The sequence below is a fragment of the Ceratotherium simum genome, chromosome 39 (genome assembly GCF_057802395.1).
Source record: "Ceratotherium simum simum isolate JZ-2026a chromosome 39, ASM5780239v1, whole genome shotgun sequence".
In the NCBI taxonomy this organism is placed as follows: Eukaryota; Metazoa; Chordata; class Mammalia; order Perissodactyla; family Rhinocerotidae; genus Ceratotherium; species Ceratotherium simum.
This window is the reverse complement of record NC_141938.1, coordinates 6,135,863-6,196,810: the sequence shown is the minus strand read 5'-3', so window position 1 is coordinate 6,196,810 and position 60,948 is coordinate 6,135,863. Positions and strand designations below refer to the sequence as shown.

Below are 60,948 nucleotides of genomic sequence, written 5' to 3'. Positions count from 1 at the left end.
CACATCCTTCTAGTTGCTGTATGTGGGACGCGGCCTCAGCATGGCTGGAGAAGTGGTGTGTCGGTGCGCGCCCGGGATCCGAACCCGGGCCGTCAGCAGCGGAGCGGGCACACTTAACCGCTAAGCCACGGGGCCAGCCCCACGATAAGAATATATTTGATTTTACAGAAGGAAACCCCAGAGGGAGTCACTGGAAACTGTAGACAGTGGCTTCCCGTGGTTGAGGGCAGGGAACCGCTGGGTGGAGGACAAGTAGAGAGGGAGCCGCTTCACGGTCTCTCTCTTAATATCATTTGATGTCTTAAATCCTGTGTCCCACCAGGGTCACCACTAGGGTGAGGCAGGAAAGGCATCAAAGCAAAGAGGGCGCCAAAAAACTCAGCGACCAAGATAAACACTTTAATGCGATTGTTTCAAAAAGCACAATTAACATGAAAAAAACCCGTAATGAACAAAATATCAAAATTTTAAGCAAAGAATCAGTAACAGTGTTGGGTTACTTTGGAGCCTGAGGCAAAAGGAAAGATCAGCCACACGGATTCTCTCTTTGCAAGTTTTCACAGTCAAGAATTAGGAAGTTGACCGTCCTAGGTGGACCCTGGATGGGAGAGGTTTATCCAGGGCTATAGGATGCATCTCACTCCCTCCCGTGTCCTCGGATCCCCCACCTGCCCTTCTCGTCCGTATAAAGAGCATTAGGTGACGCCACTGGGATTTGCAGCTCGTTATTGCCCCCTGCAGGTGACCATGTGGGCGCAGCATCCTAGGGCTCTGCTCTGCGAACCCGGGCCCCGAGTATCTCAGGACCCGGAAAGACTCGGTTTGTGCCTTGGTGGCGCTCACAGCGTAAGGCAGACGGCAACACACCGGTCGGCAGGCGAGGCAAGGTACGTGGCTGGGCGTGAGGGGCCACCCAGAAGGCAGGTCAAGGAGGGGCTCTGGGAGGAGGTGGCAGAGCTCTGGTCTGAGAGACAGGGAGCTGCCAGGCGGTGGGCGGGCAGAGGGCTTCACTGGATCCTTGGTATGTCACGTCTTAAGCTGATGGGTCCTTGTTTATTATACTGTTCCGTAAGCCTTCACGTGGCCCAAATGTCTTACTACTTTTTAAAGGAGCCCTACTTGAGGACTTCGGGGAAGGGTGTTGAGGCAGAGGAACACGCATGCTCCAAGGCCCACATTCTTGAGGATCTAAGTGCCAGAGACCATGCTTGCCTGTGGTGTTATTTCATCTACTCGTCTTCACAACCCCGGGAGGAGGGCACCAACATTACCCTCGTGGTACAGAGAGGGACACTGCAGCTAAGTTGCCCAAGGTCACTCTGATAGAGAAGAGGGGAGGACAGGAGACAAGGGCAGGGAGGTGACCAGCACATGGCGCAGGGCCCGGTGAGCTGAAGGGAGGACTTTGGCTTCTGCTCTGGGGGAGGGAGGTGACCTGACTGGCGCGCTCGTGGGTGCCCTCCGGCCGTTGCCTGTTGGGGTCCAGTGTGGAAGGAGGAGACGGGGAGGAGGCTAGGGCAGGTGTCCAGGCCAGAGGCTACGTGGACCCGGAGCAGAGTGGAGGCCGCTGGGAGGAAGGGCAGTGCTGGGACTCAAGGTCTGTTCTGGAGGCGGCTCTGGCCGGGTGGAAGTAAGACATGATGGAGAGGATACTCCCGAATGGACTGTGGTAGGGGGCTTGCGGGATAAGATAAGCCCAAGACTGAGGGGCGGGGCGCCAGCTGAGAACCTGGATGTAGAGGCATCTCGGGGAAGACGGTTCGGGCAGTGGAAGAGCCTGTGCAAGAGCCTGGAGTGAGGACAGAGGGAGTCGCCCAGAGGGAAGGAGGGCAAAGCCCGAGGCTGCATGGACCCAGCCGCCAACACTCACCAGGTTCCCCCCCACCCCCACGAGAAGAGCTGCGCCAACAGCCCCCACATCGCCCCGCGGAACATCTGAAATCCTTTATTGGAAGGTCACTGCTGTTTACCATATAGAAGACAGCGGACAGACGGCGAAAACAGAGCCCACAGTGACCGGCGAGCGCCCCTCAGCCCGGGACCCTCCTCCCACCCCGCGGACCAGCCTGGCGACCTCTGCCCTTCCCTGGCCCCCCGGGCCTTTGGCATAATGTCGATGGGGGGCTGCAGGCAGTGAAGCCCCTTGACTCAAAGCAGACTGGATGAGTGCTGGGGGGGGGTGGGGCCATGGGGGGCAGGCCCCCGGGGCTGGGGGCGAGGGCAGCAGAAGTGGAGAAAGCCAGGAGCTGGGGACATGGCATCTAGTTTTGTTCTCTGAAAGGGGCGCCCAGGGGCCTGCAGGCAGGCGGGAGGCGGCCGGGGCGGGTCACGCGCTGACATCCTTCCCGTCGCCTGGCTTGGGGGCGGCTTCCAGCAAAGGGTCCCCGGGGCCCGCCTCCTCCCCCTCCTTGGCCTCGCTGGACTTGGAGTGGGGGACCCAGAGGCCGGAGGCGATGCAGCGCTGCATGTGGTACTTTGCGTCCTGCGGGGAGAAGGGCGGACGCGTGAGGCGAGGCTGCCACCTTCTGGCGGCCGGTCTGTCCCCGCACATCCTCAAGCCTGCTTACTGCTCCTTCTAGATCAGAGCTGCCCAAAACAACTGTCGGCACTGATGCAAGTGCTCTATGATCTGCGCTTCCAACGTGGCAGCCACCAGCCACGTGTGGCTCGTGCAGGAGAGAGACGGAACTTTAAATTTTACTTTACATCAAATTTAAATAGTGTAGCTCTGGCACAAGGGTCAGCAAACCTTTTTTTGTAACGGGCTAGAGAGCAAATATTTTTGGCTCGCAGGCCACGTGGTCTCTGTCGCCACCTTGCAACCAATCACTTCTGAACTTGATGGTTGTAGCACAAATCAGAAACGATATGAGAAAATCAATGAGAGCGGCCCCTGTGTTCTAATAAAACTATAAAAACACGCAGTGAGCCTGCGAGCTGTGGTTTGAAGACCCTTGATCTGGATGCTCATTCTCATGGAAGTCTCTAGAAACCCGGGGCTAGGTTTGGCAACTAGACTCGTCTTACAGATGAGGAAACCAGTGTGGCCAACCAGTGAGCTGAGAGGCAGGAATGGGGTCAAACCAAGGTCTATTAAGATTCAAAGTTCTCATCTACCAGCGCCATCACTGTTCCTAACAATAACATGGATGTTTATCAGCACCTACCACGTGCTCAGCCCTCCCCACGCATTTTGTGAGTGAAAATCAAGAGAAACTGTGGTTTGATGGGGAAACTGAGGCTGGGGAGGAGCCCTCCTCCTTGGGATGTGCCGGCTAAGCTCATGAACAGCCCACAGTGACAGTGACACTCAATCATACGGGACACGGCCTGAAAGGTCCACGTTCACTGCTGGATGCCAGGCATACAGTAGGTGCTCAATAAATGCGAGTGTGTGTGTGGCAGGAAAGCCCGGCTGCCGTGTGTGCCAGCTGCTTGGTGACACAATCTCCCTTATTCCTCCGAGAAGCCCAGGAGGGACGCGAGGGGGACGTGTCGCCCGCCTGGGGCGCCCAGCCTGGCTGGTGGGCGGGCCTGGGGCGCGGTTACTCACGGTGGGGTCCATCTTGCTGATGGCGTCTTGGAGCATCTGCACGTCCTTCACGTCAAAGCATTTCTGGAGTTCCTGTGGGTGCAGAGGGGCGCGCTCAGGGCCTGGGTCCCTGGGACCCCGCGGGGCCCGCGGGCCAGGCCGCCCGCCTGGGGCTGGGGAGCCGCACCTCAGGGAGGGACTCGTAGACCTCCACGGGGTCCAGGCCGCCGGGGCCGAGCCGCTTCCTGCGCTCCTCCTCCTCATACTCCTTCATGGCCTTCTCGATGCGCAGCTTGGCGCGGCCTCGCACGCGCTCCTTGAAGGCCTCCAGCTCGTCGTTGAAGCCCTCCATGTACTGGCGGTCGGCCGTCTGGGGGGCGTTTGGGGGAGGTGTTCACTGGGCTGGGCCCGGGGCTTGGGGGGCACTGGGGACCCAGGACCCTCCGCTGCAGGCCCTCAGAGACGCCCTGGGCTCCCCAACTCTGGTCCTGAGCTCAAAGGCCTCTCTACTCCCTCCTCCGTCTGGTCCCCGCCACCTGCCCGACCCGCAGACCCCTGCCCCCCACCTCCTCCGTGTCCTCATGTGGGGCCTCCCACAGGCACCTCAAACGCCACACCCCCACCCGAGCCCCTGACTGTCCCCCGCCTGCCCCGTCCTGAGTCTCCCCCAGCTCAGCATGGGCAGCTCTGGTCTTCCGTGTGCTCAGGGAAGAAACCCAGAGGTGTCCTTGACTTGGAGACTTTCTCCTGGAGACTTTCGGCACATCCTGTCAACTCTGCTTTCAAAATCTGTCCCGGAGCCGACCCCTTCTCGGCCCCTCCCCCGCCCCGCCCTCTCCTGATGCATGAGGAGCTGATCACGGGGTGAGTCTAAGCGGACACGTGTCCACCTCCCCCGGTGGACTTCGGCTAGTTCCCTGAGGAGGGGGCCTCCGATCACCCCCCCACCCCGCCCCGGCTGCTCAGGACCCCGACCTTAATCTTAGTGAAGAACTGCCGGAAGCAGGCGCGGGGGTCCACCTTCAGGCTCTTGGCCAGCTCCAGGATGAACTGCATGACGATGGTCTGGTGGGCCACCTGCTCCATGAGGGCACATTTCTGCCGAGGGAGAGCAGGCACGCCGTCACCAAGTGGCGGCCTCAGAGCAGAGCCTCCCCCGGGCCCCGGGGCACGATCCACTCACCTCCTCCACCTCGAGGTCAATGCACCAGATGACCAGGTAGTTGGCCGTCTCCTCGCACACCAGGTGGACATTGTCCGACAGGTACTTCTGGCTGTCGTCCCAGCGGCGCAGCATGCCTGTGAGAAGACATTGGGAAGGTGCTGGAAGGGGCCTGGAGGCAGAGGGCCGCCCAGCCTCTGGCACCCTCCCGCCCTGGCACCCTCCCCTCTGCAGCCCCTGCGCCCAGCTCACCGAAGTGTTTGATCTGCTTCTCATACTTCTCCACGAAGGTTTTGTGTTTCTGCTCCCTCGCCTCCTCCGACTCCTCCTCCGCCTGCTCCGGCTTGATGTTGACCATGCTCTGTGGCGGGGCGACAGGGGGAGTGGGCTGGGGCGAGGCCGCGGAGCGCCTGGAACCGGGCCGGGCGAGCCGCGGCCGCAGCGCCCATCCCATCCACGGAGGAGGCGGTGACGGCGCCACGAACATCAGGGTGGCGGGAGCGTGGGCGTGGCAGGTGTGGCCTCGGACTAGGGCCTTCGGGCAGATCAGAGGGGGTACCGGTGGGGTGTTTCCTCCCTCCCTCCCTCCCTCCCTCCCGCGGCCCTCAGCCCCGCCCCCACCTGGCGCCGGCCGCCCGCCGGGCACGCGCGCGAGTCCCCGCCCACCTTGCTGAAGCCGTCCTTGCTGAGCGTGTCCACGTTCCAGGGCATGCTCTTCTCCTTCTTGCGCATCTCCTCCAGCTTCTGCTCCCAGCTGCGCTCCTCCCTGCGCAGCTGCTGCGCCTCGGCCTGCAGCCGCTCCAGCTCCGCCTCGCTGCCCGCGCCCTCCGCCACCTCCAGCTCCTTCAGCTTCCGCTGGCACTCGGCCACCTTGCGCTTGCACTCGCGGCAGCCCCGGTCCAGTTCCTCCTTCTCCTTCTGGAACTGCTCCATGCGCTCCACCCGGGCCTGCGGGCAGGACGGCCCATCACGCCGGGGGAACGGCCCGCCCCGCGACCCCCTGCACCCGAGATGGCCCCAGGGAAGGTCTGCAGCAACCTCCGAGCCCTAGATGGCCAGCTTCCGCCCTCGCCCCCACAGGTGCCTGCGCCCCCGGAGTCAGGGCAGGTCCCTCCTCTGCTCAGAACACCTCCGTGGCTCCCACCTCACTCAAAGCAGAAGCCCAAGCCCTCCTCGCACCTCCATGGCTTCACCTCCTCCCACTCCCCCCCTCCCTCCAGCCACACTCGCTGCCTCACCTTTTCTTGAACTCACTTCAAACCTCAGGGCCTTTGCACTGGCTGTTCCTTCAGCCTGGAACGCTCTGCCCAGATCCCCCACAGCTGGCTCCTCCCATCCTAACCCTCTGGGCTCAAATGTCGCCTCACAGAGGAGGCCTTCCCTGACCATCCTGCCGAAGATGGAGACCTCCCCTTAACCTCATCCTGCTTTATCCTCCTCCTCAGCACTTGTCACCTGCTAACAGCTGGTGACAATTATTTCTCACGTTAAGGGCACTGTCCCCCTTCAAGCATATCTGCTCCATGGAGGTGGGATCTGTTCTCTGGTGTGTCTCCATACACGCGCATAGTGGAGGTTCTGGAATCACTTATTGGAAGAACAAAGTCAAGAGGAGCTGGATGGGGGCCCCACCCCCCACCAGGGTTTCAGGCACCCCCCTCCTCCCCGGAGCTGCCCTCAGTGACACCTGGGCCCCCTCCCCTGCCCAGCTGCCCCCTCAAGCCACCTCTGTCTGGGCGTCCCATAGGTGCCTCCAACTCTGTGTCCAAAACTGGACTCACCATCTTAGCCCCTAAAACCTGGGCTTCTGTCTCGTCCCCCCACTCTGCCACCAAGTCCTAACACTTTTCACTTCTAGATGTTTCTCCAATTCACCCCACCCCGAGTGTTGTGCCTGGATCACTGCCAGGGGCCCCTGAGCTCTGTCTTGGGGCCAGCATGCCCTCCTGAGCCCCAGCTCGGTGTCCACCGGCCTCCTGTCCCCCCGCCCCGGAGGTCACTCCCCAGACCTCCTCTTGGGCTGTGCCCCAAGATTGGTGATGATGCCCCATCTCCTCACTCCCCCTCTCGCTAGTCCCCTATCTGGGCCCCTATCAGATGGCACGGCCCTGTCTGCTCTCCACTCCCGCCAGGCTTCACCACCATCTCCCTCGGCTCCCAAGAGAGGAGCCACGCCTTCAATCGCTGTCCCCCAGTCCACTCGGAAGCTGCCAGAGGAGTCTGAAACCCGCACATCTGAGCACAGCCCTCCCTGCCACCCCATCCTGCAGTGTCTGGGTTCAGATGGGACCCCTGACCCCACCCCAAGCTGCCCAGCTGGCACCACGGCCCGGTGGGGGGGCAGGGTCCTGCCCTCTGCTCCCAACTCTGGGTCCCAGGCAGATGCTGACCCTTGTGGTTCCCCAAATGCACCAGCTCTCTCCTGCCTCTGGGCCTCTGCACATGCTGTTCCTTCCACCTGCAACTCTCTTCCCCTCCCTCCATCTGCTTTGTACTCAAGTCTCAGCTTCAACAGAGGCTTCCCAAGTGTCCCCACCCTGGGCGTCACTGAACCCCAAAGGCCCTCCGAGATGATCAGAGGACGTGATGAGATGCTGGAGGATGGCCTCGGGGCCCCAGACTTGGGGTCGTGTCCCACGGCCACAGCGTACTGCCTGGGTGTCCCTGGGCCAATCCCCTGACCTCTCGGAACCTCGGTTTCCTCTTCTGTCAAATGCAAACAACAACGCCAACCTCACAGGTTGCACCGGGAGAAGCAGAGGAGATTATAAATTAAAGGAGACAGTCCAGAGCACCGTTCCCATGCTGGCTACTGTCATTACCATCCGTCCAAGGGGACAGTCTCTCTGAGGACCGTTCTGCTCCAACAAGGAAATGGACTTCAAGGGCTCAGCTTCAGTTCTGACCCGGAGGAAACGCTTTATAACTGGGGGTGGTCGTTACCACATCATCAGTAACTCCACGACCTACCCGTGACGTGCCCCTGACCTTGGCCAAGCCGCTTACACCTCTCCCTGCCTTGGTTTCCCCTCTGTGAAATGGGGCCTCGCACTGCTGTGAGGACTGAGCTACTTGACAGAAACTGCCGGTAACGCCGGAATCAGTAGACGGGTCCCACTGTTACGACCGTGGTCACGGCCACTGCCACCAGAATGGTCTGCTGACTCGTGTCTGGGCCTCATTCGAGGCTGTATCGCGAGTTCGAGCACAGGGCCAGGCACATGGAGCATGAGAATGGGAAGAACCTTCTCTAAGGCCCCATAGGGCTGGCACGGCCAACCCGGAGCTCCCTCTCCCCATGTGGATAAGGGGTGGAAAAGGCTCTCGCCTCGTGGAGGGGTAAGAGAAGGCAGCCCTGGCCCCTGCCGCCTCCCCTTCTCCACCGTGGGCCTGCGTCACCCTGGAGCCTTCCCTCTGCCTTGCGAGGGGCTCTCTGGGGTTGGCACACAGCTGGCCTCGGCTGGCAGCAGGACCCTACCGCCCTGCTGGCTTCTGCTGCACGGCCACCAAGCTCTCCCAGGTGTCGTCTGAGTGGCCGCCAGGGAGGCCGAAGCTAAATAAAGGGCTTGGAGCTGGTGGGGGCGGCAGCCTGCCCGGCCTGGGCTTTACACCTCCGGGAGGGGCTGCAGCAGGCCGGGCAGGGCGGAAGCCACGGCAGCCAGAAGGTGCCACTGCCTCCCCGCCTTACAGACAGGGAAACTGAGGCTCATGGAATCTTGACGCCGCACAGCTCACTGGAAGGGCCCCAAGAAACCAGTAATGGCAAAGGAGCCAGGGAGCTGGAGCTGGGAAGCCTCACCTGTCCCCTTCTGGAAACTTCGGAATTTTTTTTTTTTACCATGAGTGTGAATTATCTAAATAAAAATGATGATGATAATGGCTAAGGCTTACAGAGAGCTCATCACATGCCGGCTGCTGTCTCAAGGGCATTACACGCGTTAAACAAATAAGGTGACCCTTATAACAACCCTCTGGGGTGGATACTATTAATACTGCCAGCTGGGGAAACTGAGGCACAGAGAGATCAAAAGATTCGCTGGGGGTCATGCAGCAAGTCAAGGATTCAGGAGCCAGGATGTGAAGCCAGGTGGGCAGGCCTGCGCTCAGAAGCACACCCAGATCCCTTTTTACTAACCCCACCGCCCCCTCTGCTACCTTACTCCCTCCCAGGCCCTGAGCCAAGTTCTTTTCAGACCCAACCTCATTTCATTCTTACAGTGGTCTTGGGAACCAGGGGTCTTGCTGCCCCCAGAGCAGAGCAGCAAGGGGCAGGGCTGGGATTAGAACCCAGGCTTGCCTGCCGGTGGAGCCGCTGAGGCCCCCTGCCTCCACTACAGCCTCGGGGCTCTCTTGGCAGCAGGACAGGAAAATGTTCTGGGCCAGGAGGGAGGCGGGAAGAGGGCGTGGCGGGAGAAAGACGCTGCAGGAGAGGGGGCACCCGCCTCCCACCCAGCAGGACCAAACCCTTCTCCATTCTGAGCTATAGATTAACCTCTGAATGTGACAGAAAGAGGTGTTCCCAAGAATAGTCTTTTAGAGCTTTGTGAAGGTCTTAAGTCTTTCATAATAAGGTGTTACACACGGCAAGAAGCACAAGTGCTAGAACTTTCTTCTTACACCTCAGGGGCTTGCCCGGCAGGCCAAGAGACAGCTGCTTTAAGGAATGGGTTGGAGATGGAACCGGGAACCAGCTGTAGGGACTAACGCCCTGTCTTGGCAGGACAGGGAAGGGCCCTTCTAGGAGGTTCTGGATAAATGACTGGGAGTAGCCATATGGGAGAGTGGAGTGAGGAATTTCTAACTGGAAGGTTCTGAGAGATATACACCCTCAGTTTGAGAGTATAACATAGGTATGTTATACCTATGTGGGTGCAGGAGTTCTGATTTGGGGGAGCAGGTTAGGCCATTAGGTCTTACGAGAGCCATTCTGTTGGTCTGCCAGCACTGCTGGGCAGGGAGGGGGGCAAGAGGACACCCAGACTTGGGATTCTGGGTCTGGATTTAAGAGCAAAGAGATAAAAGAAGGGGCAGTGAATTTGAAATCACACTGGGAGGGTCCCTGGTGGGGGCAGGGACAATCTGGGTGTCCGAGAACAGCAGACCAGCCTGGGGTCAGGAGGAAGGCGAGGTGGCCTTGGGTTTGGGTGACAATTCCAACGCCAGCAAAGGTTCCCACAGGAAGCCCGTCTTGGGGTGGGCAATGACTGGGTCTGCACTACCCAGCAGAGGCAGGGGCTCTGGCTGGGCGGGAGCCACGTGGGTAGGGTTTCCAGGTGTGATCGGAAATGAGGTCTGCAGTGGGTGACACTAAAGAAGAGCGGCTGGAAGTGGAGGCTCCCTCAGGGTGGAGCTGGTGGCTCAGTCTGGAAGGGAACCCGATTCCAAAACTCCAGTCCTAGATGGGACTGAAGGCCCTGGGGGGGCACGGGTCTACACTCTAGGAAAGGAGTCTTGGGTATGGCTTCGAGTCCCAGGCCAGGAACAGAAATCTCAGGGGAAGACAGAGCTCCTTGCTTTGTTTGGAGGAGTGGGATCTCTGGATCTGAATGGGAACCCCGTCAAGACCCAGGGAGGAAGATTCCAGAATAGAAGCAAAGTATTAGGGGTCCAGACTCTAGGAACTGGGGAGAGCCGATGGGATATCCAAGAAAAGTGGGTACCCGAATAGGACCCGGGTCCAGACTCTGAGGCAGAGTTCTGAGTGTAGATGGAAGGTCCCAGACAGGATTGGGGGGCACCCCCAAAGCTTATCTTGAGAGTCTAGCCTCCGAAGAAGGTGCCCTAGGGATCAACTGGGAGTTCCATGCAGAAATCGGAAGGGGGGCCCGGATCGCGGGCAGGAACCCAGGGTCCCGGCAGTTCTGGGGTCCCGGAGTTGAATCAAGGAACCCCGGGCGATAATGAAAGTCCAGACTGCGGGGTGGGGATCCCGGGTGTCAATGGCGGGGCCCTGGCGGTATCGGGGGGCAGAACTCCGGAGCGGAGTCCCGGCAGCGGGGGAAGGGGATGGGCGCACGCGGTCTACCTGGTGCCGCCAGCGGAAGAGGCTGGCCGTGTCGATGTTGGGGTGCGTCTCGTCCTCATCGTCAGACACCTCGATGTGGTCCCACACGCTGTAGTCCACCATCTTGCCTCGGCGGCCCAGCCCGCTCCGGCGGCGGCGGCGGCGGCGGCGGCGGCAGCGCTGGAGGCTCAGCCCGCGGAGCCCCGCCCCTTCCGTTTCCGCCTGCGCGCGCACGCCCCTGCCCGCGCATGACGTCACATCCTTGGTAACGGCGGCGGCGGCGCTGGCGACCGAGCTCGCCTTAAAGGGCCCTGCGCACGTGTGCTGGCCCCCGGGAGTCCCCGCCGAGACCCCCTCTCATCCGGACCCAGGCACCTCCTGGGGGTATACGGGAGGGCGCTCTAACCTCTATCCCCCCGCATCTCCCGCTGCCCCACGTCGGGCGTTTGCGGCGGCCGTGGGGTGGAGGGGACAGTTCGTGAGACTGAGGGAGAGGATTGTCCCCTTAGTCACGCCGCAGTGACGTCAGCCCGAGCCCACTGCAGGGGCGGGGCCTCGGCGAAACTACCCGCCCCTCTGCCCTGTGTGGGGAGGGACCTAACGCTACGCTGGGGAGGGGTGTGTCGGATCGGAGAGGACCTTCCCAGTCCGAGGGGTACAGGGCCCTGCCCTGGGAGGCTGTAACTGGAGGAGGGATATGGCCTTGCCCTTGGGGCGTCGGAGGTGGGGGCGAAGTGGCTGTGCTTTGGGGGCTGCTGTTTTCCAGGCTCGGGCACAGCGTCCTCATCTTCCGCCACTCTTGAGCGGAGATTCGCGCACACACGCCCCCTCTGGAATCACCCGGATCCCCCGCAACGGGTCCCGGGCGCCCGCCCGCGGCGTCTCCCCGTGCGGCCGCTAGGTGTCGCTAATGTCTAGCCAGCGGTCAGGGCTCCTGGCCCCGTGCAGGGCCGGGTGGGGGGGGATCGTGGAGGTGCGGATGGGGGCTTTCCTCGTCGTGGTGCTCTAGGACCCCTCCAGCCCCTCCCCTTTCGTCTGGGGCCCCCTTCCTCGGCCGGAGCTCTAAGGACTCCCTTACTCTGAGCTTGGGCGACTCCAGCCGCACTCTTGCGTATACCCCAACCCACGCTTTGATACTGGGATAAAAGGCCGTGTTGCAGCCGAGGGCCGGGATTATCTCAGATTAAAGGGCGCTCCGTGGGGGCCGGGTGGGATGGGAGGAGTTTCACTCGGGTGAGGGGCGCCTCTTCCCAGAGCTGCTGTTTGCAGGGAGGGGGCTGGAGGGGATGGAGTAAAGGGCTCCAGATTGGGGGGGGATTCCCCGGCCTGGGGAGGAGGTGGGGCCATTCAAACAAAAGCGCCCGCCCGCTGCCGCCCCTCCCCCTCGAGCTCCATTCAACCCCGTGAGTGGGCGGGCGGGGGAGTCCCTCTCCTCCCCCTCCCCCAACCCCTCCCCCTCCAGCCCGGGCAGTCCAGCATCTCAGCGGCCGTCACGGCCCGAGCACGCGCGCACGGACCCACACCCCAGCGGGTCTCACAACCGCGCACACACACATACACACACCCCAGCAAACAAAGGGTCTGGACACCCCTGTCCCCTCCCGGCCCCCAGGCCGGAGAGGGCGGGGCATCCCCTCCCCAGCCCCCCTGCAAGGTAAGCTTCGGGCTGGGAGCTGCGGTGGGGAGGGAGACCCGGCGCCCCGGAGGGAGGGGGCCAGGACAGTGGGGGCTTCCCCTGCTCCCCAAGAAAGCCGGGGCCCCCCAGTACGCCCTTGGAGGCTTCAGGCCGGCTTCCGGGCTCGGGGTGTGTGGGGAGGACCCCGGATGTCGGGGATTCCCGGGTAGGCGCGGGGGTCTCTCCCCGGCTTCGGAGACTGAAGCTGCCCGGTGCCAGCGAAACGGGGTCCTAGGAGCCACAGCTCCCAGAACTGGAGAGAGGGCGCCGGAAGCCGCCCCATCAGCGAGGAGCATTTCCGAATCTCCTGCCAGCACAGCATCTCCAACCCTGGGGACCGAAACAGAGACCCCTGAGTTGCTTTGCACTGTCCCTCGGTCTCCCACCCCCCTCCTCCCGTCAGAGCACACCCTGCTTCGTCTCTCGGACCTGTGAGGTGGGCGCGGGGGCTGGGAGTGCTCCTCTGGGCTACACAAGCTTCCTCTGCTGTATCCCACAGCCACGCACTCGCTACTGAGCTGCGGTGGGCCCCGGCAAGCGGCTTTGCCTTCCTGAGCCTCAATGTCCCCATCTGCAAAGTGGGTAATGACGCAGCCAGGATGCCCAGAGGCCATGCACGCGAGCCTGCCTTTCCTCCATCATTTATTTCTTAGCTCATTTCACACATATTTCCGGAGAGCCTACTATGTGCCGGGGCGCTGTGGCCAGGCGGTGGGGCTACAGCCACCAACAAGACCAGCTGGGTCCCTGCTCTGCTGCCCCTCAAGGCTGGCGAGGGAGCAAGATCCGTGTCTAAACAGAGAAATACCCGCGGCGATTTCAGACCGTGAAGACGAACCTTCCATCAGGCAAGGGCGGGGGTGGGGGGGTGTTGGAGATTAAATGAGATTTCTGGGTCGTTCCTGCCTTCCTTGTTCACTTCAGCTCCACGAGGGCAGGGCCGGCTTTAGAACAGGGCCTGGCACACAGTTGGCGCCCCATAAATGTTGAATGAATTAAAGAAGGGCTTAGATTAAAACTATTTTCATGGCACTTGAGATCAGGAAGGAAGCTTATCATGAACCGATCCATCCCCTCTCCCATTTTACAGATGAAGCAACTGAGTCCGTAAGACCCAGAGAAAGGAAAAGATGGTGTTAACGGTGATACAGGGAGTTGATAAGGGGACATTGTTCCCCTAAAAGTGAGGATGGCTGAAGGCATGGTTGTGAACAGCTGAGAAAGGAAGAGAGTAGAGACCACACTTGCACACAGGGCCCCCCGGGAGCCCAGCCAGCACCCACCTCTCCCTCTGTACCATGCAGACACAGCCCTGCATTCATCCATTCAACAAGTATTCAGCGCCTACTATATGCCAGGTGCGGGGGACACAGCAGTGAACAGAGCAAAACTCCTTGCCCCCCTGGAGCTGATATTTAGTGGAAGAAACAGAAAAGAAACAACATAAACAAACAAATAAATATATAACAACAAATTATGATTAGGACTTCGATGGAAATAGATGGCTTCTGACAAGAAAGAAAAATGAAAGGGTGCAATTCAGATTCGGCATCCAGGAAGACTTCCTGGAGGAGGTGGCTTACTCTTCACACACACACTTGAATCCAGACAAACATAATCATACTAACAAATACTCAGGCTGAAGCCTGAGAACCTAATGTGTCTGAGGCCATACAGCTCATGAGTGGCTGAGCAGAGAATTGAACCCCAAATCTGCATTTCTAACCACTGTGAAATGCTGTTCCTGTTGCATCCACATGCATGTACCCCACCTCCCCAACACACACACACTCATGACAGTCACACACAGACATGACCTGTCACCCTGTCCTGTACACACACTCCCACAGGTACAGTCTGATCTCAACTACGCAAACTCAGACTCACAGAAAGTTCCACCCGTCCGGTTGCACATGCACAGTTGGGTACAAAGTCTCATGCGCACACACACGTGCACACACACGCACGGCGCCCCTGACTGTCCTTCTCAGCCCTGCTCCAGCTCCAGGCATGGAGCTTGGGTAGTGATTGTCCCCTAATTCAGGCTTGAAGGCTCAGGGCCAAGGTGTGGCCGAGGGTGCTTATCCTCATTTCCTTCCATCTTGTTGGCTCGGCTCCCCGTCCCCATATTGTTTTCAGGGAGGATGTTGGGCTGGGTGAAGCCATGTCGGGCCAGGCCAGGGGCTCCCAGGCTGGGCCAGTGGCTGACAAGCTGGGTGGGGAAAAGGCCTCTCCCAGCCTGAGCCGGGTGCCAGCTGCCCAGAGTGGCCTGCTCTGCCATCTGGACGCCCCTCCCCAGCTGGCCTGCTGCCTGGGGGAGGGGAAGGCAGTTTAGTGCCCCCATCCACCCGGGCACTCAGGCTGGCTCCTGAGGCCCTGCCTCCCCAACCTGGGTTTCCACCAGGGCTGATTCCTGCAAACGCGCACGGGTGTCCAGACAGTGGTGGCGCGCACACGTGTCTCTGCACGCGCACACACACACACACACACACACACCCCGGCCGATGGGGCTCCAGACAGTGGTGGCGCACACACGTGTCTCTGCACACACACACACACACACACACACACACCCCGGCCGATGGGGCTCCTCTGGCCACCCTTCCTTCACTCCACAAATCCTTGAGCACCTACCATGGGCTGTTCCAGGCCAGGCTGCAGAATTTGCAGAGCCCAGGGCAAAATGCAAATGCAGGTTCAAAAGAATGAAGAATTTCAAGACAATGACAGCTGCGTATTAAACCTTCTAAGCTCGGGGCCCTGGGCGAAGGCACAGGTCACGTGTCCATGAAGTTGGCCCCCGATACAGCTAGAACCAGACAGAAGAATCCCCTGCCCTTGTGGAACTAAGGAGTTGGGAGAGCAGAAACATAAATAAATAATATGTCAGGGGTGATGAGAGCTGAGAAGAAAGATAAAGCTGAGTGAGGGGCACAGAGTGATGGGGTTGGGGGAAGCATCTGTGTCAGAGAAGGCCTCTAGAAGGAGGTGCCTCTGAACAGAGACCCGAAAGAGGTGAGGAAGTCAAGCAGATTTATTCCTTCATTCAAGAGATATTTGTTGAGCGCCTACTGTATGCCAGCATTGTCCTAGGCCCTGGAGATCCAGCAGGGGACAGAAGAGACCAACATCCTGACTTCATGTCTTAATCAAAGGCCAGGCAATAGCTAATAAAAATAGTAGGTAAATTCTATATCTTGTTAGAATGTTACAAGTCTAAAACCAACAAACAAGTGAAAGCAGAGCCAGGGAAATCAGGAAGGTGGGAGGAGCACAGGATAACTGAAGCTGGTTTTCTGGATGGAGGGAACAGCAAGTGCAAAGGTCCTGAGGTCTGCATGTCCTCGAAGTGTTTGAAGAACAGTGAGGAAGTGGTGGGGAGAGGGAGCGGATGGGAGGAAGTGAGGGCTCTGTGAATGTGTTGCTGTCTCCCATGTCTGTCTGTAGCTCCATGTGACTCAACAACAATGACAACAGTGATAATTGTTACTATTATTATTAGGATAATGGCTACTGTTTTGTGAGCACCCACTATGAACCAGGCACTGTGCTCAGAACTTTCCATGCATTGCGTCACTTCGTCCTCACAACAACCCTGTCAGGTAGGTATGAATATTACCCCCATTTTACAGATAAGGAAACTGAGGGTCAGAGAGGCTAGGCGACTTGCCCAAGGGTACACAGCTCATAAGTGGCAGAGCCAGGATTTGAATGCAGGTCTGTCAGTGTAATTCTGGAACCTGAGCCTGGCCCTTGCTACACGGTCCTTTCTCTGCCTGTCTGAGCATATGTGTCTGCATACGGAGAGAGAGAGAGTGCCTCTCTCTTCCTGTGTCTGTCCTATTCCTTCCTTCCTTCGTTCATTCAGCATTCATCGAGACTATGTGTGGGGGGCCATGATGAATGGGTAGCCATTTCTCACCCTCACAGAGCTCTGTCTAATGGAGAATACAGATAACCACAACCCAGAATGATGAGTGCCTTAATAGGGGGCAGAATAAGCATCAGGGAGAGCCTAGAACAGGGATGGCTCAGTCTGCCTGAGAATCAGAGGTGACCTGTAAGCTGTCTTTCTACATTCATCCATTTGTTCAACAACTGTCCACCAAGGACTCTACCTGGTGCTAAGCACTGGCTCGGTGAGATGATGTTAACGTGTGCTTCTGCTAGTTGACATTGAACTGAAGTGCTAGCCAGTGCAATAAGGCAAGAAAAAGAAATAAGAGCCAAAGTAGGGAGCAAAGCGGCTAGTCCACAGCAGGAACTATAAATATGCCATTGAGCTCTCAAAATAACACCCAGACATCAACAAATCCTTCTTAAGAGCCTATTGTGATCCAGATTCAGTTCTAGGTGCTGGCGATAAGGTCATGAATAAAATAGATAAAATATTCTTGCCTTCCTGAAGCTGGTATTCCAGTGTGGGAAGAGACAGACGATAAATGTAATAAATAAATTACATAGTATGTTACGAGGTGATAAGGGCTGTGGAAAAATAGAGCAGGATAAGGGGGATCAAGAATCCCCAGGGGCGTGAAACTTTAAACAGGGGTGAGCTGGGGTGGGGACAAATGCCTGGAGGGATGCCTAAAAAGGTGAGATAAGAGCAAAGACCTGAAGGATGGAAAGGACCTGTGGATAATTGGAGGAAGAGAGTTCCAGGTAGAAGAAACAGCAAGTGCAAAGGTCCTGAGGCTGGAGCATGCCTGGTGTGTCCAGAAACAGCCAAAAGGCCAGTGTGGCTGGAGCAGAGTTAGCCAGCGGGAGAGTGGGAGGAGGTGAGGGCAGGGAGGTGACTGGGCATGTGGTGAAGAACTGTGTGGGCCTTCTGTTGAGGACTCGGACTTTTCCTCGGAATGAGGTGAGAGCCGTTGAAGGCTCTGTGCAGAGAAGGGACAGGATCTACCTTAGGCTAACAGGGTCCCACAGGCTAAGAGGTTACTAGCATTTATTAAGCACTTACTGAATGCCAGACGCTGTTCTGTGAGAATTCAATATGGTCTGATCTCATTTCATTCTCACATGGACCCCCTAGGGGTTATCAGTCCATTTCACAGAGGGGAAACTGAGGCTCAGAGACGTTAAGTCACTGACCCACCGCCACCCAGCAATAATGTGCAGCGCCTGGGTGCGAAAGTGAAGTGAGGCAGCCTCCCCCTGCTCCCAGCTTTTAGACAAGGATCGCCCGCAGCAGCAGAGCGCGCTCATCCTCGGGAGCTGCGTCTGTGTCCCTGTCTGTCTGTTTCTATTTCCACGCGTCCCTGTCTGTCTCCGCGCGCCTCTGCCTGCGCGTCCCCCATCTGTGCCCAAGCCGCCGTCTCTCTGCGCCCGGCCCCCGCACATCGGAGCTATTTCGGGTTGCGGCATAAAAGCCCAACAGCTCGGAGAAGACGCTTCCTCCGGCCCCCGGCTCGGACCACGCGCCGCAAGCGGCCAGCTCGGGGAGCTCCCGGTCTCCCCTGCGGGATCCCCGGGCCGGGGAAGCCCCCGCGGGAGGAAGGGTGGGGGCTGGGGCGACCCGGGCCCCGAGGCTCCCGGCCCCCCAGTGGCCAACCCGGGCATTGACGCGGCTCAGAGCCCGGCCGTGCGTTAGCGGTCGCTATGGCAACAGGCGGGTGACGCCACCTATAGGCAGTGCGTCAGCCTCCCGCTGACGTCACGCCCCGGGAGAGGCAGCTGACGAGGGGCGGGGGCGGATCCCAGGCCCGGCCGGCAGGGGGAGCCCCAGGGCGCTAATGGGGGGGTGCTTTCGGCTTGGTCCTGCAGGAGGCGCTGGCCCGGGCCGACATGGCCCCCGCAGCCCCCACGGCGCGCTAGGGTGGCGGGATGAAGAGAAGTCGCAGCGTCCTGTCGGCGGCCGGGACCGGGGACGAGGTGCGAGGGGCGGGGCCCGGGCTGGGGGCGGGGCTTGGGCCGCGGGGAGACGGGCGCCCTCTAGTGACCATGGCTGTTCCCTAAGCGTGGCTTCACTCCCTCGAGGCCGCGGGGAGTCTGGTCCCCTCGTCCCTCAGTTTACTCTCACGATGCCATTTTTCTCCTGCTGCCCCGATTAAGAGGTTCTCGGCCCAGGGGCAGAAGGCGGGGGCTTCCCAAGTGGGGAGAGGATTGTAGGGTGCAGGGGGGCGCTGGGGGTGAGGTTTTGAGGGTCTCGGATATGAGGGGTGGGAGGGGCCTCGTAGACGTGAGGGTGACGACGTTAGAGGGTTTCACAGTGAGGGACAGAATGCACAAGCATGAGGGCCCAGAGCCCTAGGGCTGGGACATCAAAAGGGAGCCCCACAAAAATTAGGGCTGAGAAAGGGCACCTCTCAGATGTAAGGGGTGCAAAGCACCCTCTGTGGGAGGGATCGGTGAGTGGCTCAGACGGGAGGGGGACACGAGAAGCCTATGCCCCCATCAGCCGCTCTCTCAGATGGCAGGGAGGGGCGTTACTGGGCGGAGGGGCTCGGAGCTGCCCAGCCAGGTCGCGCCCCCATCCCCTCTTGTTCCTCCTCAGAGGCCGCGGGAGACCCGCGAGCTCAGCCGTGCCAACATGCTGGGGGCCGACCTCCGTCGCCCTCGCCGTCGCCTCTCCACTGGCCCTGGCCTAGGCTGGGCTGACCCGGAGCCCTCGGACCCTGGGGTCCCTCTGCTGCCGCGGCCCACCACGCTGCCCCTGCTGATCCCTCCGCGGATTTCCATCACCAGAGCCGACAGGTAGGCAGGAGCGGGACCAGGTTGGAGGTGGGGTGGAGGGACAGGGCCAGCTGGGCCAGGTCCCGCCGCCAGCCCTCTCCACGCTCCAGGCTCCTTGCATTTTGCAAAAGCAGCTGAAAATTATCCCGGAGGCTGTCCTGTCAGGCTGTGACACCCCTCCCCCAAGGCACCCCTCAAAGCCTCCAGGAACCCCCTTTGCAGCTGCCTGAGTTAGCATGGGGCAGGATTTTGGAAGGGGTTTCAGCTCTCCAGTCCCCAACAATTCCACCACACTCAGAGAGCTGGGACAGGCTAGGAAGTGGACCTGCGACCAGTTTGCTGTGGCCCCTATTTTCCCTCCTGGGAGGATTCGGTTTCTTCCAGACCTTAAAGGGGAGAGTGGGATTCTGGAGGAGGCATGGACTGGCATTTTTTTTCTCCTGGGGAGATGTGAGATGTATCTACGAGGCCGAGCTTCACATCAAACTTTCTTGCTGTTTTTCTTTTCTAGTTTTTTTTTGTGTGTGAGGAAGATCAGCCCTGAGCTAACATCCATGCCAATCCTCCTCTTTTTGCTGAGGAAGACTGGCCCTGGGCAAACATCTGTGCCCATCTTCCTCCACTTTATATAGGACGCCGCCACAGCATGACTTGACAAGCGGTGCGTCAGTGTGCGCCCAGGATCCGAACCTGGGGCGCCAGCAGCGGAGCGCGCACACTTAACCGCTATGCCAAGGGGCCGGCCCCTCTTGCTGTTTTTCATTGGGGGTTTTCCCAGGGCGCTCCAACTCCCCTCTTGGCCCAAGAAAGACAGCTGAGCTGTCTTTCCTGGCTGCTGGCTGGGCCCTTGCCCACTGCCGGCCCCAGGCCACTGTTCCCTGCAGCTTCAATCTCCTCATCCCCTTATCTATTCAGTTGGAGGGCTCCAGGGTCTCTTGGGTCAGGTATGATGGTTCATTGGTTCATTGACAGGTGGAGGAGGACGTGACTGTCATTCTCCCCTCTGGTGGTCTAGTGTGCCTCTCCATCCTGAAAAAAATCCCTCCAGCCTCTGTCACCTTCAGGTCCAGCTTGATCCATCCCAGCCTCAGGTCACAGCTGCAACTGCCAGCCCTGGCCCACTGCCTTGTGCCTTCCTAATTCTGCAACCCCCGCTGTGACCTGAAACCCGCCCCCCCCATCTTCTGTTACCCATCCAGAGCTTTGGCCAAGGCTACAGCCCCCACCCCGGAAGAATTTGCCCAGCCCAGGACCCTCAAGTGATGTGGGGAGGACCCGCAGCCCCTGCCAATAACCTAGAAGCCGTTTTGAGTGTGTACTTGGGGGGAGGGTCCCTGAGAAAAGTGGGGACACAGTTCTGGCCTCTGGGACACCCCGCGGCGGCTGATGGGGGCCGCTTCTTGCTCCACCTTCGCCCACGCCGGGAGGGAGCACCCTCTGGCGGGGAGAAAATTGGCTGTGGGGGTTGGAGATGGGCTTTTTTTTTTTGTATAAGAACAGTGTGGGGGGAGGGCGGTGGTAGACAGCGCGGCCTGCCCGGGGGACCCGTGAGGGAGGCGCACGGGGCGGGGGCCTGGTTCCGCGGACGCGCACCGGAGCGGGTGAGCGTCCGAGCGCGCATCCGCCGGAGTGGGGGTGGCACCGGGGCTCGTGCGCTCCTCCTGCCCGGCCACTACCAGGGCTCGGCCAGGCCGGGGGGAGGGAGGGCGCTCGGATCCCGCTCCCTCTCTGCTCTCTCGCTCGGCGCGGCGCTGGGGGAGGCGGGAGCGTGAGTCACGGCGACTCCCGATTTAGGTGCCGGAAGGGGGGGCTCTGCCGGCGGGGGCCGCGGAGAGGAGGCGCGGCTGTTTACTCGCCTGAAAAGGGCACGGGGGTGCGTGCCGCGGCTGCTGGGGACCTGCCTCAGTTTACCTCCTGCAGAAGCGCTTTACAAGAGGCACAGAGCGGTGGGCCGGCAGCCAGGTTATCGGCCGCAGGGTGTCCTCCTGGAGTCACACGGGAGCCAAAGGGACACACCCAGTAATCACCCCAAAGCGGCCCCAGGCTGACCACACACACACACCATCACACATAGACTCCTTCAGACGCCACAGTCAAACAACAGAGGCTGAATCGCGTGCACAACTCTGCAAGCATGAACCGACCACAGTACACACCTAAACGCGTGGGTACACATTCGCAGCCCCCAGGCCACCCGAACAGAACCTGGAGAGACGCACACCCTCCAAACAGGCAGCACACGTGCGCACACATCTTCACCCACAAACACACACAGATACACAGCGAAATCCAGAGAAACAGGCACACCGCAGTAGCCAACCACGTGCGCGCACACACTTCCAGCGGACACCAAAAACACAGACAACCTTCGGAAGGATCCACGTGCGCGCACATCCCGCCTCCAGCACACACCATCATCCATCATCATCCTTCGACCCACCAACAGGAGATCTCCCGCAGACCGCCGCTGTCCGCCGCAGGGACCGCATCTGTGGCACCGGGACCACTCCCCACACGCTCCCCCGGGCCAGGGGTAGCGGCGAGGACAAGTTAGCACTGGGCTCCGCCCCCGCCATGATGGACGGACTGACTGACACAAAGGCAACCAGTCGGGTGTCTTCTTCCCAATCGGATTAACCCTTTAACTCTTTCGTGCCCGTGCGCGCAGCGGCTAGGCAACGCGCTCTGGAGAGAACCGAGTTCCGGCGCCCCCTCCCCGCCGGGAGCGGGGCTCTGCGTGGGCAGGGAGGTGCCCCCCCTCCTTGGGTGGCTGCCCCCCACTGGCCCGGACGCGGGAGGAGGGGGGCGGCGCTGACAGCCGCTGCGGGCGGGGGGCGGGGAGGGGCGGGACGGGGCGGGGGAGCCGGGGCTGGCGCCGAGCGGGGCGCCGAGCTCGGAGAGCGCTGCCGGGCACGGAGCGGAGCGCCAGGCGCCGGTAGGAAGCCTCGGCGCCCGGCCCGGGGGCGATCGGCCCGTAGCGCCCCCGGGTCTGTCCCCGGGGCGCCATGGCCCCACCGAGGCCGGGCGCACCAGCGGGGCCCCGGGCGCGTCGGCTTGCGCGCAGCTGAGCGGGGTTGCAGCTTAGAGAGGCCGGGGCCCCCCGGGGTGCAGGTGGGGATCCGCGCCATGGAGCCCCCGGCCGCCCCCTCGGAGAGGAGCCTGTCTCTGTCTCTGCCCGGGCCCCGGGAGGGCCAGGCCACCCTGAAGCCACCCCCCCAGCACCTGTGGCGGCAGCCGCGGACCCCCATCCGTATTCAGCAGCGCGGCTACTCGGACAGCGCGGAGCGCGCCGAGCCCGAGCGGCAGCCACACCGGCCCATAGAGCGCGCCGACGCCGTGGACACCGGCGACCGGCCCGGCCTGCGCACGTCCCGCATGTCCTGGCCCTCGTCCTTCCACGGCACCGGCACCGGCAGCGGCGGCGCGGGCGGAGGCAGCTGCAGGCGGTAAGACTCCGGGCGGCGGACGCGCGCGGAGCGGATAGGCGCGCAGGGAGGTCGCACCTCGCCCCGCTGGCCGCAGGGGGCGCTGTGATGCGGGTGGGGGTCAGTGTGGCTGGCGGGGGTGGGGGTGGGGGGAGTTCTGCTGCGGGGGCGTCCGGGACCCGGCCCCTGGTGGGGCGCTGTACCCGAGGCTTCCTAGTGAAGCCGCTCCTGGGGGCGACTTAGGGGGCGCTATGCCGCGTGTGGTGTTAACGGGGTCTCGGTAGAGGGCTGCAGCTTTAGGGGTCTCTACCCTTAGTCGGTGACAGTGCAGGACAGTGGCTAGGCTGGGTACCACTTGAAGGGACTTTCCTGGTTCATGGTGTTTGGGGGTGTCCTAGAGGGCACTCTGTAGGGGGCGCCTGCTAGGACCACAAGCTTTCTTCCAAGCTGAGGGTCCTTCTAGGGGGCAGAGGACTGTATGGGATGGGGGAGCCTTCGTGGACTTGGCATTCATGCAGCAGCTGGGGTCAGAAATCCAGAGCGGGCTTCTTGGGGGGCCCTGTGTGCTGGGCTGGAGCCCCCTGGCAGGGCAGGAGCGTCAGGATTCCCATAGATGCCCAGAGGGAGGGAAATGCCCAGGGGCGCACAGTCTCAGCAAGGGAGGGGGAGTCCCTGCCTCCTGGAGGTGACAGTGTTAGTAGGGGGAGGGTGTTGGGTATCCCATCACTGACCTGACTTCTCCCAGCTGTTGGAGTCTACCAGCTGTGGCTGCCTCGGCTGTGTGCTCTGCCCGGGCTTCCTGGTCCTGGGATTGTGACACGGGGACTGTGTGTGCTTCCAGGATGGTATAGTTGTGACCTAGTGACGGTGTGCTCAGGGACTCAGTGATGGTGACAGCGTGACTGTGTGTGCTCCCAGCACCGTGATTGTGTGACTGTGTGCTCCTGGGACACAGGGATTGTGATAGTGACTGTGTGTGCTCCTAGGGCAGCAGTGACGGTGGCACTGTGATGTGTACACTCCTGGGGACAAGTGATTGTGGCAGTGGGACCGTCCACGCTCCCTGAGCACTGTGGCTGAGACACTGTGACATGCTCTCGGCTGCCCCCATTCCCCGTGTCCGGGAGTTGCTGCTCTGAGTTTTGGGACGTGCTCCCATCTGCCTGGTGGGCTGTCTCTGACCACCTGGTGTTCCGATGGTGCTCAGCGGCCCGACTGTGCGCTCTGGTGACATGCGTGCTGACGGCTTTGCCTGTGTGTTCTGCCTGACCTACAGGGGTCTCCCTCTGCTTGGGACGTCACTGGGACAGTCAGATTCGGGCCTCACACTCCTGGAGTTCCTGAGAGGGGACCCTCTGTTGTGGGTCTCTCTGGGGACCTCCAGGTCCCCCCACCTCCCTTGGGGCACACTCCGCGCCAGCCCCCGGGCCCCCACCAGGCAGCGAGTGTTGTGGGCCCAGCGCACACAGCCTGCTCTTTCTCGAAGGGAACCGGAGAGAAGCTGAAGGAAAACAAAGCTAGAGTCAACAGGAAATGCCAAGACCCAGGGCAGCGCGCCAAACCAGCGCAGGTCACTGTCCGGAGAGACCAAGGAGGGGGCTGGCTGCAGTAGGAACAGGGCCCTATTCCCTTTTAAGGCCCCAGGGACTCCCCCCACCCTGGTGTCTGGGGTGCTGACTCCCGGGGGACAGTGGCTTAGTGGCAATAAGCATCATTGTCTTAGCACTATCCATCTCGTAATGGCTCACTCTTGGGCTCCATGCCGGGGACTTTTCCATTAGTCCTCATCCCGGTGCCCCATGAGGTATTCCTATTGGACAGATGGGGAAACTGAGGCCCAGAGAGGCCACATCCCTCCTTCTCACCCAAGCTCATGCAACCGGGAAATGGCAGAGCTGGTATTCCAACGCAGGTCTGCCTGATGCCTGTGTGTCCTTGCACAAGTGTCTTGCCCTCTCTGAGCCTCGGTTTCCCCATCTGTCAAGTGGAGCTGTGGTTCGCACTGCCGGGCGGGGGTCAGTCTGAGAGTTCTGTGAGATTGGGGATGGGTGGAAAGGACTTAACACAGTGCATGTCCAGTAAATAGTCACTCAGGGACCTGGAGTCGGGAGAGGTGGGGCCTGTGTAGACCCTGCTCCTCTAAGGTGGGAAGAAAAAGCAGGAACCTCAACCACATCCCCACAGGGGCTCAGGTTTCTGTTTCACTGTGGGCTGGAGTAACTGTGGCCAGAGGGAGGGCGTTGGTGCCAGTGTCCCTCTCCCACCCCCCCAAACCCCCCAACCCAGCCTGAAGGAGGAAGGGGGAACTGAGAGGCCTCCACGGGGAACCTGGCTCCTTGGCTGGCATTCTGCCAGCCCAGTTCTCCAGAAAGGGGTTCTACCAGTGCACACAGGGGGTCCACGGTGAACTTCATGCAGCCACCAAAAAGGGGATCCAGAGAGCCCTCCAGACTTGAGTCCCAGGAACTCCCAGAGAGAGGGCACAGCCGCCCGTTCAAGATGGCATCCACAGCCCCCCTCCAGACCCGGGGATGTGTGAGCCTGCGCTCCTGGCGCCCTGCGAGGCTGAGTCACGGCACCGCCACGATCTGTCAAGAGGCAGATGGAACGCGAGGAAAAGAAGGACTCTGGTGGTGAGGTTGGGGGGGCTTGCCTGAATTGAGGGCGGGGCCAACATACCTAACCATCTCCCCCTTTGGACCCCCAAACTCTCGCCACCGAGGGAGGCGCTGCCTGGCCCCAGGAGGAGGTGGAGGCAGTCGGACTGGGGTCTCTCTCTGGCTCGTGGTCTCTGTCTCCACTTGGGTCCTCGCCTCCCCTTGTCCCTGGCGCTCCCAGATCCCTGGATGTGCGCTGGGAACGGGGGTCTCCTCGCGCACCTCCCGTCGCGCGCCCTCTGCTGGGGGACGAGAAAGGCACAGGCTGAGTGTGGGCTCCGAGTCCGGACCTGCCTCCGGGACTCTGGTCCCCGAGCCGAGCAAAGTCCCCGCCGCCACCACTGTCGCGGCGCCCCGTATTATTATTTCATGCGTATTGAGCACCCCAGAGAGCGGGCGCCAGGCCGGCCGACCGCAGGCTGCGGGTGAGGTCCTCGCCTTCCCCGGGTTGGGACCAGGCCGCTACCTGCATCCTCCATCCTCCATCCTCCATCCTCCATCCTCTGTCCTCTGTCCCTCAGCCAAGCGCGGTGGAGACGGCCGCCTGGCGGATGGAGAGGAACTTGGGGGCAAAATTGCGGCCGTGGAGTTCCCGTCTCGCCTCCGCGCGCTCACCCATGCACACGCCAGGGCCTCCCACCTGCGTTTTAACTCCCAGCATCTTTGGCTTTCCATTCCTGTTGAGGAAACTGGGAGACTGTGACTTGCCCAAGGTCACACAGCGGGGAAGGGGAGAACTGGGGTTAAAAACCAGATCTCCTCCACTCCAGATCAGTGGATGAGATTCAGACTGTAGCTCTACCCACTAACTTGCTGTGTGACCTGGGGCCAGCCAGCATGCCTCTCTGAGCCTCAGTTTCTTCATCAAGAAACCGGGCTGAGTAAGATCTGCCCACCCCCAGGGCTGTGGTATGGCTGACGTCCAGGCTGGGCAGCCAGAAGCTGGTGTTTGGAGAACTTCCTCAAAATGACATCAGCAGAGAGAAAAAGGGCGTCCCCCAAAACCACAATCCTAGGCCCGGGCTGCCAGGGTGCCCCCTCTTTTACCAGTAGCAGATTGACTGTAAACTCCTCTGAGTTGTGGGAAACTGAGGCTCTGGGTCTGGGGGAAGCGCAGACTGGGAGGGTGAGGGCAGAGTGTTGGGGGGCATCTGAGCCCACTGTTTTCACTCCTGAGTAACTCAGAGTTCAAATCCAGCTTTGCCCTTGACTTGCTGTGTGACCTTGGGAAAAGACTTGCCCTCTCTGAGCCTCAGTTTCCTCGTCTGTAACAGGGCCATTCATTCCACACACATTGATCCAGCATCTTCAGGCTGTGGCGAAGGATGAGGTAGACCCAGTCTCTGGAGTTCTGAGACCAGTGCGTGAGAAAGAAATAGCAAGTAAAGGCATTCGATAATTCCAGATGATGACATGTGGGACATGAAGAGGGACCCTGGGGACAGGGAAGGCCTCCTGAGGAGGTGACATTTGAGCAGAGACCTAAGTGAAGTGAGAGAGGATGTTATGTGGGTGTCTGAGGGATGAGGGTGACAGGCAGAGGGAACAGCCAGTGCAAAGGTCCTGAGGCAGGAGTGTGTCTGATGTGTTGGAGGAAAGGAGGCAGGGAGGTGATGGGGCAGCTTGTGTAGGGCCTCATAGGCCATGATCAGGATGGGCCTCAGTTTACATCTGACTTCCTGGGAAGGGACAGAGGTCACTGACCTGGAAGGAAACTGAATCGTGAGGGGCCTGTGTCACCTAGTGGCTAAAATCCTAGTCTCTGGGGCCAGACAACTGGACTCTTAATCCAGCTCTGTTTCTTCCGGGCTGGGTGACCTTGGCTAAGTCACTTCCCCTCTCTGGGCCTCAGTTTCCCCATCTTTGAAATGGGCCTAGGAAGAAGTCTGTTCTCGAAGTCTGATCTGAGAAATCAGCAGAACAATGCAGGAAAGCTTGGGGACAGGTAACATGATGACTTTTCTTTCTGTTTGGACCTGGACCCCAGGGCCCTGGCGATCAGTGCATGGGTCTCAGTGGGTTTAGAGCTGGAGTTCTCACCCGGGGGCCATTCTGCCCCCTGGGGGACATGTGGCAATGGCTGGGGACATTTTAGTGGTCAGGACTGAGGGGGTGCTACTGGCATCTCGTGGGCGGAGGCCAGGGATGCGGCCACCGATAGTAGCGCACAGGACCACCCCCCAGGACAAGGGATTCTCCAGCCCCAAATGTCAAGTGCATTCAAAAGAGGTGACGTCACCGCCAAGGGGGGCAAAACTTGGTTCTCTGGGTGGATGTGTGAAAAAAACCAAAAGTTACTTTTATGTATAAAGCCCAGATAGACACACAGTGCAGAAACAGATGCACAGCTTAGCTAGGGCATTCGTATTTCGTGGAGGACGCGATTAGGGAGGAAAAATGTCTAAAGAGGCTATTCTTTCGGGGGGCGATCATGAAATAAAGGGGGGGCAAACACGAGTCTAGAGCCTGGCTCAGCCATTCACTGGCTATGTGGCCTCGAGCAGGTTGTGTCTCTCCAAGATTCAGTTTTCCCGTCTCTAAAATGGGGTCAATAGTTTCGCTTTGGCGCTGTTTTGTGAGGATTAAATGAGATCGTGGCTGGAAGCACTGAATGCACGGGAAGCATTCTGAAGGTTAGCTGCTGTCATTGTCATCGTCACCTTCTGTATCCTCTGGTACGTTATAAGCTCTCCAGAAAAGTTTTGTCAAATAATAATACTCTTAGATAACATTCAGGGAGTGCTCCCTATGTCCAGAGACTTTTCTGAGTCTTTTACAAGTCCATCCATGCATAGTCTTAGTATACCCATTTTACAGGTGGGAAAACTGAGGCTTGGTGAAATGAAGTGGCTGGCCCGAGGTCAGATGACTAAGACGTGCCAGAGGCCAGGCTCACGCCTAAGCCCTCCGACTCTGGGCCCCCACCACCGGAGCCAACAGGTAGAGAGGGAAAGATATTCACAGAGGCAGGGCCCTAAAATAGAGATTTGCCCCATTTTTCTTTTTTTTTTTTTTTTTTAAAGATTTTATTTATTCATTTTTTTCCCCCCAAAGCCCCAGTAGATAGTTGTATGTCATAGGTTCACATCCTTCTAGTTGCTGTACGTGGGACTCGGCCTCGCGTTGGACGGAGAAGTGGTGCCTCGGGGCGCTCCCGGGATCCGAACCCGGGCCGCCAGCATCAGAGCGCGCGCACTTAACCGCTAAGCCACGGAGCCGGCCCTGCCCCATTTTTCTTATTTAAAACAAGCTTCTCCCCTTTCCCTAATCCCAAAGAGCCGCAGAGAGGTTGGGGTCGGCTCTGGGAGTATAACCGGCTACCTGACTTTGTTCAAGAATCTTCACCTCCCTGACCCTCAGTTTCCTCATCTGGGAAAGGTGATAATGTGCCCTCCACAGAGTTGCAGTGATGGAGCACGCAGAGCCGCCGCCGGAGCCCCAGACAGTTCCCATCCACAGAAGTCAGCGCAGAGGGAGCTCCGGTTCCTGGGGCCACGTCATGAGCTGTGGGGGCCCCAATTCTAAGAGATGCTCAGGGATTCTAAGGAATGGCAGGACTGGAGAAGTCTTTGGAGTGTCCAGGGCTGTGAGCACACTCAGAGCTTCTAGGGGTGTCTAAGAGTTAGACGGCATGCCTCAGAAGCTGTGGGGGGCCTTCTGGGGATATCCCCAAGGATTGTGGGTGCATCTTGGAGTCTGGGGGTAGCCTAGGGTTGTAGGACTGTCTTAGGAGCTGTGGAGGAATCTAGTTATGCCCCTGGGGTCTCTGCGAACCCCAGGATTTTGGTGGCATCTCTGTGGTTGTGGAAGCACTCCCTGAATCTGAAGGCACCCCTGAGGTTATGTTGGGGTCTCTGCACTTGTGAGGGTGTCTCAGGGATGCTGTGGAGCCATTCAGGGATTGAGGGACATCTGAGGGACTACGGAAGCATTCCTGGGGTCTGTGAGGGACCCTAGGATTTGGGGGGATGCTCTGTGGCTGTGGGGGATTCTAGGGGTGCTCTGGGGGTCTCTGCATAACTCAGGGAGGGTAGGGGGTGCTCTGGGGCGTTTGGGGGACATCCGAGGAACTGTGGTGGTGGTCCTGGGATCTGAAGGGGTTTCTCATGGGCTCTCAGAGCACCCCTAGCATTTGGGGTGCATCCTGGGATTCTTGGGGTGCCATGGGGTTTGTGGGGATGTCTCCATAACAATGAGGACACTACTAGGTGACATATGGGGAGTTATGGGGGTATCCTGGGGTCTATGGGGGCCTCTCAGAGCCCCTCTGGGTGTTGGGGGAACCCAGGGATTTGGGGGGTACCTCTAGGTTCGGTGGGGACATCACAAGGACAGTGCGGGCACTCCCTGGGATTGTGAGGACGTCTGAGAGACTCTGGGGACGCCCCTGAGATCTGTGGGGCCTCCTAATACTGTGGGGGGGCACCCCAGAGATTTTGCGGGGCATCCCAGGCGTTTGGAGAGACGCTTCCGGCGACCGCGAGGACGTCAGACGGACTGCGGAGCCCCTGGGGTCTGCGGGGTGTCCCCGCCGCGGCCGCGGGGGCGCCCCAGGCCCGCCCCGCCCCGGGGGCGGCCCCAGCGCGAAGCCGGAAGGGCCGAGGAGCCCGGCGGGGTGGGGCCCGTGGGCCCCGGGGCTGGGCGGCCGGCCTGCGTGGGCCGCTCGGGGCGGGCGGCGCTGCTCCCCAGCGCCCGCCCAGGCGGGGCCGCCCTGCGCCCCCGCGGCCATGGCGCGGCCGCGCGGCCTGGGCCGCATCCCCGAGCTCCAGCTGGCGGCCTTCCCGGCGGCGGCGGCGGCGGCGGCCGAGGACGAGGCGTTCCTGCCCGAGCCCCCGGCCCCGCGCGCGCCCCGCCGCCCACGGTCGCCGCCCTCCTCGCCCGTCTTCTTCGCCAGCCCGACCCTCCGCAGGCGCCTCCGGCTTCTCCGCGGCTTCCCGGATTGCGGCCGCCACGCGTGGGCCGGGTAAGTGCGCGCGCGTGGCCGTGGGTTCGAGTCTCCCCGGGCCACCTGGCGCGCGCGGGGGTCTGGGGTTCGTCGCTGGCCCTCCCCAGCCTCACTTTTCCTCTTCCGTCACAAAGCAGCGATAAAAATCATCCCTGCCCGCCGGGGTTGCCGTGGAGACATCTGATAGGGCATGCAGTAGGCGCTCAATAAACGCGCCTGCCTCCCACTTCCTGTGCAGACCTGAGGCTGCGGTCAGGTTTGGGGGGAGTGAGGCCAGCGTGCCATCCGGGGTCACCTGAGGACGTGTGTTCAGGTCTGTTAGCCTCAGTCTAACGGCCTGTGAAATGGGGCCAGCGGTGCCCTCTGGGGGTTGCCTGGCCCGGAGGCTCGCTGTTCGTCGCGTGCGCGGGGCACCGAGGGCAGATGGAAGTTCCCTTCCCGGCCGGACAAGGGGTGGGCTGCGGGGGCAGGAAGCCTGGGGGTGAGGAGCCTGGAGGCCACATCCGGTCTGGCTTCCCAGTGTCAGTGTATCTTGGAAACGGAGGTTGGCAGCCCAGAGGTGGGCACGGGCTGGCCCTGGGGGGCTTCTCCTGTGCCTGGAAAGGGTCTTCTGCCTCCCTCTCTCCCCGCTCCTCTCCCCATCGCCCGTGTTGAGAACCTGAGTCGGGAGACAGACTGGGAGAGGGCACTGCGGGGACAGGACGGGGAAGAGATTGGGGCGGGAAGAGAAGAGGAGGAGGGGTCGGGGTCTCTGGGAGACCCGCGTGGGGTCCGGGAGGGTGTGTGTGGGGAAATCAGTGCCTCTGTCCCGGCCTCTCTGTGTATCTCTGTCCCCCTGTCCCGCCCTCCATCTCCACCTTTCCTGCATCCCTTGTTCCTCTCCTGGGTTTTTGTCCCCAGACCTCGCACTCCGCCCGCGCGGGCCAGTCTCCTTCCCCCTGGGCGCACGGCGTACGGAGAGCTCTAGCGGGCCCAGCTCGACGTCAGGATGGGGAGGGGGGGAAGGCGGGGCTGGAGGCGAGAGGAGGGGGGTGGCGGGCCCGGAGCCCGGGAAACCGGAGCCCGGGGCACCCCCGAGGCTCGGGGGAAGGGAGGCAGCCGGGAAGTGTGCGCAAGATTCCGCAGGGCCCCCCCGCAGGCGGAGGCAGGCGCGGAGCCCGCCCCGGCGCTGCGGAGACGGGGACGCTTGATCGCTCGGGGCGTCCCTGGGGGGTCACCGGGAGGGCGGGTGTGGAGGCGGCGCCGGAGGCGGCCGCAGACGCCTCGGGCCTGGCGAGCGGTGCACGGCACACCACCGTGAAGCCGCCCTCATGCGCGCCTCGACGTGCGCTTGGCACCCATGCGCTCCAGTGCGGCGCCCCGGGCGCGGCCCCGGCCCCCTGCCTTGACACTGCCCCCCGCGGGCTCCGAGTCCCTGGCCCACTTCTCCTTCGGCGATGAGGACACCTGTTGGCACCCTCCAGGCAGATCGGTCAGGTGGGTGGCCCGCGGCCAGTCCCCTCCTTTGCCACCCAAGGGCTCTGGCTGCGCTGGGCGGGGGGCGCCAGTCTGCCTTGGGGGAGTCCTCACAGTGGCTTCTAGGGTCTGCCTGAAGCCCCTCACCCTGCCCTGGCCCTAAATGTCTGGGTGCTGTTGAGGGCTTCCTGCAGGTGGTGGTTCCAAAAATGGGTGCTGGGTCCTGCCCTCTTCGTGCCTACCCAAGATGGGATCCCTTCCCCCTCTTTTTGCCCCTAAACCTGGGTTTCTGGCACTCACTCTGGAGGCAAATATGGGTGTCCAGCGTCACCTGGGCTCCACTCCCAGGCCACAGGCCTCGAGCCAGGTCCCTCCGGCCCTGCTCTGCTCAGAGCCTCCAGCCTTACCCCCTCCCTCCTTGCTGCGGCTGCCAGGCTGAAAACCAAGCTGGGGTGGGGGCGGGGAGGTGCCGCAACTCTGGGGATATTTAGAGTCAGCTGCTGCGGCAGAAAAGTGACCTTTAGGTTCTCAGAATTCTCAGGGGACAATGGCCTTGTTCTTGCTGCCAGGCACCAGCCCCTTCAGACACCTGGACACACATGCTCTCCAACACGGACACACACACTCCACATACACAGCCACACACAGGGTAATCGGGGTCACCTGGGGTTACTATGCTGGGCAGGGGTCACCTGGCTGGTGGGGACACAAAGACGACCCCACAGTTGACTCATGGCCACGGTGACACACAGGCCACAGAAAGCCTGACACAGCTTCGTGTGCACTTCAGCAGGAACACACTCTCACTGCAACACACACCCAGGCCTCATTCCCACCTGCGCACAGCCACACACAGGAGCATACCCCATCCCGCCCAGGAGTCAGGGACAGTCAGTCACAGCACGTGGGTGGCACACAGGCACACTTGCACAAGGTCACACAGACTCACAGACGCATGGATACGGACACCCAGACCCCACTGGCACACACAGATGTACAAATCCACGCACACACCTACATACACACAGCTGTGTTCAGGTGCCCCAGAGCACACGCACACCGTGACTCACATACACAGACCCTCCTTGCACACCCAGCCCCAGCCGTGTCAGCCGGCACCACGCGCCTGCCTGGCAGACACACACCAGCGCCCGCCCTCAAGCTCTGTGTCACCTTCACAAAACAAATGCCAGGCCTTTCCATGAAGGCTGCCCGGCACCTCCCGAGGGAGTCAGGTGCACCGGGGCAGGGAGGCCAGGGGCAGGCGGAGACAGACGTCCCATTTAGCCTGCGGGTTTGTAGCCTGGCGGACCAGGTTCAAGGCCTTGCTATACCACGAGCCAACTTCTTCATCCTGTCGGTGCTGCAGTTTCTTTCTCGAAAATGGGACGTTAGCACGGGTCCAGGTGTAGCACAGTGTCTGACATGTGGCATTCAATAGCGATGGGCTACTTGCATTGTTTTATGATTTTTACCAAGTGGGATATGTTCTCTTTCCCTGCCACGCCCCCCGCACCCCCACCACCAAGCTTGTTTGTTTCCCTTCAGCTCCTGCGGCAGAACTCTCTGAAGCCTGCATGGGCCCCTGGGCTGCACAGTCCTCCAGAGGCCCAGTGTGATGCTCGGGGAGCCCAGGTGGACAGGCCTAGGGAGCCTGGAATGGGGGAGGCGGGTAGCAACTTCACCGGAAGAGGACACCAAGTGGTCATCCTGTCTGAAGGATGGGTGGTCATTTCCCTTCTGATGGAGCGTCCGGGCGTGTGGCTGTGATGTCACGGCCTGTCGGCTGCCCTTGACCCTGCTTTGTGCTTTGGGTCACTTTGGGGCACCCTGAGCAGTGGCAGGCCTGGGAAGAGGGACTCCCCACAGCCCTGGTGGGGGGCAGGGGTCTGATTCTGGGGGATAGCTAAGACCCCCCCCACTCTCAGGCTGCAGTTCCACAGGCCTAACCCCCTCCCCCCGGCCCTTCCACAACCCCGGAGGCATCTGCTCCTGGAAGCACAAACAGCACGACCCCAGGGAGCCTCTTCTTCCCATCCCGGCCTCTGGGCCCCAGCTTACGTGAGCCGAGTCCCCTGGGGCCGCGGGATCTGCCAGCAATGCTAGTTACGTGCCCTCTGGGGCTTGGAACTCGTCTTCCCTAAACTTCGGCTCTGCTCGAGTTCCTGGGCAGGGCTGGCGTCCTCAGTATGTAGGTATCTCCTCTCCCCTCCCCAGCGGCACTCAGCAGAACCAAGAAATCCAGGCTGGGCCTTGGGAGGCTGGGCCACCAGCCCCTCGCCGCCCACCCCCCTGTACCTGAGCTTCCTCATTGAACCGGGACGTTCACAGAACCCAACTCACAATTCAACTGTTGGTGGGAGACGTAACTGGGTTCATGTCTATAAAGCACTTCGATTGTGCCTGGCATACAGGAAGTACTCAATAAGTGTCTCGTTATTATTACTGTATACTTAAAAGGATCTAACCTGGCATCCGGTACACAGCAAGTGCTCAATAAATGGGCATTATCATCAAAGGCCCGAGCTCATGATCTAGGAGTATTCCACCTTAAGAGGGTTTTTTCTTTTTGTAACTTACTTTTAAAAATTAACATATTGTAAAGTTCACCCTTTTTGCATTGCATGAGGTTTTTTTATTGTGGTAAAATCTACATAACATAAAATTTCCCATTTTAACCATTTTTTTGAGTGTACAATTCAGTGGCATTAAGTACACTCAGATCGTTGTGCAAGCTCACCACCATTCATCTCCAGAACTTTCTCGTCTTCCCTAACAGGAACTCCAGCCCCATTAAACACTAACTCCCCCTCCCCCTCCCCCAGCCCCTGGCACCCACCATCCTACTTTCTGTCTCTGTGGATGTGACTCCTCTAGGGACCTCATGTAAGTGGAATTATAGGGTATCTATTCTTCTGTGACTGGCTTATTTCACTCAGCATAATGTCCTCCAGGTTCATCCATACTGTAGCATGTGTGATAGAATTATCTTTTTTAAGGCTAAATAATATTCCATTGTACTGTACGTATATACCACATTTTTTAATCCGTTCACCCATTGATGGACACTTGGGTTGCTTCCACATTTTGATTATTGTGAATAATGCTGCTATGAACACTGGTGTACAAGTATTTGTTTGAGACCCTGCTTTCAATTCTTTGGGGTATATTCCTAGAAGTAGAATTGCTGGATCGTATGATAATTCTATACTTAAGGTTTTGAGGAGCTGCCAAACTGTCTTCCACCATGGCTGCACCATTTTACATTCCCACCAGCAGTGCATAAGTTATTCTAGTTTCTCCACATCCTCACGAACATTTGTTATTTTTCTTCTTTTTCTTCGTCTTTTTAGTAATAGCCATCCTGGTGGGTGTGCAGTGGTATCTCATTGTGGTTTTGATTTGCATTTCCCTAATGACTAATGGCGTTGAGCATCTTCTCACGTGCTTATTTTCCATCGGTATATCTTCTTCGGAGAAATGATTATTTAAGTCTTTTACCCACTTTTTAACTGGGTTGTTGGTTTTTTTGTTGTTGAATTTTAGGAGTTCTTTATATATTCTAGATATTAATCCCTTATCAGATATGTGCTTTGCAAAAATTTTCTCCCATTCTGTGGATTGCCTTTTCCCTCTCTGAACAGTGTGCTTCGGTGCACAAAAGTTTTTAATTTCAGTGAAGTCCAATGTATTTTTTCTTTTGTTGCCTGTGCTTTTGGTGTCATATCCAAGAAATCACTGCCAAATCCAATGTCATGAAGCTTCTAAGAGTTTTATAGTTTTAGCTCTTACGTTTATGTCTTTAATCCTTTTTTTTTTTTTTTTTTGGTGAGGAAGATCAGCCCTGAGCTAACATCCATGCTAATCCTCCTCTTTTTGCTGAGAAAGACCGGCTCTGAGCTAACATCTATTGCCAATCCTCTTCCTTTTTTCCCCCAAAGCCCCAGCAGATAGTTGTATGTCATAGTTGCACAGCCTTCTAGTTGCTGCATGTGGGACGCGGCCTCAGCATGGCCGGAGAAGCGGTGGGTCGGCGCGCGCCCGGGATCCGAACCTGGGCCGCCAGTAGCGGAGTGTGTGCATCCAACCGCCAAGCCACAGGGCCGGCCCTTTAATCCATTTTGAGTTAATTTTTGTTTATGGTGTGAGGTAGGGGTCCAATTTCATTCTTTTGCACGTGGATATCCAGTTTTCCTCGCACCATTTGTTGAAAAGACTGTCCTTTTCCCATTGAATAGTTGTGGCACCCTTGTCGAAAATCATTTGACCATATATGTGAGGGTTTATTTCTGGGCTCTCTATTCTATTCCATTGCTTTATACGTCTCTATGCCAGTACCACACTGTTTTGATTACTGTAGCTTGGTAGTAAGTTTTGAAATCAGGAAGCATGAGACCTCCATCTTTGTTCTTCTTTTTCAAGATTGTTTTAACTGTTCAGGCTCCCTTGAGATTCTATATGAATTCTAGGATGGATTTTTTTTTTTGCCGAGGAAGATTCACTCTGAGCTAACATCCCTTGCCAATCTTCCTCTTTCTTTCTTTGAGGAATATTAGCCCTGAGCTAACATCGTGTGAATCTTCCTCTATTTTTTACATGTGGGTCGCCGCCACAATTGGGCTAATGAGTGGTGTAGGTTGCGTCTGGGATTTGAACCCACAAACGCAGGGCCACCAAAGTGGAGCGTGCCAAACTTAACCACTATGCCATGGGGCCTGTCCCAGGATGGATTTTTTTTATTTCTGGAAAGGATGTTTTTGGGGTTTTAATAAGGATTGCATTGAATCTGTAGATCGCTTTGGGGAGTATCGACATCTTAACATTATTAAGTCTTCCAGTCCATGAATATGGGATGTCTTTCCATTTATTTGCATCTTCCTTAATTTCTTTCAGCAACATTTTGTAGTTTTCAGTGTACAAGACTTTTGCCCCCTTTAGTTAAGTTTATTCCTAAGTTTCTTATTCATTTTTATGCTACTGCAAGTGGAATTGTTTTTATAACATCCATTTTAGATTGTTCATTGTTAGTATATAGAAAAGCAACTGATTTTTGTGTTGATTTTGTATCCTGCAACTTTGCTAAATCCATTTATTTGTCAGTTCTCAGAGTTTTGACACATGTAATCCCCACCACTGGCTTCCTCCTCTTAGCAAGATTCATTTGAGACTCATCCAGGTCGTTTTATGTATCAGTAGTTAAAAAAGAAACTGCTGTTTCTTCCTACTTTGCAAAAGACTTCCGACACCAAATGTGTGGTGTTTGCCCACACCAGTGCTCCAAGTCTCTGCAGACACCAGCTGGGTGGACTAGTTTGATTTAGTCCTGACACTGACTGCCTGGAGGTAGAGCAGATCCCACAGGTTAAGGGCTCAGTCCTACAAGACTGCCCCCACTTCAGGCATCAGTCTCAAGTTCAAGTTGTTGCCTGTGCTTCTGACCCACCGGCTATAAATCAGAGGTTCCCATGACCCCCTCCTCAGGTTCAATAATTTGCTAGAACAGATCACAGAACTCGGGAAAAGATTTACTTACTAGATTACTGGCTTATTATAAAAGATACAGCTCAGGAACAGCCAGATGGGAGAGATGCGTACCGCAAGGTCTGGGGACGGGATGCAGGGCTTCCAGGCTGTCGCCAGGTGCGCCACCCTCCCGGCACCCCCATGTGTTCAGCAACCCGGAAGCTCTCTGGACCCTGTCATTTGGGGATTCTGATGGAGGTGCCATTATGTAGGCACGACTGACTAAGTCGTTGACCATCCCATTGGTGGTTAACTGAACCACCGGTTCCTCTCCCTTCCCGGGAGGTCTGGGATTGGGGCCAAAAGTTCCAACCCTCTAATCACATGGTTGGCTCCCCTGGCAACCAGCCCCCACCCTGAGGCTGTGCAGGAGTCCCCACCAGGTGGTCATCTCATTAGCATACAAAAAGACACTTTTCACTGCGGAGATCCCCAAGGTTCTAGGAATTGTGTGCCAGGAAACCAGGGCAGAGACCAAATATATACTTCTTATTATTTCACAGTAGTTCATTTTTTATGGCTGAATAGTATTCCATGATGTGGATCTGCCACAGTTTATCCATTCACGAGTTAATGCACGATGGGTTTGGTTGTTTCCAGTCTTCGGTGATTATGAACAGAGCTTCTATAAACATTTGTTTGTGGGGTTTTGTTTTTGTTTTTGTTTTTTTATAATTTTATTTATTTATTTATTTTTCCCCCCAAAGCCCCAGTAGATAGTTGTATGTGATAGCTGCACATCCTTCTAGTTGCTGTATGTGGGACACGGCCTCAGCATGGCCGGAGAAGCGGTGCGTTGATGCGCGCCCAGGATCCGAACCTGAGCCGCCAGCAGCAGAGGGCGCGCACTTAACTGCTAAGCCACAGGGCCGGCCCTGTTTTTGTTTTTTTACGGAGGAAGATTCGCCCTGAGCTAACATCTGTGCCAATCTTCCTCTATTTTGTCTGTGGGTCCCTGCCACAGCATGGCTGATGAGTGGTGTAGGTCTGCGCCCGGGATCCAAACCCACAAACCCGGACTGCCAAAACGGAGTGTGCAGAACTTTAACCACTAGGCCATGGGGCCAGCCCCTGTCTGCAGGTTTTGAGTGGACATATATTTTCGTTTATCTTGGGTAAATACATAGAAGTGGATTTGTTGGATCATACCGTAAGTGTATGTTTAATTTCATACGAAATTGGCCAACCATCTGCCAGAGTGGCTGTACCCCTGGCATTCCCACCAGCAACGAATGAGGGTTCCAGTTGCTCCAAATCCTTGTCACCACTGGTATTATTGTTAGTTTTTATTCATTTTAGCCATCCTGGAAGGTGTGGAGTGGTAGTTCACAGTTTTAATTGCATTTCCCTAAGGAGGAATGAGGTTTCCTTGAGTTGTCTGTCTTCTTCTTATTGAGTTTTTTGTGTGTGTGAGGAAGATCAGCCCTGAGCTAACACCTGTTGCCAATCCGCCTCTTTTTGCTGAGGAAGACTGGCCCTGGGCTAACATCTGTGCCCATCTTTCTCCACTTTATATGGGACGCCGCCACAGCATGGCCTGACAAGCGGTGCGCTCATCCACACCCGGGATCCGAACGTGCGAACCCCAGGTCACCAAAGTGGAGGGCCTGAACTTAACCGCTGTGCTACCGGGCTGGCCCCATGTCTTCTTATTGTTGAGTTTTGAGAGTTCATTATACATTCTGGATACAAGTTCTTTGTCATATAATTTCTCCCAGTCTGTAGCCTGTCTTTTTATTCTCTTGACCATGTCTTTTGCAAAGCAGAACTTGTCACAGTGTTTTTAAAAAGTTTCTTGAAGTGTGTTTTGAAAAGAAGTTTGATTTTGACTATTTAAAGATTTCTGGTTTCTCTCCTATAATGGGAATATCTGGTTGCTCAGGGTCCCCAACCCCACTTTGCTTTTTTTTTTTTTTTCGCTGAGGAAGGTTCGCCGTAAGCTAACATCTGTGCCAGTCTTCCTCTATTTTGTATGTGGGTCGCTGGCACAGCATGGCTGACAAGAGGTGTAGGTCCTTGCGCAGGATCCAAACCCACGAGCCCGGGCTGCAGAAGTGCAGCAAACCAGACTCAACCACTACACCACAGGGCTGGCCCCCCCCACTTTGCTGATTATATCAGCTGCCTGGCCCCTGGGAGGGATGTGGGAAGAATGTGCTCTGATGGGGTCAAGTATGCAGAGAGCAGCAGTTAATGTTTTGATCTGAGGAGTCACAAGACTTGGGTTTGGATTCCGACCCCACCATGATCTTACTGTGTGACCTGGAGCGAGCAAATCATTCTCCTCTCAGAACCTCAGTTTCTTCATCTGTAAAATGGAGTCGGTGAAGTCCCTCCCCAGTCCCCCACCCCAGGACTGGCCCAGAAAAAAGGCTCAATATGTGGAAGCTGGTATCACTGTTCTGGTCTAGGAGATTTCAAATTTATTTCTTAGCAGAGGGACCATTCAAATAAAATCTTATGCTGACTCTCGATAGGTAGGACCAGAAAGAAGACGATTCCATTTCCTCCCCCTACCCCCTTGCACCCACCAGAGCATAGCCTGAAGTCTGCTGACCAGTTTAACCCCCTCACTTTAATAATGGAGTAACAGACCAGAGAGGGCAGTGGCCTTCCAAAAGCCACACAGCATGTCACAGGCACCCAGCTCCCCACTCTCATCCTCAGTTCTCCTTTTTTTTTTTTTTTTGTGAGGAAGATCAGCCCTGAGCTAACATCTGTGCTAATCCTCCTCTTTTTGCTGAGGAAGACCGGCTCTGAGCTAACATCTATTGCCAATCCTCCTCCTTTTTCCCCCAAAGCCCCAGCAGATAGTTGTATGTCATAGTAGCACATCCTTCTAGTTGCTGCATGTGGGACGCGGCCTCAGCATGGCCGGAGAAGTGGTGCGTCGGTGCGCGCCCGGGATCCGAACCCGGGCCGCCAGTAGTGGAGCGCGCGCACTTAACCGCTAAGCCACGGGGCCAGCCCTCAGTTCTCCTTATCGATTGCTTTCCTGAGTCCACTACCAAGTGGTGTCTATGGGGCTGATAGATTTATAATTGCCAGTGATTTTTGTGTGTGTGTGCTCTGCACTAGGCACTGTTCTGCACATTTTCCCTGTGTTAACGCTGGTCACCTGGATGACCCGAGGGAGGTGGCGGTTGCCCCCATTTGGTGGATGAGGAAACTGATATTCAGTCATTTCCCCCAAATCACACAGCTGGGAATTGTTACAGCCAGCATCTCCCTGCCTCGTCCTGAGGGTCTGTCTGGCCAGTGCCCCCAGGCTAGGGTCCCGCAGTCTCCTCTCTCTCTGTAGCTGTGTCTCTGTCATAGTCTGTCTGTCTGCACTCCAGCCACACCAGCTTTCTTGCTGGTCCTCAAGCAGAAACCGAATCCTGCCAGAGGGCCTTTGCACATGCCGTGTCCTCACCCTGGAGTACTCTGTCCCACCTCCTGAGCCGTGGCCTGCTCCTCCTCATCCTCCAGGCCCTGCTCAGATGTCACCTCCTAGGAGAGGCCGGCCTCAACTACAGTAGCTAAAATCACCTCTCCAGTAACTTGCAGTCATCCACCTCGTTTTAATTCTCTGCCTGGCACAATCCAGTTTATGTATTCATTCATTTGTTCATACATTTTATAATTCATTCAACAAACATTTATTGGGCATCCACTGTATTCCAGGCCATGTTCTTGGCCCAAGGGATACGACCGTGGACAAAGCAGACAAAAATCCCTGCTCTGCAGAGCTTGGTTCTAGAAGGGAAGGGAAATAGTAAAGAAGATAAGGAAAATATAAAATATGTCAGATAAGTAGTACTTTTTTAAGGAAGGGAAATATGAAATATTAGGGGAGGGGAGGCGACTTTTGAGCTGATGCTGAAGGAGGTGAAGGAGGAGCCATTGGCGATCTGGGCAGGGGAAGCAGCCTGTGCAAAGGCCCTGAGGCAGGAATGTGTTTGAAATGTTTAGGGAACAGCAAGGAGGCCATTGTGGCTGGAACACAGTGAGTGAGGGGTAAAGTGGGAGGTCACGGGACAGGGCCTTGTGGGCTGCAGTGAGGGCTTTGACTTTTGCTCTGAGTGAGCTGGGAGCCATAGAAGGTTCTGAGCAGAAGACGGACATGACCTGACTCAGGTGTTCACAGGCGCCCTTCTAGGGGGGAACAGACTGAGGGGCAGACAGGAGCCGGGGACCACAGCAGAGGCGAATGCACTGGCAAGCGATGGTGGGGGCTGGCCAAGGAGCGGGTGAGAAGTGGCCGGGTTCTGAATAGATCTGGGCAGCGAGGCTGATTTGAGGTGCAAAGGGAAGAGGAGAGCCAAGGAGGACCCCACGGCTTTCGGGGTGTGCACGGCTGCTAGGTTACCCCTGTTTATAGTCCAGCCCTCCCATGTCATCTCCGTGAGGGGCAGATCGTGGTCTGTCTTGGTCCCCACTGTGTCCCCAGGGCCTGGCTCTGCAGTTCCCTGCCTCCCATCTTTTTCGTGGTGTCTGCCTCTCTTTAATGTCCTCTGTCAGCCCCCCCATCTCTGCTGGCATTCCTTTGTCCCCTCATTCCTCCTGACCTCACCCCCTCCGTCTCAGCCCCCTGACCCTCCTCCCGCCCGCCCCCTGCAGCTTCGAGGCAGAGAATGGGCCGACGCCGTCCCCCGGGCGCAGCCCCCTGGACTCGCAGGCGAGCCCGGGCCTCGTGCTGCACGCCGGGGCGGCCAGCAGCCAGCGCCGCGAGTCCTTCCTCTACCGCTCAGACAGTGACTACGACATGTCACCCAAGACCATGTCCCGGAACTCGTCGGTCACCAGCGAGGCGTGAGCACCACCACCCCACCCCCGGCCCTTCCAGGCCTGGCCCCAGCACAGGCTGCCCTTCCCAGCAAGGGGGGGCACTGCCCAAGTGTCCCCCCACCCCACCTGAGCCCCCCTCCCTGACAGCTGTTTCCTTCAGGCCCGGCCCCTGCAGTGTGTCCACCCTTGTGAGGTGTCAGTGCCCTCTCCCCCCACCCCACGGAGCCCCCTCCCTGCCCACCAGCCTCCCCGGGCCCAGCGCCCACAGATGCCACCCTAGGGAGCTGCTTCTCTGGGACCCCAGCCTCTCTCCACCCAGGCTCTTGGGGGTCCCACTATGAGGACCCCTGACTGCCCCGTCCTTGACTGCAGGCACGCGGAGGACCTCATCGTGACGCCGTTCGCCCAGGTGAGACCCCTCCCCTAAGGAGGGAAGGGTCTCCGACCCTCCCCCACACATGGGGACAGGGGCCAGCCCCGGCTGCCCCTCTGGGTGGATCCCTCTCCTCACCCCTGCTCCCCATCCCAGGTGCTGGCCAGTCTCCGGAGCGTTCGCAACAACTTCTCCCTTCTGACCAATGTGCCCATTCCCAGCAACAAGTAAGTCGAGGCTGGGCCCCAGGGCCCATGATCATGAGGCACATCACACTTGGGTTCAGCTGTCCGCTCTGCTGTGTGACTTCAGGCAGGCACTTGACCTCTCTGAGCCTCTGTTCAGGCAACAGCTCTCCTGAGCCAGTAAACCACTGTGATTCAAATGCCTGAGACACAGAAACTTTTATAAAGACCAAGGGGTACAGACACACGGTGGTGAGGCCATGGGTAGCTAGGCACCCCACCTCGGGGCCAGTCTTGGCCCTGATGCCAACTTGCTGCAAATAGCATCCTGTGGTACCTCTGTTCCTCCTCCATAAAAATGGGAATTTAATAGTGCCTCCATCAGATGACTGCTGTGAGGAGTCCAGAAGATGACATATAGAAAGTGCTAGAACATTGTCCAGTACATAGTAAGTGCTCACTAAATAGGAGTAGTTCTTATTATTTTGGGACAGAGGTGTGGCTGACAGCTGCTGGTACTCTGGGAGTTGGGGGGCAGAGCCGCCCTCAGAAGGTTCAAGGAATTGTGGGGAAGGGATGGTCGAGGAGGCAGGAACTCTGGGGACACGGGACCGGAACCTTCCACGGATCCTTGAGCCTCAGTTTCCTCATCTGTAAAATGGGTTCTTGCTGAGCTCTGTGAGAGGCTGCAGGCAGAGGACGTGGCAGCGTGCGTGGGACACAGTGAGCACTCAAAAAGAAAAATCAGTAGTTTGTGGAGAGAGGGCGGCAGGGATCTAGGGGGCCAGGCTGACCCTGGAGCCCCATCTCTTGCAGGCGGTCCCCGCTGGGCGGCCCAACCCCGGTCTGCAAGGCCACGCTGTCAGGTAACTAAGCCCAGGGGGTGGGAGAGGGCCCCTCTTGCTGCCCCGGCGCGGGTCCCTCACCCTTCCCCGGCACCCCCCTCACCTGGAGGACCCCCATCACCAGGGGCTGGGACCTCTGGAGGTCTACCTGTGGACCTTCTCGGTCACTGCTCCTGCTGCCCCTTCTCCAGAGGAGACCTGTCAGCAGTTGGCCCGGGAGACGCTGGAGGAGCTGGACTGGTGTCTGGAGCAGCTGGAGACCATGCAGACCTACCGCTCCGTCAGTGAGATGGCGTCCCACAAGGTGTGCGGGCCTGGGGACTGCAGGGCGGGCAGCCCTGAGGGGAGGGGCCAGCCGCTGGGCGGCACCTGTGGGCGGGGCCAGCCATGGGGCGGGGCCAATCCCTGGACAGAGCCTGAGGGGAGGGGCCAACTGCTGGGTGGGACCTGTGGGCGGGACCAGCTGTGGGCGGAGCCAATCTCTGCGCAGAGCCTGAGGGGTCGGGCCAGCCGCTGGGTGGGACCTGTGGGCGGGGCCAGCCATGGGGCAGGGCCAATCCCTGGGCAGAGCCTGAGGGGTGAGGCCTGCCGCTGGGTGGTTCCTGTGGGCGGGGCCATCCGTGGGGCGGAACCAATCCCTGGGCAGAGTCTGAGGGGTGGGGCCGACCGCTGGGTGGGACCTGTGGGCGGAGCCAGCCATGGGGCAGGGCCAATCCTTGGATAGGGCCTATGGTGTGGGGCCATTCTCTGGGCAGGGCTTGCGGGGTGGGGCCAACTGCTGTATGGGGCCTGAGGGCGGGGCTAACCACGAAGCCGTGCTGGTGGGCGAGGCCAACTTGCGGATAAGGCCTGTGGGGTGCGGTCAGTCCCTGGGCAGGGCCAATCCCTAGGCGGCAGCTTCGGGACTTATAACTCCTAGATTCTGACTTTTCCCAGGGCTGGAGGAGCCTGGTGTGTGTGTGTCTGTGTGTGTCTGGTTGTACATCTGTCCGTAGGCGACCATCTCTCTTGGGAATGGGGTCGTATGCTTGTATGGTCTACTGGTGTGTCCCTGTGGCTATGGGTCTGTGCGGCTGTCAATTTATTGGCTACACATTTGCTGTGCGGGGCCGGGTGGGGCGGTGTTCTGAGAAGATCCATCAGGAGTGTACCTATGGAGGGTGTATGGGTGTGCACAGGCGATTATCCAGGGTTGTAAGTGTGTGGGGCTGTGCTGGAGGGATGTGTATGTCTACAGGTGTGAGTTGGCCCAAGTGCGAATCTGTGTGTATCTCCATGTGTTTGTGCCCGTGTGTGTGTTCTTGCAGGGCTGCAGGGGAGGGTGCAAGGCTTCCATATACAGTTGCACAGACTGTGCACTGCACAACTCCAGGGGGCACCGTTCAGAAAGCAGGCAATGTAAATGATGCTTCCTGGAGTTGTGCAGCACGGTGGCAGCCCATGTGGGAGGATTGTCTGTCAGGAAATGAGTGTGCACGGGGGTGCCTGTGTTGGGGGTGCATATCTCTGTGGGTGGAGGTTTGTCTGGGAACATGCGAGTCTGAGGGTGATTGTGTCTCAGGGTGTGTATGTTTTGAACATCTGAGAATGTGACTGTCTCTGAATGTAGGTCTGCAGGTGTGTTTCTGCAATGGTGTGTGTGTGAATGTAAGTGTGAGTATTCCCTTATGGATTTGTCAGGGTACATTTGTGTCTAAGGCCACACGGGTGCTTGAGTTTATTTGAAACTGTGTCTGTTGGTGTGTTGAGTGTGTGTCTGTAAGTGTGTCCAGTATCTGGGTGTTCGTCCTTCAGTGTGTGTCTGCACGTCTTGGGTGTGTGTCTGTGTTCTTGGAAGGGGTGTGTCTGAAGGCTCCACTATGTAAATGTAAATATGTTGGACCTCAGAGTTGTGACTGTGTGTGTGTGGGGGGCCGGTCAGTGTAGGACGGAAAGCATTTGGGTATCTGTGTGTGTTCCAGTGTGTCAAGTGTCTGGCTGTGTTGGTGTGGAAGGTGTGTCTCCGAGTGTGTGTGTGTCTGTGAGTGTGTGGAGCATCTGGGTTGGTGTCTGTCTCTGGGTGTGTGCATGGAGGGTGCGTGTGTCTCCCTCCCTATCCCCGGGGCCCCTCCTGTGTCGTGGCTGAGGCCCCTTTAACGCCCCCCCACCCCGGGCACCCCCTGACGTCGCCTCCAGCCTGCCAGTGCTGCAGTGAGCGCGCACACGCACGCACACACACAAGCGGACACACGGAGCCCGGAGCCTCCTAAGCGTCCTCGCGGGACCCTCGCCCTGCCCGTCCCCCCATGGGCAGGGGTCCTCTGCCGCCTCCAGCTGCAGCCTTGCGGGGGCCCATCGGGGCCAGAGGCGGGTGGACCATGTAACCAGGGCTGCCGCCGGGAGCGCGGAGGGGAAGGGAGCCCCCAGCCCTGCTGGGCCGGCCCGGGCCCCTCCGCAGCTCCCCCTTGCACTGCCCACCTGCCCGGCACCCCGCCCCCCTGACAGTGGCTGTTAACCCCGGGACTCCCCACACCCAGCCTCTGTGTGCGGCAGCCCCGAGCGGGGCGACGACTCCAAGATGCCCTTGGTGGATTTCTTCTGTGAGACCTGCTCCAAGCCGTGGCTGGTGGGCTGGTGGGACCAGGTAGGGGAATTCCGGGGGTGGGGGGTGATGGGCAGGAGACCCCGCCCTGGCCCTCCCCCCTCGGACCCTCCAGCCCCCAGTCTGGGCTCATGTGTGCAGCTGTGCACGTGTGGTGCCTGGAGATGAAGCCTTGTGACTGTCTCTGTGTGTGTGGCCCAGGGCTGGGCGTGGATGGCGGGTGGCTGGGGGTGTGGGTCTCTCGCTGGGTGTGACTGTCACTGCACACGTGTGTGTGACTGCAGGGGTGTGGGACCGCCTGACCCTGTGCTCGTTTGCCTGGGTCATGGCGTGGCCCTATCTGAGATCATTGGCTGATTGTGGTGTTGTGTGTTGGGCCATGTTTGTGAGCCCAGAGCTGTGTGATTTTTCTGGGGTATGTGACCCCGAGTGTCAGTGACTGCCTTAGTGTGTATGCCCCTTGATGAGTGTGTCTGGGGCTGTGTAGAAATGTGTAACCCGGGAGTCTGTGACTCTGTGTGCGGGTGTGTGACTTTGTGGGTCCATCTTGTGTATATCGGTGTCTCTGTGTGCGCCCAGGGTCCCTGGGAGCACTGAAAGGAGTGAGTGAGCGTCTCGTCCCGGTGTGGGCCACTCGGGCTCACCCTTCCTGCCGAGTGTCCCTCCTGCCTGTCTGGACAGAGTCTGCTCCTGCTTTGGGGGTGCTTTGATGGAGCTTGGGGGCGGGGAACCGATGCCCTTTCTCCTCCGTGCACAATGTCACAGCAGACACTTGTGTGAAGTGGCACGAGGGGACCAGGAGGGGCCCCCAAGCCTGGTTCTGGGCATACTCCGTTCATCTCTGCGTCTGTCCACCCCTCCGATGTTGGGGGAGAGGGGGCTATGAGGGGAACCCCCCTCCCCTGGGTGACTGAACTATATAGGTTTCTGCCCCGCCGCGGCCAAACCTTCTCTTCACACAGAACTTGGGGACTGCATTCCCTCCTTCCAAACTGAACTAGGGGTTGGAGGCCAGGACCCCCATGGTGTGGGGTCCATGTCTGGGAAGACCTGGGCCAGGGGTAGCTCTGGGAAGGCAAGGGTTAAGGGGCCTGCGGCCTGCCTCCCTTTCCTCCAGCTCCGCAGCTGGTTGGAGGGGGAGTTGCTAAGGAGACTCCCATCTCCATGGCAACGGGAGTCTCCTGACACCTCATTGGCTCCCTGTCAGGCAGGAGCCCCTCCCTTCCACAGGTGCTCCTCTGGCTCCTCCTGGGGGGGAGGAGTATGGGGAGGGGAGCCCCTCCTTCCTCAGGCAGGGAGGGGAACGCTGAGCAGTTCTGACTCCCCAAGCCTGGGGACCCCCGTCCAGAGTTGGGAGGAGAGGAGGGGCTGACCCCTCCCCTCTAGCAGCCTGCTAAGGACTCTGTTAGCTGAGCAGAGCAGGAGGAGGGACTCATAGGGGCTTCAGAGGTTTCTTGGGAGGGCTGACCACCCTGCCCCCCGCCCCCGGCCCCGTGACCCCATCATTCTTTCCTTCTTACCTCCTTCCCCTTAGTTCAAGAGGATGCTAAACCGAGAACTCACACACCTGTCAGAGATGAGCAGGTCAGGAAACCAGGTGTCTGAGTACATCTCCACTACATTCCTGGGTGAGTGGGGGGCAGAACTTGTGTGTGGTGGGGTGTGCACCTGGACTGGAGGGGGCTGCCCCAGACCCTGTGTCCTATTGCCTACATTTGCCCAAGGGACCCTGACTCACCCAAAGTCACTATGCTCAAGAATTCGCATCCTCATGATGCCCCCAAATTCAGTGGGACCCCACCTTCTAGAACCCCTACATTTAAAAATCTCTCCAACTGAAAAGTCCCTCCAAACTCAGTGGAACCCCAATAGCACTCTCAAACTCCAGACCCCAAGAAACCCCCACACTCAAATAGAATTCCTAAACTTTAAAATGCTTCCAGGCTGAAAAGCCTCCCCAAATTCAATAGAATCTCCAAACTTGGATTCCCCCCCAAATTCAGAAGATGCCCCAAATTCAAGAGAGGTACCCAAACTCAGTAGGGTTCTCAAACTTAAGGAAACCTCTGCCCTTAAAAGCCCATAAAAGACCCCCAAACTTTAAAAAACCTCCAAGCTGAAAGTCCCCCAAATTCAATAGAATCCCCCAACTTGGCATGACCTCCCAAATTCAGTAGACCCCTCCAAACTTCAGATACCCAAACTCAATAGAATTCTCAAGCTTAAGGACCTGTAAGAGATTCCCTAAATTTAGGAGAATTTCCTAACTCAGTGGAACCCCGAATATAGTAGACTACCCCAAATTCATTGGAATCCTCAAGCTCATGGAGATCTCCAGCTCATCCTAACCTCTGAACCCAAGAGTTCCCAAGCTTAGGATATCCCCCACAAACTCAGGATGATTTCAGTTTATACCCAAAGGTCCCCAAATTCAGGAGAACCAGGCCCCCCAGGCTCAAGAGAAAGGTTCAGAGTTTCAAATGCTCCCGCCATTAGGGGGTGCCCGAGTTCTGAGATCCAGCCAATGGGAGCACAGCATGCAAATGATCCCTATTAGGCCCTGTCACTGACTGGCAGTACAGGTCACAATGGGTGGCCCTGGCTGGGCTTTGAAAGCTCTTGAGAGCTCAGGAAAAACGGCTCCTGCGGCTGGCCCCTAGGCAGGCTGGTGTCAAGGGAGTTGGAGGGGTGGTCCATGGAGCCAGAGACCACCCTTCCCTCCATCCTCCCAGCACTGTGCACCCCGACCAGCACTCTCGGTCACCATGGACGTGTTGTCCCTGCCCGAAAAGGTTCCCAGCCTATCCAGGGCAGGCAGCGGCTCTCTTTAGCATCCCCACCCCGCTTCCTGACTTCCCATGGCACCCCCCTGCCAAACGTGGTGATTGGACTGCGGCCCCCCCATAGCTCCCGGTGGGCCGCAGGGTCCCCACTCCAGCCCGCCACCTCCCAGAAGAATTCCTCCCTCCCCGCTGGTTTCCAGCCTATGAGTAACCAACAGGATGACACCCCAAAGGGGTCTGCCCTCCCGGGTGAGACTTCCCAGGGCATGTGGGAAGCGGGGGGCTGAGGGCCGGATGAGGGAGCCTCTGTGGGGTTCTCATGCTTGTCTCTCCTCCGTCTTCTGCAGACAAGCAGAATGAAGTGGAGATCCCCTCGCCCACCATGAAGGATCGAGAAAAACAGCAGGCGCCACGGCAGAGACCCTCCCAGCAGCCCCCGCCCGCTGGGCTGCAGTTCCAGCCCATGTCTCAGATCACGGGGGTGAAGAGGCTGGTGCACAGCAGCAGCCTGAACGACTCCAGCATTCCCCGCTTTGGGGTGAAGACCGACAAAGAGGAACTCCTGGCCCACGTGGGTGGGGGCTCAGCGGGGGCCGGGCTGGAGACAGGCGGGCTCTCCTGGGGCCCAAAGAGGGAATGGGCGTCGGGTCACCCGGAGATGAGGATTTGGGTGTACCTGCTTGATGAGACCCTCGGGAGAGAGGGAGTTGAAGCCCGACAGGAAGGTGCTGAGCAGGGAGGTGGTCTCAGCTGGAGTCCTGCCTCAGCCTCATCCCACCGGGAACTCTGGAGTGCTAACAGCAGCACAGAGTCGAGCCCATCTTGAGCTGTCAGTCACTGGGTGGCCAGCATCACCCCCTCCATGTAGCCCCGTGACATAGTGGTTAAGTTTGGTGCACTCCACTTCCATGGCCCTGGTTCGTGGGTTCAGTTCCCGGGCATGGACCTACACCATTCGTCCACAGCCATGCTGTGGTGGCGACCCACATACAAAACAGAGGAACATTGGCACAGATGGTAGCTCAGGGCCAATCTTCCTCAGCAAAAAAAAAAAAAGAAAGAAAAGCAGTTTTCTGGAAAACAGGGCAGCTGTGAGTCTTTGTAACCAACAGTCCCAGCAGCTGGGGGATGGGTGCACTGGCCAGTGAAGGGGATCTGGGCAGAACCCCAACAGCGTCCACTACAGGCCACACCTAGTTCGGCTCCTGGCTGTTCCATGAGACCTTAAGCCAAGGGGCTCCCACATTGATTTGTGCAGTGGACGCGATGCACTCTGGGTGGCTCGCTCAGCTGGCATTTATTGTAACCCTCTGTGAGCCGGCACTGGCCACTGGGACATTCAGTCACTCAGTGTTTATTGAGCACCTACTGTGTGCCGATAATGTGTGCCTTTCCTCCTGACACTCGTGAGCCTCATAGCTCAGAGGCTGAGCCGTGCTGGGTTCACATCCCAGCTTTGACGCTTGTGAGATGCAAGATCTTGGATAAGTCACGTCACTTTCTGAGCTGGGGTTCCCTCACCTGCCAAATGAGATCGGGCTCTGAGTGCAGCGCTTGGCGGGTAATCAGAGGTCAGTTTACAGTCGCTGTGGTTGCTGTTATTTTCCGGCCCAGCAGGACGTGGGCAGTAAACTCTGTGCTGCAGAGCACACCACCCACCGGGTGAGCAATAATGATGCGACCTTCAGACCAGACCTCCTAGGAAAGAGCCTAGCGGGCCCTGGGCCTTGCGGGCTCCTGATCTCTGGCCTCCGTCTCCACCAGGAACTGGAGAACCTGAACAAGTGGGGCCTGAACATCTTCTGCGTGTCGGATTACGCCGGAGGCCGCTCCCTCAGCTGCATCATGTACACGATCTTCCAGGTACGGCGGGCGCAGGGGGGCGGCGGGAGGAGGGGGCGGTGGGCGGAGGGGGCGGTGGGCGAGGGAGCAGGGCAGCGCGGGGAGCTGAGGGCCCGTCGCCCCCCACCCCCGCCCCCAGGAGCGGGACCTGCTGAAGAAGTTCCGCATCCCGGTGGACACGATGGTGACATACATGCTGACCCTGGAGGACCACTACCACCCCAGCGTGGCCTACCACAACAGCCTGCACGCCGCCGACGTGCTGCAGTCCACCCACGTGCTGCTGGCCACGCCGGCTCTGGACGTGAGCACCGCCCGGCCCCCGTGTCTCCCCAACCCCGTCTCTCTCTGACCCCCCGTCTTTCTAACCCCTGTCTCTCTGCCCCCAGGCTGTATTCACGGACCTGGAGATTCTCGCCGCCCTGTTCGCGGCTGCCATCCACGACGTGGACCACCCTGGGGTCTCCAACCAGTTCCTCATCAACACCAGTGAGTGGCCCTCCGGGGGGCGGGGCCGGCCGGGCTGGGGGCGGGGCCGGCCGGGCTGGGGGCGGGGCCTGCGCTGCCCCTCCCCTCGGGGCGCCGGGAGGCTCCGCCCCCCCCGACCACCGCGCGGGCCTGGCCGCAGATTCGGAGCTGGCGCTCATGTACAACGACGAGTCGGTGCTGGAGAACCACCACCTGGCCGTGGGCTTCAAGCTGCTGCAGGAGGACAACTGTGACATCTTCCAGAACCTCAGCAAGCGCCAGCGGCAGAGCCTGCGCAAGATGGTCATCGACATGGTGGGCGGGGCGGGGGCGGGGACGGGGGGGTGGGACATCCGGGGGCGGGGACTTTGGGGAGGGCCCGGTCTGAGTCCAGGACGGGAAGGTCCCTGGGGGGAGAGGCGTCCTTTGCGGGGGCTTGTGGGGCGTGAAAACTTAAGAGGTCCGCGTCAGTGGAGCAGGCGGGCAGCAGGGCTTCAGGGGCCCCTGTGACGCCCCCTGGCCCGCAGGTGCTTGCCACGGACATGTCCAAGCATATGACCCTCCTGGCTGACCTGAAGACCATGGTGGAGACCAAGAAAGTGACCAGCTCGGGGGTCCTCCTGCTGGACAACTACTCCGACCGCATCCAGGTGCCCGCCTGGCACATCATATAAGGAGATGGGACCCCTTCCCCGCCCCTCCCACCTTAGGTCTGGGTTGCCCCCCTCCCTCAGCCTCCAGCTCCCAGGTTTCCCATCTTCCTGTCTCCTTTTTCTCTCTGTTTCGTCTCCCTATCTTGCTCTTCCAACCCCCATCTCTCCATCCCATCTCCCCCAATTCTTTCTTCCCTTTTCTCATCAACTCCCTCCTATCCCCTCCCCACTTGTCTCCCTCTCTCCTGTTCCTCTGTCTCTCTCCATGTCCCCCCACCCCTTCCTTCCACTCTCGTCCCAAGTGGGAAGTAAGGAAGGCCCCAAACTGGGAGGGGGCGTGGCCGCTGAAGGTGCCCCACCTCCCGCAGGTCCTGCGGAACATGGTGCACTGCGCAGACCTCAGCAACCCCACCAAGCCGTTGGAGCTGTACCGCCAGTGGACGGACCGCATCATGGCCGAGTTCTTCCAGCAAGGCGACCGGGAACGTGAGCGGGGCATGGAGATCAGCCCCATGTGTGACAAGCACACGGCCTCTGTGGAGAAGTCTCAGGTACGTTCCAGAGCAGCCCATGGAAGGGAGCAGGGCGGGCCTCCCCACCCCATCCGGACCTGGAGCTGAGACCCACCCTTCTGGGTTCGGTGTGTATGCCCTTCCAGACCAGGGTTACCCAGCCCCGGCACTGTTGCTGTTTAGGGCCGGATCATTCTCTGTGGTGGGCACCCACTAGATCCCAGGAGTTTCCTCCTTTTCCAGCTTTAACAATGAAAAATGTTTCCAGACACTTTCAAATGTCCCCTGGGCATGCAAATCACTCCCAACCCCCTAGAAAAACTAATTTTATTATGTAGTTATGTTCACAGGCAGCTTAATAGCAATAGTTTGTGAGTTTAGGGGCCAGCTCCGTGGCGTAGCGGTTAAGTGCGCGCACTCCGCTGCTGGCGGCCCGGGTTCAGATCCCGGGCGCGCACCGATACACCACTTGTCAGGCCATGCTGTGGCAGCGTCCCATATAAAGTGGAGGAAGATAGGCACAGATGTTAGCCCAGGGCCAGTCTTCCTCAGCAAAAAGAGGAGGATTGGAATGGATGTTAGCTCAGGGCTGATCTTCCTCACAAAAAAACCCAAAAAAACCAAAATAGTTTGTGAGTTTAGTTTTTTTTAAAAATATAAATTGCATCAATATATGCCCATTTTTATACAGCTTATCTTTTTTTCCCAACAATGACTTGAAGATCTTTCCAAGTTATTACTCATAGATTTACCATACCCTTTTTCACTGCTGTGTAGTATTCCCACAGATATAGCTAGATAATGGTTGTGTAGTCATTCCCCTGTTGATGGACATTTAAGTATTTAGTAGTTAGGAATTCACAGTGACTCAAACAAGATAAAGCTTTTTGTTTTCCTCTTATGTAAGCAAAGTCTAAAGAAAGGGAATTTGGCTCTCTGGCTCCACAGAGTTGGCAGGAATCCCAGAGCTTACATTATTTCTCTCCTCCCAGCCAAAGCATGGGGCTTCTATCCTCAGAGATGCCTCTCATGGTCACAGATGCTGTTGATGCTCCAGCCATTCTGGCTACATTCCAGGGAGGAAAGGCCTCTGCCAGTTGAGGCAGCCCCCAGCATCCTCTGTCTACAGGTGGTCACATGGCCACCCTCTCTTTGCAAGGGAGTCTGGGAAATGTAGTTTTCCACTGGAAGCATTGCCTTTCCCTAAGAAAAATCAAGATTCTATCAATGTGGAGGAGGGAAGAGGATACCAGGGTATTAGCCAGTAGTCTGCCATGAAGTTATTTCTAGTTTCTTTTTGTTGCACAAAAATACCATAATGAATATCTGTGGTGTACCACAGTGTTTTAAGTTAACCCCCAACTGATGTAGATATAGAGCTGTTTCCAGTTTTTGCTTATATCTCATATGTGATTTTTTTTCTTACTTGGGCAAGAGGTTTCCCAGGGTGGATCTGGAGAAGCCAGATTGCTGGGTCCAATGGTATCAGCATCTTTTAAATCTTATTAGATCCCGGGGCCTGCCCAGTGGCACGAGCAGTTAAGTGTGCGCGCTCCGCCTTGGCCACCCAGGGTTCACAGGTTCAGATCCCGGGCGCGCATCAATGCAACATTTGTCAGGCCGTGCTGTGGCGGTGTCCCATATAAAGTGGAGGAAGATGGGTGTGGATGTTAGCCCAGGGCCAATCTTCCTCGGGGGAAAAAGAGGAAGATTGGCATCGGATGTTAGCTCAGGGCTGATCTTCCTCACCAAAAAATAAATAAATAAATTTTATTAGCTCCTGCAGTGTGGCGGAGCCATCTGCATCAGCACGGCCAGGACTTTATACCTTCTCCCTCTCCCAGGTGGGTTTCATCGACTATATCGTGCACCCGTTGTGGGAGACGTGGGCGGACCTGGTCCACCCGGATGCCCAGGAGATCCTGGACACGTTGGAAGACAACCGGGATTGGTACCACAGCGCCATTCGGCAGAGCCCTTCGCCACCGCCCGAGGAGGAGCCCAGGGGGCCAGGCCACCCGCCCCCACCCGACAAGTTCCAGTTTGAGCTGACGCTGGAGGAGGAAGAGGAGGAGGAGGCGGCCACCGGCCTGGGTGCAGGTGAAGTGCAGGAACTGCCCCTGGCGCAGGCGCAGGACGCGTCCGCAGCTGAGGAACTGTTGGGGCGCCATGGCCAGGCCGTGCGCACAGAGCTGGAGGTACAGGAAATGCGCCTGAGGCAGCAAGCAGACCCCGCAGGGCGTGTGGCTACGGGCCAGGAGGAGTCCGCGTCCCCACATGCATCTGCGGGTGCTGTAGGCTGTAGCGGTCCCCCCGCTCTGTCTCCTGAGAGCCCCCCTTTGCCTGCCTTGAGGACCCTGCCCCCTCCAGAGGAGGCCCCGGGCCTCCCGGGCCTCCCCTCCACGGCGGCCGAGGTGGGGGCCCAAAAAGAGCACCAGGCTGCCAAGAGGGCGTGCTGTGCCTGCACGGGGTCCCCCAGCGAGGACCCACCCGCGCTCCCAGCTCCCGGCGGGTGGGGGTCAGCTGGAGGCCCCACCTGAGCCCCCGCCCCTGCCCCCTGTTGCCCCCCTGCCTCCCTTCACCACCCTCAGCCCCCCAACCGCCCCCTCCACTGCCTCAAAGACTCTTGGGCCTCCTGAGAAAAAAGAAAACAGAAAAGTGGGGTTTTTTCTCTTTTCTTTTTTTCCCCCCCTCCCCCAACCCCCACCCATGGGGCCTCTTTTTGGAGGTGGGGGCTGGGGGAAGAAGGGGCTGAGGCCCCCGACGGGATTTTATTTTTGGAATTTTAATTGTTACGTTTTTAGAAAAAGGAAAAAAAAAAAAAAAACCACCAGGATGAAACACAGCAACTGTAGATGTTCCTGTTCCCGGCTCCCCCTCGTTCATCTCCAACCCCCACCCTCCCCAAGCCCCCCTAGGTTCCAGGCTCAGTCTTCCGGCCTCTAAGGGCTCTCTGCCTGGGCCCAAGCAGGCACAGGGCCTCCTTCCAGGTTTCTCTTCTGAATTTTGGAGGGTGTCTAGGATCCAGCCAGGAATAGCCATTCTGGGGGGCGGCCCGGGCGGGTGAGGGGGGTCGCCATGGGAGGCCCCAGCTCCAGCCCATCTCTGGCTCGCTGTGCCTCCCCTCACCGCAGAAGTCTTCCCCCTGCCTCATTTTGCACAAACGTGGCAATACCGACTCCGAGACGGGCAGTGGGGAGCTGTGCTCTGAAGGACGCAGCCGGGGGTCTTGGAGAGACATTCACACCACCAGCCTGGGGGCTGAGGTCTGAGGAGGGCCTGATCCCCCTTCCGCTTGCCACTCTCTTCCCCTCCACTTTGGGTTCTGTTGGAATTTTCTCCATTTGGGGGGACGGCTCTGAGCCACACCCCTCCTTCCAGCTGCTCTCCTCTTGTTTCTGCCTTAATGATTCCCAAGGCCATAGGAAAGGGGGTCGAAGTGGCCCCACCTGCACCTTGGGTGGGGTGGGGCCAGGCCCGGAGCCCCCATCCTGGGCACCCCCCTCCCCAGCATCCTCCTGCCCCCCCTCCCTGACCCTGTGCCCTAGGAAGAAGCAATAATGGTGTACACCCACATCCCTTTTCTGGGCAGCCCTTCCTCTGCTGGCCCCAAAGTCTCCATTACCCCCCACCTTGCCAAGCCTCCCCTTCACCCGGTAGCTATTCCCCAAGCAATATGACAGACAGATGGATGCAAGGCCATTTTTCTCCAAGCCATGGGGGGACTGTTTAGAAAGAAAGATTCTCTCTTCTCCCTCTGCTCTGCTCCTCGGCCCGTTCTGCAGCTGTGCCGGGCAGGCCCTCCTCTCTCATCGTCTCCCCCGGCAATTCTGAGCACACGGTACTGTAGCCCCTGGGTCCCCCCAGCCTTCCATCTGTCTGTCCATCTCGATGGGGAGTACGACCCGCCCCCACCCCCAGGATGCTGTACAGGGTTCATTTTTGTAGTGAACGTAGTTTCTGTCCCAGCCGGTGACCGGAGTGGGCCTTTTTTGTTGTTGTTTTCTTTCTTTTTTTTGTACATACTGTAAGGTTGGTTTGTAAATTATTCTACAGAGGCAAAAAGGGAAAATAAACTTGCCCTTCCTCGACTGACCGGCAGGGGAAGGAGGGGAGGGGGCCTCCCAGAGGGAGAGTCCCTGTTCCCGCTGTATTATACAAACTGTACCATAGACCCCAAAAGCGTGGACTCAACACTGGTTTTGGTGGGGAGTCGTGGCATCTGGGCAGAGCCTGCCCCCTCCCCCAGGGCTGGATGTGACTGGCGAGAGGGACCGCCACCCGCCATCAGGGCTCCTCTCTCTGGGGGTGCACAGGACCCCTGTGAGCTGCTCCGGTGTTGTCCACTTTGACGATCAATGAGTCTGATCAGTAATCAATCCTTTGATCTTGTCTCCAATTAAACTGAGGCTTTCATGGATGTTCCAGGCTGACGTGGCTTCCTTTCCTACAGTGTTCTCAAGGCGCATCTCTCCTGCACTGTCTGTCTGGGGTGGGGTGGGGTTGAATAGGGGGCTCTGTCCCTACCTCTCCCCAAGCAGATAGAAGCTGAGGGGATGCAGAGGGCTTGGCGGGAGCAGCTGTGGCTTGTAAAGTGGAGGATCAGACCACGCAGTCTTTGGAGGCCAGCAGACCCAGGTAAGCCTCGCTACACAGAACATACCCGACACAACTCTTGGGGGCTTCTGGAATCTTCAAGTCACTCCTGGAAACCTCAAGGGAGCCTGATGGACGGTGCCTCCACCATCTGGCTGCCAGGTCATGATAAAGGGTCTAAGGTCGAATTCTGCCATGCAGACGTTAAACTTGATTACCAGGCAGAAGGGAATTTACACCTGTAAGTTCCAAGAATTCCCAGATTCCTGCCAAATTTGGTGTTGCAACATTTGTTACCAAACCTCTTAATTCTCAAGTTCGTATGCCTGATGTGCAGTAAGCCAAACACTGAGACATCGGTGCTTAGAGATGGAGAAAGATTTATTCAAATTGGCCAAGACAAGAGGGTGGGAGCATAAGTTCTCTCAAATCCGCCTTAACAAGAGAAGGAGGCAGGGGGTTTATAGAGCTAAAGGGCTTGGCAGGAGGAGTTTCTGAGAGGTAGTCCATGTTTCTTTCACTCCTGATAAGCCCCTGGGCAATCTGGCTTCTGGGCATCGGTGGCAGCTGGGAGCTGGTTATCTGGTGATCCTTGAAGGCATTCTCTTTATTCTGTAAAACACGCTCATAAATCCTTATGACCCTTGAGTCACCCTTCAGGTTAATCAGGAAAACAGCAAATTGACAAGATTAACTTTTTTTCATAACAAGGTCGAAAGGTAATCTTACTGAATATTTACAGTAACCCTCAGGTACCTGGCTTCACTGGCTTCACCGTCACCTTTCGTGAAAACAAACCCAAAACAATGAACCTCTTAAAGACACGATCTGGTGTTGCTTCGAGGAGCCTGTTAGTCTTATGGGTATCAGACAAGCTGAATGCTCCAAGTTCACATGGGACCAGCCTGGGATTTTAGCTCTGTTTTTCTGATGTGTTCATAAAAGATTGGAGAATGAGTGAGTCTCAGATATTTTAACCCATCCATGTATTTGAATATTGTTCACTCCACCCAGGGAAGCCCATTTTTCCAACCTTTATCAGGCTAATTAACAAGCCCCTGGTTTCACCAATAAAACATTTCCGATGTTCGTTATGCTAATGAGCAAAACTTCCCATGTGGATAAAGATACAGATAGCTGAAGTTTATGATAAGCAGGCTCCCGGATTAAAACCTGGCTGCCTCTGGGGTGTAATAAACAGAAGTAAACACATACACACACAGAGTGCTTAAGTGGTTCAGATCCGTAGATGTATATGTTCACAGTGTGTGTTCTGAAATAGAATGAGAGCAGCATCTTTGGTTCTAAGGAAAGGTCGACCAGCCGCCTCTGCTAGTCATCTCTAGCGGCCAGGGACTAGTTTGGATGCCAGCTCTAGCTGTGTGACCTTGGGTGTGAGATGTCTCTGACCCACAGTTGTCTCATCTATAAAAAGATAATAAAAATCCCAGACTTATGGGGTCTGTCTAGAGCAGGGTGTCTAGTGAAACTTTATACGATGACGGGAATGTTCTGTGTCTGCCCTGTCCAACACGACAGCCACTAGCCACATGTGGCTATTAAGCATTTGATATGTAGCTAGTCCAGCTGAGGAACTGGAGTTTCCATTTTCCTTGACGTGAAGTAGCCACAAGTAGCCAAGGGCTACTGTATGAGACTGCAGGGTTCTGGAACTTAAGGGAAAGAATGAGTGTAGAGGATTTAGCGCATACAGAGGTTCATCTGCTTGACTGTGGCTTAAAGATTCACACTGTTTATCGTGACCCAGAGGTGGGAAGCAAAGCTGGAAAAACTAGAAGTTTCCAGGGAATCTGAACTTTGCACAAAGAAGCAAAGAGGAGACACAGACGTTTTCCCAAGGGTGTTTCAAAGGGAGGCAGAATCAGGGAAAGAGTCAGGAGTTGACAGCACCAACCCCAGGCTGCAGGATATGGCTGGGTGGCCCCCGTGAGCCTTCTTGCTCCGGGCCTCAGTTTCTCCAAGTGTAAAAGGGCAGGCATGATGTTGCAATGCCTCCTACATTGGGATGTGGTGACGGTCTGAGAATGTGGATCGAAGGGTGAAGGTGGCATGTGACCATCAGCTGGCTCTTTAAATTCCCTTGGTGGGGAGTTCATCTTTCCTCAGGCAAAGGTGACCAAGGGCAGTGGGGCGCAGCAGCGAGGCTTTGTAATCTGAACGGGACAGGGGGACCCTGGGGAAGGGGTGGAGTCAATTCGTTCTCTGAAGTTGACATCAGCCACCTGCAGGCCACGCGGTCTTGGGCAAATGGCTCCACCCTGCCCAGCCTGTAGGGGGCTCTGCCCAGTGCTAAATGCATGGGGCAGATTAACTTATTGACTCTCCAGGGGACCTTGAGATACATACTATCACAGGCTACATTGTGCAGATGAGGAAACTGAGTCTGAGAAGTGATCTACAATGTCAGGAAAATTCAGGGAAGTAGGCGGGGATCTCAATTCACCCAGCGCCTGTTCTACAATGATACTGCCCAGATACTTCTACATTATTATCACTGCTTTATTTCAAGCAAACAAAATCTTGAGATGTGGGGAATAGTTTTCCCTCTTTCACTGCATAAAAATATAAGGAAGTACAAATTACAGCAAGACACTCTTGGAGCTGGCCCGGTGGCATAGTGGTTAAGCCAGCGCACTCCGCTTTAGCAGCCCAGGGCTCAAAGGCTTGGATCCCAGGCGCAGACCTACGCACCGCTCATCAAGCCATGCTGTGGCAGCATCCCACATATAAAGTAGAGGAAGATGGGCATGGATGTTAGCCCAGGGCCAATCTTCCTCAGCAAAAAGAGGAGGATTGGCAACGGATGTTAGCTGAGGGCTAATCATCTTAACCAAAAAAAAAAAAAAAAAACCATTTTCTTTTCCCATTTATTGGCAAATAATGAAAACATGGAATATCCTGGGATGAGCAAAACACTTTCATAGCTCCTTAGTGCTTGTGGAAGTTGGCACATACAGCTTTCCAAGAGTGGCCTGACAATATTAACCAATAACGTAACAACTGTGCCTGCATTTTGACCCAGCCATTGCAGTTTTTTTTTTAATTGAGGTCATAATGGTTTATAACATTGTGAAATTTCAGGTGTACATTAGTATTTATCAGTTTCTGTATAGACTGCGTCATGCTCACCACTGATAGTCTAATTTTCATCCGTCACCATATTTACCCTTTATGTCCACCACCCCCCACCCTCTTCCCCTCTGGTAACCCTGTGTCTGTTCTCTCTGTCCATGTGTTTGTTTATCTTCCACATATGAGTGAAATCATGCGGTGTTTGTTTTTCTCTATCTGGCTTATTTCCCTAAACATAATACCCTCAAGGTCCATCCATGTTGTTGCAAATGGGATGATTTTGTCTTTTTTATGGCTGAGTAGTATTCCATTGTATTTATATACCACATCATCTTTATCCATTCATCAGTTGATGGGCACATGGGTTGCTTCCACGTCTTGGCTATGGTGAATAATGCTGCAATGAACATAGGGGTGCATAAGTCTCTTTGAATTGTTAATTTCAAGTTCTTTGGATAAATACCCAGTAGTGGGATAGCTGGATCATAGGGTATTTCTATTTTTAATTTTTTGAGAAATCTCCATACTGTTTTCCATAGTGGCTGCACCAGTTTGCATTCCCATCAGCAGTGTTTGAGGGTTCCCTTTTCTCCACATCTCCAACATTTGTTATTTTTTGTGTTGGTGATTATAGCCATTCTAACAGGTGTAAGACGATATCTCATTGTAGTTTTGATTTGCATTTCCCTAATGATTAGTGATGTTGAACAGCTTTTCATGTGCCTGTTGGCCATCTGTATATCTTCTTTGGAAAAATGTCTGTTCATACCCTCTGCCCATTTTTTGATCGGATTGTTTGCTTTTTTATTGTCCATTGCAGTTTTAAAATTATTTATCCTAAAGAAACAGTTGGAGGAAAACCTAAGGATGCAAGTACAAAATGCCCCTTCTAGTGTTGGTCAGAATAGTGAAGAATTATTAAGAACCCAGATGTCCAACATTAGGGGAGTCATTAAATTATGCTTCACTCATATGATGGAATAATATGCAGCCATTAAAAACAATGAAGTGGGTCTATATTTCTTCAAATGACAAGATGTTCCTATTGAGAAGAGCAGCTTTTGAAATAGTCTGCGTTATATGATCCTACTGAAAAATAAGTGCATAGAAAAGGCAGCTGGTCCCTCAAAATATTAACAGTGTCTCCAGTGGTGGCATTAAAAGAGATCTGTTTTCTGTTCTGTAGTCTTCCAT

The 60,948-nt window shown here is 57.4% G+C and overlaps 3 protein-coding genes and 1 long non-coding RNA gene across 11 annotated transcripts; 1 reads left to right on the top strand and 3 right to left on the bottom strand.

Moving 5' to 3' along the window:
* Positions 1-378: 378 nt before the first annotated feature.
* CDC37 (cell division cycle 37, HSP90 cochaperone) lies at positions 379-10,884 on the bottom strand. 2 transcript variants are annotated; one of them, XM_087425476.1, is made up of 8 exons: positions 10,720-10,884; positions 5,361-5,642; positions 4,947-5,229; positions 4,716-4,831; positions 4,508-4,630; positions 3,720-3,902; positions 3,554-3,625; positions 379-2,482 (listed from the first exon to the last, which is right to left on the bottom strand). In XM_087425476.1, exons 1-8 carry the CDS (start codon positions 10,819-10,821, stop codon positions 2,327-2,329), a joined length of 1,317 nt encoding a protein of 438 aa, XP_087281602.1. In that variant the 5' UTR covers positions 10,822-10,884; the 3' UTR covers positions 379-2,326. The 2 variants fall into 2 exon arrangements, with proteins under 2 accessions (XP_087281602.1, XP_004442684.1); XM_004442627.3 differs by having other exon boundaries at positions 4,947-5,055; positions 10,720-10,883.
* A 1,273-nt stretch (positions 10,885-12,157) lies between these two features.
* On the bottom strand, positions 12,158-21,639 carry LOC147912130 (uncharacterized). Its single transcript, XM_087425475.1, has 2 exons — positions 21,489-21,639; positions 12,158-12,703 (listed from the first exon to the last, which is right to left on the bottom strand). Exons 1-2 carry the CDS (start codon positions 21,622-21,624, stop codon positions 12,480-12,482), a joined length of 360 nt encoding a protein of 119 aa, XP_087281601.1. The 5' UTR covers positions 21,625-21,639; the 3' UTR covers positions 12,158-12,479.
* Positions 12,193-56,485, top strand: PDE4A (phosphodiesterase 4A). Of its 7 annotated transcripts, XM_087425472.1 has the most exons (18): positions 12,193-12,352; positions 13,027-13,221; positions 15,876-15,975; positions 18,870-19,069; positions 41,656-41,847; positions 42,196-42,232; positions 42,353-42,423; positions 43,198-43,247; positions 43,418-43,530; positions 47,342-47,435; positions 48,938-49,161; positions 50,355-50,453; positions 50,572-50,736; positions 50,822-50,921; positions 51,061-51,215; positions 51,428-51,550; positions 51,922-52,104; positions 53,910-56,485. In XM_087425472.1, exons 3-18 carry the CDS (start codon positions 15,907-15,909, stop codon positions 54,603-54,605), a joined length of 2,571 nt encoding a protein of 856 aa, XP_087281598.1. In that variant the 5' UTR covers positions 12,193-12,352; positions 13,027-13,221; positions 15,876-15,906; the 3' UTR covers positions 54,606-56,485. The 7 variants fall into 7 exon arrangements, with proteins under 7 accessions (XP_087281598.1, XP_087281599.1, XP_087281600.1 ...); XM_087425473.1 differs by lacking the exons at positions 12,193-12,352; positions 13,027-13,221 and adding an exon at positions 18,140-18,247; XM_004442628.3 differs by lacking the exons at positions 12,193-12,352; positions 13,027-13,221; positions 15,876-15,975; positions 18,870-19,069 and adding an exon at positions 22,024-22,494.
* Positions 42,584-43,530, bottom strand: LOC147912129 (uncharacterized). Its single transcript, XR_015550190.1, has 2 exons — positions 43,375-43,530; positions 42,584-43,111 (listed from the first exon to the last, which is right to left on the bottom strand). It is a non-coding gene; the product is annotated as an uncharacterized LOC147912129 (long non-coding RNA).
* Positions 56,486-60,948: the final 4,463 nt, after the last annotated feature.

Excerpts from the sequence above, each read along its gene's own strand:
- LOC147912130 (XM_087425475.1), bottom strand. The coding sequence starts at position 21,624 with ATGGCGGGGGCGGAGCCCAGTGCTAACTTGTCCTCGCCGCTACCCCTG. Across the intron at positions 12,704-21,488 it reads CTGCGGGAGATCTCCTGTTG|GGTTGGAGATGCTGTGCTGG; the intron begins GTGGGTCGAAGG and ends TTCGGTCCCCAG.
- CDC37 (XM_087425476.1), bottom strand. The coding sequence starts at position 10,821 with ATGGTGGACTACAGCGTGTGGGACCACATCGAGGTGTCTGACGATGAG. Across the intron at positions 3,903-4,507 it reads AGTTCTTCACTAAGATTAAG|ACGGCCGACCGCCAGTACAT; the intron begins GTCGGGGTCCTG and ends AACGCCCCCCAG. Across the intron at positions 3,626-3,719 it reads TCTACGAGTCCCTCCCTGAG|GAACTCCAGAAATGCTTTGA; the intron begins GTGCGGCTCCCC and ends CTGCACCCACAG.
- PDE4A (XM_004442628.3), top strand. The coding sequence starts at position 22,175 with ATGGAGCCCCCGGCCGCCCCCTCGGAGAGGAGCCTGTCTCTGTCTCTG. Across the intron at positions 43,531-47,341 it reads GTGAGATGGCGTCCCACAAG|TTCAAGAGGATGCTAAACCG; the intron begins GTGTGCGGGCCT and ends CCTTCCCCTTAG. Across the intron at positions 51,216-51,427 it reads GCAAGATGGTCATCGACATG|GTGCTTGCCACGGACATGTC; the intron begins GTGGGCGGGGCG and ends CCTGGCCCGCAG.